This window comes from Myodes glareolus, chromosome 13, assembly GCF_982192425.1.
Source record: "Myodes glareolus chromosome 13, mMyoGla1.1, whole genome shotgun sequence".
In the NCBI taxonomy this organism is placed as follows: Eukaryota; Metazoa; Chordata; class Mammalia; order Rodentia; family Cricetidae; genus Myodes; species Myodes glareolus.
This window is the reverse complement of record NC_142038.1, coordinates 14,587,276-14,648,186: the sequence shown is the minus strand read 5'-3', so window position 1 is coordinate 14,648,186 and position 60,911 is coordinate 14,587,276. Positions and strand designations below refer to the sequence as shown.

The following is a 60,911-nucleotide window of genomic DNA, read 5'->3' as shown; positions in this document are numbered from 1 at the left end:
GTGAGGCTTGGCACTGTGAAGAGAGCTCGTGAGAGGTTATTGGTGACAGTGCAGCCCAGTTGCAGCAGAGACCCCAGCATTGTAGAGATGCCAGGGCCATGTCATGACCACTGAGCACATGGCAGGTGTGGAGAGGAGCCAGTCAAAGCCTCGAAGACGAGCTGTGTGTGCTGCAGTAGGCAGAGCTGGAGAAGTGACCCAAGCCCCATGGAGGAGCTCAGAAGATGGTGAGTGCCTCCCAGACAATGGACATGTGTTGTTTGCACAGTGAGAATCTGATTTAGCTTTGATTTGGCTGTAACTCTCCCATTCTTCGTCCCTCTTGAAGTGAGGATGTATTTATTTTTGACTTCACAGGAGCTCACAGTTTAGAGACTGAATTTTCAAAGAGATTTTAGGTTTTAAAAGAGACTTTGAATTAGCCTGGTGGTGGTGGCACACACCTTTGATTCCAGCATTCGGGAAGAAGATGCAGGTGAATCTCTGTGAGTTTGAGTCCAGCCTGGTCTACACAGGGAGTTCCAGGATAGCCAAAGCTACACAGAGAAACCCTGTCTTGATAAGCAAGAGAGAGAGAGAGAGAGAGAGACTTTGAATTAAAAAAAATACTGAATTTTAAAGTGTTTGTAAAGACTGGAACTTTTTTTTGTTTTTGTGTTTTTGAGACAGGACTTTTTAAGTTTGTAAAATGTCTTATGTTGGGATATTGATATTAATATGTCATCTTGGGGATGAAAGAAAAGTTGTGGATTAACAGTGATGTGCTTCTGTGTCAAGCTGACAAGGGATCAGTTTGCGGGATGGTTTTATGCCAACTTGACATGGCTAAAGTCATCTGAAAGGAGGGAACCTCAGATGAGAAAATGCCTCTATAAGATCCAACTGTAGGAATGCCTGTAGGTCATTTTCTTAATTAGTGGTTGATGTGGGGAGGGCCCAGCCTATTGTGGGTGGGGCTGTCTCTGGACTGGCATCCAGGTTCCTGCTCTGCTTGAGTTCCTGTCCTGACTTCGTTTGGTGATGAGCTGTCATGCGGAAGTATAAGCAGAATAAGCCCTCTCCTTTCCAGCATGCTTCTTGGTCATGGTTTTTCATGGCAGCAACAGAAACCCTAACTAAGACAGGGTGGTTCTCTACTTTTGATTGGTAGGTTAGGCCATATATTCATTTTCCTGTTGCTGATGTCCCTCCCCACAATGCATGTGATTTTAATGATTGCGCACCCAATTATGCATAGGCATAAGAATGCAAATAAAGGATTCTTCGTAAAAGTTCCCTTGAGTACACAGTTTTACCTTATTGTCCATGTGCCCCATACCGTCAGGCTGTATCGACTTTCTCATTCTTTGTACCCAGGTATATTCAGAATTTATTTGAATAGAATTTGTGTAAATGTTATGGTTCTTGGGGGGGGTGTGAGGAAAACAGTAGTGTTCAGAGATGAGTGTCCATGAAGCCTGTTGCAGCTGGGGTTGGAGAGTGGGGAGGCTGACATTGCTAGAGCCATTGTTTAGAGAGCAGCATGTGTTCATAATACAAAGAGGTAAAGGAGTTAAGCTGCCATGCGCATTATTTAGAAAAGGCGGTGAGATGGCCCAGCAGGTAAGGGTACTTGTTGCCCTTGCGGAGGACCCAGGTTGGTTTCAAGCACCCACATGAGACAGTTCACAATTCTCTGGACTCCAGTTTCACAATAGCCAGTGCCCTGTCTGGGCCTCTGAATTCACCTTGCACGCATGCGGTATACACACACGTCTCTAAGAATACACATATGCACATAAAATTAAATAAATAAATCTTTACAAAAAGAAATGGGATGGTTATGCATAACCAATAAAGTCCCAGACTGCTAAACTATTATTCCTTACGTTTACCTGCTTCAAAATCAGGGGATTTTTCTCAGTTGGATTCTAAGTTCGCAGTCTCGGACTAATTTCTGGGCCTCAGTTGCTTCAGTCTTGAAGAGAGCTTCAGATCGTTCCATCTCATTGAATTGTTCATTTAAATAAATGAATGGCATGATAGTTATGATACGCTGCATCATATGAAATATGCTCCCCCTGAATTCATAACTAAAAGCCGAAGCCCTTCCATCAAGAGTGTAGCTGAATTTTAAAGCCAGGTCTGTAAAGAGGCAACTGAACTACAATGAAGTCATTGGGGTGGGTCTTAATCAAATACGACTGGTGTCTATAAAAAGGGGAAGTTTGGGCACAGACATAGATGACATAGACCATTTAAAGACATGGGGAGGAAGTGGTCACCTGTAAACCGAGGAGAGAAGTTTCAGATGAGCCCAGTCCTGCTGACAACGTGACTGGACTGTCTACACTCTTGATGATAACAGTCTGTTGTTTGAACCCCCTGTCTGTGTTAGCTGGTTATAGCAGCCCATCATAGCTAATGTTATGTATCAACGTCTCTGCCCGAGGGCATCAAGGCATTTGGTCAAACCTTATTTGGGATGAGTCTGTAAATATGTCTTTTTAAGAGATTCATGTTTAATCAGTGAAATTTGGCTCAGGAAGGCTCCCACTTAAGTGGATGTCATCCAGTTGGTTGAAGGCTTGAGTAGAATAAACAATAACCTGCCTTGAGCAAGAAGAAACTTGGGGGCAGTTTGTGGGGCCACTGGCAGTGGAACCAGTATTTATCCCTAGGCTATTTGGAGTCTATTCCCTATGGAGGGATACCTTGCTCAACCTAGATACATGGGGGAGGGCTTGGTCCTGCCTCAAGCTAAGTGACAGACTTTGTTGATTTCCCATGGGAGGCCTCACCCTTTCTGAGGACCGATTAGGGGTCGGGCAGGGTGAAGGTAAGGGGAGCAGGAGGAGGGGAGAGAGAGGGAACTGGGATTGGCATGTAAAATAAAAAAGGTTGTTTTAAAAATTAAATTAAATTTAAATTCTTTTAAAGAAGAAGAAGAAAAGAAAAAAAACTTGGATTTGAACTGCAGCTCCTTCTTGGTCTCCAGCATGTAAACTCACCCTACAGACTTTGACTTGGTCATTGACAAGAATGTGAGCTATTTCCTGAACTAAATCTCTCCTCTTCCCCTTTCTTTCCCTTCCCTCCCTCTCATTTCCTTTCCATTACTATTGTTGTTGTTGTTGTTGTTATTATTGTGTGTACACATATGTACACTTACTATGGTGAATGTGTGAAGGTAAGAGGACACTTTTGGAAACAGAATCCTAGGATTGAACTCAGGTTCTCAGGCTTATCCACCAAGCCATCTATTATTATTACTGTCATCATCATCACCACCATTTCTTTGAGAATTTAGCATAGGGTATTTTGTTCACAATACCCGTTCCACAACTCCTTCCAGATCCATCTCCTTCTCTACTAATTTTGTGTCCTCTTCTTTTCTTTAGTCCAACAAATAGGTGTTACTCGCCTACTCTTAGATTGTTCAATGGAATATGATCAACCCACCAAGGACTGCACCTTTAAAGAAATTGACACTCCTTCCCCCAGAAGCTAACAGTTGCCAATAGCTCCTTAGCACTTTCAAGTTTCCAAGTAACTAACATGGAGACTCAGTATTAATTATAAATGCTTGGCCAATAGCTCAGGCTTATTACTAGATCTTACAACTTAAATTAATCCATATTTCTTATCTAAGTTTTACCACATGGTTCATGGCTTACTACATAATTTTGTACATGTTCTGCTTCGTCTATGCCTGGTTGGAGACCTCGAGACTCAACCCTTCTTCTTCCCAGCATCCTCCTAGTCTGACTCTCCTGTCCTCTCTTCCTGTCCAGCTATTGGTCATCCAGCTTTTTATTTAAAATGGAAGCAACACATTTTCACATTGTACAAAAGAATTACTCCGTAGTAGCAAGGGGCGAATGCTGTGCCCATTTCCCCTCAGATTTTGTCTGACTTGAGCAGGTCTTATGCATGCTGTCTCAACCGCTAGCGTTCATATGTGCAACTGCCCCGCAGTACCTAGAAAACAGCTCTGACCATTCTGCAGTCTTCTGTCCTCTGCACCTTGACCAGCTGTGGGTGCTGTGTTAACGATCACCTACTACAGAAGAAGCTTCTCTGATGGAGGCTGAGAGATGCACTGATCTATGGGAATAACAAGAAGCCGTGAGCAGGAAAAATAGTAGTAGGCTCTCCCAAAGGGCCTATGGCACATCTTGTCACAGGTTCTTGGCTCAAAGACTGGTACCAGATACAGGTTTCAACTTGTGAAGCAGGATTAAGTCCAATCAGAAAGTGGTTAGTTCCTCTCATGACCTCATACACTATTGCACCCATGGGCATGTCTTATCAGGGTGGTCATTTTTCTAGCGTACAGGATTCACAGTTGAACAAGACTGTCAATAAGACAAGTGAGGGAGATGAACAGATTTAAAAATAGGAAAGGAAGAAGTCAAAGCATTCTTATTTTGCAGATGATATAATTCTGCAAAAGAGACCCTAGAGACTCTCTAGCAGAGAATCTTGAACTAAAGGTCTTCCTTTCTAGGGATTTGGATCCCTGTAGGTTGATACTGCTCATGTCCAATACAGCTTGTTTATTAACCAATGGTAACAAACATATTCACAGCATACAGAGGGGAATCCCACACCAGGTCCCTTCCAAAGGTGAACACAGAATTGGACACCCAGGAACAGACGAAGTAAAGATTCAAAGAAAATAAAAGTAAGCATTTATTTAAGCAACCAGAAAGTGCCCTTTGTGAGAGGTAGGGTCTCCAGAGCTAATAGACTACTGAGTGACCTCTGAGTAGGGACTCTGGGCTCTCTCCTCCTCTTTCTCATTACTCATTCTCCTTGACCTGGATGGTTCTTGGTCTGAGGACATAACAAAGGGGAGTGAGGTTGCATCCTAGCTGCAAGGCTGGAACGTTATCTTTCTTTAGAGTACAGTTGCTCCCTGGGAATTTCCCTATGACCTTGTCCCTGCCTATTTCTGCTAACTCCTCACAACTTCACCAGAAATTTTCTATAGATGATAAGCACATTCAGCAAAGCAGCAGGATACAAAATTGACACACATATCTGTAGCCTCCTCCTAGGCAAGTCACAAACAAACCAAGAAAGAAGTCAAACAATCCCTCTCTCAATAGCTTCGAAAGTACATTGATATAAATCTAACAAGTGAAAGACATTGAAAAGGAAATGGAAGATCCGTGAAGATGGAAAAGTCGCTCACACTCATGGGTTGGAAGGACTAATATTGTGAAAATGGTCTTCCTACCCAAACTCAACTGCAGATTCAATATAGTCGCCATAAAATTCCAATGCAACTCTTTTTTTAAAATATCTATCTATCTATCTATCTATTTATTTATTTATTTATTTATTATGTATACAATATTCTGTCTACATGCATGCCTGAAGAGGGCACCAGGCTTCATTACAGATGGTTGTGAGCCACCATGTGGTTGCTGGGAATTGAACTCAGGACCTTTGGAAGAGCAGGCAATGCTCTTAACCGCTGAGCCATCTCTCCAGCCCCACCAATGCAACTCTTTACAGAAAGTGAAAAAACAATCTTAAATTTTATATGAAAACACAAACAACCCAGGATAGACAAAATAATCCCGGCCAATTACAACAATAACAAAAGTGCTGAAGATGCCGTCATCGCAGGCTTCAGGATAAACTAGAGAGCTGTAGCAATAACAACAGCACAGTGCCGGGAGGGAAATGGCAATATCGGCTAATGGAATAGAATTTAGGATCCATGCATGAGCCCTCACGCCTACAGTCACCTGATGTTTGACCAAGAAGTTAACAATACACGTTGGAGAAAAGAAAGAATCTCCAAAAAGTGATTCTGGACAAACTGCGTAGCTACATGTAGAAAAATAAAACCAAAACCTTGTCTCATATCTTATCCAAAACTTTGAATCAATCAAGGTCCTTACATTATTTTCCTTTCTGTTGCACTGATAAGGCACCATGACCAAGGAAGTTGTCTGATTACTTCTCTAAAATATCGCGACCAAGGCTGTTGTTGGAAGCTCCTCTTTTGTTCCCGGCTACCCAGACTTGAAATAATCTCTCAGAAACTATATTATTTGAATCACTGTTTGGCCAACAGCTTAAGCATATTTTTAGCTAGCTCTTATATCCATCTCCATTAATCTCTGTATTGCCACGCGGCTGTGGTTTATCGGATAAAGTCTGGCATCTGTCTCCTGTGGGGCTACGTGGCTTCTCTCTGACTCCACCTTTTTACCAGCATTCAGTTTAGTTGTGTGTCCCTCCCCCTCCCCCAGCCTAGCTCTATTTTGCCCTATCACAAGCCAAAACAGCTTCTTTATTCATTAATCAATAAAAGCAGCACATACATATACAGAAGGACTTCCGATACCACAAGGCAACTCATAAAAGAAAGCATTTATTGGGATCTCGTGGTTCCAGAAGATTAGACTTTGATAGTCAAGGCAGGGAACGTGGTGGCAGGCAGGCAGGCATGATGCTGGAGTAGTAACAGAGAGAGAGAGAGAGAGAGAGAGAGAGAATGCTAACGCTAACAGGGAACTGCTGGGAATGGTATGGGCTTTTGAAACTTTAAAGTACATTGCTAGTGGCACGTCTCCTCCAGCAAGCCACACCTCCTAATCTTTTCCCAAAAAGTTCCAGCAACTGGGACCAAGCATTCAAGGGTATGAGCCTGTGGGAGCTATTCTTATTCAAACCTCCACAGCAACTTATAGGAGAGCTTATTTGGGTTTATAGCTCCAGAGGCACAAGAATCAATCATGGCAGAGGCCCAGGGTGGCAAACGCACACACGGTGGCAGAGAGCCTAGGATGCTGAAAGCTCTGGTTCTGACCACCAGCATGCATAACTGGGCGTGGTGCCACACACCTGTAGTCTCAGCACTGGGAAGGGAGAGGCAAGGGAAACAAGTGAGGTCATTGTTTGCTATATAACACGCTCAAGGCCAGCTTGGAAAACATGAGACACTCTTTTATAAAACACATTTAATATATTTCTGCTATTTTCCTCAGTTTCGGTTATTCCTTGATTCAATTTTCTTGCAATCTTCTTTTTTTTTAAATATTTATTTATTTATTATGTATACAATATTCTGTCTGCATGTATGCCTGAAGGCCAGAAGAGGGCACCAGACCTCATTACAGATGGTTGTGAGCCACCATGTGGTTGCTGGGAATTGAACTCAGGACCTTTGGAAGAGCAGGCAGTGCTCTTAACCTCTGAGCCATCTCTCCAGCCCCTTCTTGCAATCTTCTACTAAACACTTATTATATCCATGGATGGCTCTGGATCCCAAATATTTCAAAACACACAAGCAGACTCATTTCAATAATGAGGTGTTTACTGGAGCAGGGAGCTACTATAGTCCGTGTGATGGGGGTTCTTATAGAGTAGACCAAGAGCTGTTTGTGTTCATGGTTCCTGGACCAGAGAAGAGTGGCGATGGGCATCTTTAGCCCTCAGGACGGCCCTGCCACTCATTCCTCATTGTCGTCCTCATTTTGGACATGAGTAAGCTGAGTCCCAGAGAGCTTATATAATTTGTCCAAATGACAGAAGAGGTGGAGGAAATAGATTTGAGCACATCCGGCTCTGGAGTCCTCATTCCTAGCATGTTTATGTTTTGTTGTTTAATGGTTTCTCAAGTAGCCAGTCAAAGAAGAGTTCACATGACATAGTCTTTATATTTGCTTTGAAAGTTGGGACCTAGATCACTGAATTCTGTATCACTCGGCTTATTCTTGATTCACTTTCCCTACGGTTCCAATAATTCCCAGAATGCACTGCAATGATAGCAATAGTCAGTGTTTACGTCTTATGTGATAGATGCTTGGTGTTAGTACAGTTCTCATGCAATCTTCATAGCTGAGGACATAGGCTCTGGTGTTGTCCCTATTTCACAGAGAGGTAAACTAAGACTTCACGAGTTAAGTCATATGCTGTTCAGTGGCAAAGCTGAGATTTGATTCTAGATCTGAATCCCAGAGCTATTTGTCTGTCTGTCTGCCTGCCTGCCTGCCTACCTGCCTATCTACCTATATTTGTGTGGACCTGTTTCTGCCTGAGTTTATAGTTACCACTCGCATGCAGGTACCAGTAGAGGACAGTAGAGGGTGTTGAATTATCTGGAACTGGAGTTACAGGCAGTTGTGAGTTGCTTAGTGTAGGTGCTGGGACCTGTACCTGGGTCCTCAGCATGAGCTGTAAGTGCTCTTAACCTCCGAGGCACCTCTCCAGCCACTACCCCCAGCTTCCCAGAAAGTTTCAAAAACCATTTTGCTATAGCACTTAGAGCTGGGTAACAGCCTAAACACCCATCGCTGAGTAGAAGTTTTCATTGGGAGAGAGAATTTGGCAAAGTAACCAGTCTTCGACATTGCAATCAATGACCAGGACTTTCTCTCAGTTTTTGAAGGGGATCTTGTTACCTCCTTAGTAAGTCTGAGCGATTCTGTTCCTTTTAGAATATTGCTGACTCGCACCACTCCTGAGTTGTCTGCATTGAGGCTCTGGACATCTGAGTAGCTCTGAGACACAAACAATGGCGGGGTGGGAAATCTGCGGCTCAGAATGAACTTTCATAACTGGGGCAGACAGCAGAAGCAGTTTGTTTTTTAGTAATGATCCCTGGGACCGCCAGGTTCTGGGGAAATCGAGGCCCAGAGGAGGAAGCTGAGGCGACTAGAGAGAACAGCTAAGACATCCTGGCAAATGGACTAAACAGAGTAGTGCAGATCAAGGCCATGGCAGAGGAAACTACTTTCAGAATGTCCACCGCTTTCTGTGTGTTAACTCTTTGCCTGTTTGCTCAAGAATGCCGTAGAGGGGGGCAGGAACATGCCTGGTATGGTCTGGGCTTCCACGGTGCGGCTCCAAGGCTGCAGAGTTTAGACAGTAGAACTTACCCAGTCTTCAGTAGAGGGCAGAGGCATGCAAAGAACTCACTCTGGGAACAATGGCATGTTGCAGAGGAGACTGTGAGCACTGAACCCTGGGACACTGGTTCCTTGCTAATGGGGAGGGTGTCTCCTGTGGAGAAGGGAGGCTGGGACAGGAAGAGAGCCTCCGGGAGCTTTGCCCTCTTCACCCCAACAACTTCAAAGCAGCACAGCAGGTGACTGACAACAGGGCAAGGATGAGGTTTAGTCATTGCCAAATTCCTGCTGACGGACTTGTCCCTGCTTGGGCGGCAGGCAGAGAACTCTGCAGGAGAGATGGGGCGAGCAGATATTGAAGGGAGCTGTGGTGACGTCCTGGGCTCAGCCAGCTGCAGCTTCCTGGGGGTACAGCGCAAGATCTCTGGGGTACATTTGAGCACTAAGAACGGCAGTAATGTTAGGACATGGTGGCACACACCTCTGTAATCTCAGCACCTCGGAAGCTAAGACAAGGGGATTGCCACAAGTTCCAGCCAAGATGGGCTACCTCATAAGCTCCAAGCCAGCTTCAGCTATCTTATCTTTAAAAAAAAAATCAAAAACAAACAAAACAAAATTCTATGGTGACTCTGGACAACAGGCAACTGTGTCCCAGGTGGAAAGAATGTGTCTCAGGGGTGGACCTAGGTACTACTGGGTATGGCAGTGCAGCTGAAGGACATTATAAAGAGTGCACAGCGCTCCCAGGCAGAACGACTAGGGGTCAGGACCTATGATGTCATCTATGAGGAACAGAGGGCACAGTGCCCACAGGCTCTGATTGTGAGGAAAGATCTGGATCAGGAGTGGACCATTGTTGCTGGAGCTGATAAGTGGGCTGATGGCCCCCTGTACCTCATGCTTCCCTGGGACCTTTTTTGTTTTGTTTTAGATGCCTGTATGGAGACCTTAGGATCCATTCCGTGTAGCCGGTGGGGTTGAAGATGGATGAAACATTATGAAGCAGTCCTAGTAAACAGGATGACTTGTCTCTGCGAAAGAACCGTTGATAGCCAGCGGGTGTCCTCCATTTATAATAAACCTAAATAAAAGTTGCAAGGGTCGATATTGCAGATGCAATCTTAGTGTTTATTAAGTAAATTTGCAAACACACAATTCAAACGAACAAATATTTGCCAGGTCGTTAATGAGTGCCTTTGTGGGAATTCACATTTAGTTCAGAGACTTAATCAGTTAAGGTTTTGATTGACACAAAACTGTGTCCATTTCTAGGTTACCATGTGATATTTCAATAGACTTAATTTTTTTGACTCTAAGAAATCTATTTTATGTTAACTTGAAACACATATGCAAACTTGCAATAGAACTTTCATGAAGCAATTTTTACCTCTCCAGGTAAAGCAGGTTCTGTTATTTTCTTTGTTCTTAAGAGACGGAGTCACACTGTGCTGTCCAGGCTGACTTCGAACTTCTGGGCTCATGTGATGGATCCTCTCCGCCCCCGAGAAGCTGGGATGACACGTACATTGCGTTACATCCACTAGGGATCTTCTGTTCTGTCCTGTTTCTGTTCATCAAGAGAACAACCAATGCTGGCAAGGACAGAGCGGGTAAAGGAACTCATATGACCCTTGGTAAGAAAGCAAGTTTCTGAATTACTGTGAGACTCAATGTAGAGGTCCCCATAACACTGCAATAGGACAGCATGGTGACCTAGCTACCCCACTGCTGGGAGTCATCCCAAGGGTTCAGCTTAGCACAGAGGTCCTTCCACATCCGTGCTTATTAACGCATTGGAGCAACACCTAAGTTAGGAATCAGCCTAGGAATCAGGTGAATGGATAAAGAAAATATGGCTTATATACATAATGTTGTCTTTTTAATTATGTATCTGTGTTTCACATGTGTGTAGGTGCCCACAGAGGCCAGAGGGCATTAGAATTAGATCCCTGTTGTGAGCTGCCGATGCGGGTGCAGGGACCCAAACTCAAATCCTCTTCCAGAGCAGCAAGTGTTCTTAGGATAACTGAGCCAAGTACCCCACCTCCATCTCTCCCACTTCTGTAATGGAGTTTTATTCAGTCACAATGAAGAACGAAATTATGTCGTTTTCAGGAAACTGGATGAAGCTGTAGACTATTATATTGAGTTAAATAAGACCCATCCAGAAATATTGCATTTTAATTTTTATGTTTTGTGGTGGCACAGCTTAGAGAGAGCATTGGAGGAACCAGAGCTGTTGAACACACAGGACTTCAAAGGAAGAAAGAGATTGACACCCGATTACCTGCAAGGCTGGAGCAGACGGCCGTGATCCTTTTGCTATTCCTTGGAGCCAGCCTTCCTGAATTCCTCCAAATCCTGAGCTGTGTCTCCGTCTATAAAACTCACCCTTATGAAAGAGGCCCCATGTACTTTGCATCTTCCATCAATAGACTCTGTCCTAAGCTTATTGTCAGTCCAAGCATAGTGCTGGACCAGTATCCTGCATCAGATTCACAAACAGGAGGGAGAAAGGGAAGGAGAGAGAATGGGAGAGACAGTGTGTCTGTCATGGGCTTTTGAAACCTTAAAGCCCACCCCAAGTGACAGACTTTCTCCAACAAGGCCACACCTCCTAATCATTTCTTAAACAGTTTACCAGCTGAGCCCTTTTCATCCAAACAACCACAACACCCAAATCCTGGATGCTCAAGTCTGTGGTATGAAAAGCATTTTCACATTCTCTAGATGAATTAGGGTAATATGTACCAATTAAAAGGAATATAAATACCTGCCATACTGTGTCCATTGGGAAACAATGATAAGAAAGTCAGATGTTCATTGCAAATGCAACTTTTTTCAAATTCTTTTGATCTGTGGGTAAAATATAGATAAAGAGGTATGACTGGTTAGTATGAGAAGATCAATTGCAAATATTCACAAGGAATGCTTTGAGACAGATACTCATGTGGGCTCACACATAAACAAATAATAAAAATAAATCTTTTTTAAAAAGTTAAGCTTGGCTGGGTGGTGGTGCCACATACCTCAGAAACAAGCAAATCTCTGTGAGTTCAAGGCCAGCCTGGTCTACGGAGAGAGTTCCAGGACAAGTCAGAACTATCCAGAAAAACCCTGTCCCAAAAATCAATAAACAAAGAAATAAAATCAAGCTTGACATTAACCCTTAGCTAAAAATTATAAAAAATGGATTAAGTTTTATTGGATCAGGTTTATTTGAAAGAAGAAGAACATACCTAGAATAGAGAGATGGAAATTCATCAGTGCAGGCCACCTGAGGAAATCTCCCAGGTCTACTTCCTAGAAGCACCATTGTTTAATGTTCCTTGGCTGCAACTCTGCCGTGATCTCTTATGAACAAGGACATGAGGGCGGGTTGAGCAGTTGGAACTTGTGGAATGTGGTGAAGAGCCGGAGAATGGAACCAGGGACACTAGTTTGGTTTGTAATTATCTACGCATTTCTTTTCAGAAATACGGTTTATTTATTTATTTATTTATTTATTTATTTATTTATTGTGTGTGTGTGTGTGTGTGTGTGTGTGTGTGTGTGTGTGTGTGTGTGCTCGCGCGCACATGTAGAGGTGTGACTATCCAGGGACTACTTGTGGGAACTTGAAGGAGAGAACTCTCTCCTTCCACCAGGTGAGTCCTGGGGATTGAACTTAATTCATCAGGCTTGGAGGACAAATGCCTTTACCTGCTGAACCATCTTGCCAGGCCTCCCCAGACATTTCTTAAGAGCAACAGTGTACTCTTCATTTATTTTTGTCCTTGTATGTGTGGACCGTATTATATCCAAGACATACATTCAGTAAATAGCATCTCCTTGTGGTTTTCTCAACCCAGACCAAACAGAAGGTATTTTAAAGAAACACATGCCCGAGAGAAGACTGTGGAAGTTTTGCAAATCTTTCTGCTTGGTATTCAAGACAGAGAGAAGGACTGAGAGCTGAGCAGTCTGTCTTCCTCAATGAAGTGTGCCCCCAAGTCCTGGTGCTGAGGCTCTTTCATAACTTTGTTCAGATCCATAGATCTTAGCCTCAAACTCAAACCCTTTAACATGGATTAGAACATGATTCTTCATTTATGAAAAACACAACTGCCAGTTACTTAATTTCAAAAATCCTGTTGGCTTTAAAGGGTGTTGATCTTTACTCCTTCCAGAAGCTTGCCCACTGAACACTGTGTCCCTCTTTATTTGTCTGTTTATTTGGCTTTGTGATCACAATCTAGCTGTGTTCCAAGGCATCTCTCCAGAACTTAGGCTGAAACATCCAAGTTTGGTGCCATTCCTGGTTAATCTGGCCTATTCGATTATAGCAGTAAAGTCTCCACAGATGGAGAAAGAAAGTCTCCACTTTCTTTTCTTTCGTTTTTTGTTTTGTTTTTTCTGTTTTTCAAGACAGGGTTTCTTTGTATAGCTTTGGACCCTGTCCCGGAACTCGCTCTGTAGACGAGGCTGGCCTCGAACTCACAAAGATCAGCCTGCATCTGCCTCTCAAGCACTGGGATTAAAGGTGTGCATAATCTAAAGTATATACCATGTCATATGTATGACAGTTGCAATTCTCACCCTGACAGTGGGCATGGTGTGCCTTGTTGTTGGATTGAACCACCACCTGGCAAGCTCTTTTTCTCTTTAATTGGCTGTTGGGGTAGAAGAAAACAGGTTTTCTTAAGCCAGCCAAGTGTTACAATTGTTTTGCTTCTGTAGAATCAAGTGTGAAGAGTGCTTCAGACCAGAGCTTGCTCTGTTAAAGAGGAGGAATATGCTCAGAGTGAGCTGAAGGCTAGGTCACATGACTGGGGACCCATTTGCGAGACGCCCTTTATGCCTCAAACACGAAGCTGGTATTAGGGATTTGAGACGGGGTCCAAGGAACACTAAACAGTGGGGACAGATCCATGCGGAATAGTTGCTATGCAAATTGGCCGAAGTAAAGGCTTCAACATGTGTATGAGGTATATGGAGAGAGATGGATCACAGGGAGGCCTTCCAGTGCGAGCTCCGGACTGGAAGGGGTACCTAATTAATTGGGGAGATTCCAAGGTATTTTGCCTGATCTTGGCTGTGACAAAGGGACAGGAAGGTAGATGTTTTTGGAGAAGAAGAAAGAGCTGCTAGTGAGACAAGTTGTGTCTGCAGCTGTGAGAAGCAGGATGGAATAGAGAGTGTGGGTTGACCAGATAGTCAAGTGTTCAGACAGAACACTGTAGGCTGGGCCACCCTAGTTAACTTTTCTGTTGCTGTGAAGAAACATCATGCCAAAGCAACTTGGGGGAGACAGGGTTTGTTTGACTTCCACTTCCGTATCACTGCTCATCCTGGAAGGAAGTCAGGACAGAAACTCAAACAGAGCAAACACCCAGAGGCAGGAGCTGGTGCGGAGACCATGGAGGAGTGCTGCTTATTGGCTTGCCTTTCATGACCTTCTCAGTCTGGATTCTCATAGAACCAAGGAGCACCTGTGCTGGGATGGAACCTATAGTGGACTGGACCCTCCCTCCTCAATCACTAATTAAGCCCTACAGGCTTGTACACAGCCCAATCTTATGGAGGCATTTTCTCAATCGCGGCTCCCTCCTCTCAGAAGACTTTAGCATGTGTCAAGTTGACCTCAAACTATACAGCACATGGGCTGACCAAGCAGTCAAGAGTCCAGGCTTGAGCACTGGTAGGCTGTCATGACCACTTAGAGTGTATTTATTTCATTCCTGATGAGGACCCCCAGAAACGGTAGCGTGGTTTTATGCTCCTGAAAGATGACCCTAAAAGAAACATGCTGGGTAGATTGGGGAAAAAAGATGGTGGAAAACAGGGTAAAGACACATTGACAGGGATCTCGGAAGGCCCTTGTGGTAAGGTTGCTTTGTGTCATTCTGACTAAACACCGATGAGAACAACTCAAAAGAAGGAATGATGTATTTTTTCTTCACTCCAGGGTTAGCTCAGTTCGTGGCTAACTTCTTTCCATGTGCTAGAGCAGAGAGCTTCATGGCAGCAGGAGGGTATGGTAGAGGAGATTCTTCACTTCATGGCAGCCAGGAAAGGGGTGGGGGGCTGGGACATGCTATTCTTGTGCAGTATTTCCTCCAACTGAAGCATTCCATCGCTGATGGAAACTCTTTAAGACTCAGGATGTTCTAAAGGGAGGGTCCTCAGGATTCAGGAAGTAAACAAGTCACAAGTTTTAGGAAGTCCCTGAAACTTACCCGATTCCCAAGGTTTCTCCTTCCACAAGGCTAGGGATATTTGAGGAGTGATTTCTCCAACCTTTGGAGCTGCCTGCCACCTACGCAGACAGCTTTAGGGTTCCAGCTTTTGTGGGTCAGCACCCATATTGTGGTGGGTTCCCAGTGACAAAACGGCTCTTAAGTTATCTCTGATCCCCACACCTACTCCTGTTAGGGACCTCCGTATAAACTTGCTTATTATCCAAGCTGGACTTCCATGGCATCCTTCCCTTGGTCTGTAGCTAGTTTCTGGCTGGGCTGAAAATTCCCCAGGAATAGTGTGGCAGAAGACCTCTCAAAGACCAGTCGATAAGGACCCTCTTCCCCCAGCAATCCTAACATCTTCAAAATAGCATCCCACACGTAAGCTTGTGGGAGACATTTCATATTCAATTAATAACTGACCTGAATCAGAGAAACATTTGGGAGGACAGGTGGCTTAGATCACAACAGAGGAGGAAAAGGTACAAAAAAAGTAAAATTAAAAATAATTGCTCCTGAATTACATGGTATAAATATTATGCCAGTTTAGGGTGATAGTTAATTTTATGTGTTAATTGGGCTCATTAAGGATGGCTAGTGGTCTGAGCAAAAACTTTGTTTATTTGTTTATTTGAGGCAGGGTTTCTCTGTACCTTTGGAGCCTGTCCTGAAACTCGCTCTGTACAACAGGCTGGCCTCGAACTCATGTAGATCTGCGTGTCTCTGCCCCCTGAGTGCTGGAATTAAAGGAGTTGCGCCACCACCGCCCAGTAGGTCAAACTTTTTTTTAAACATTTATTCATTTATTTATTTGATGTAAGTGTCTATGTAGATAGGGGAAGGAGATGACAGAACACATGTATTGAAGTCAGAAGACAGCTTGAGGGAATTGGTTTTCTGCTTCTACCATGTGGGTTCTGAAGATGGATCTAAGGTCACAAGGCACGGCGGTAGGCATTGTTACCACCCCACCCACTCCCAGACATCTGGCGGGTTTGGTCATCTGGCTGGATGTTTCTGCGGAGGTTCTTTGGGATGAGTTCAAATGGGTTGGACTTTGAGTGGCTCAGCGTATCCTCATCAATAATGCAGACGGTCTCTCACCCAGTCAGCAGAGAGTCTGAACAGAACAAAGAAACAAAGAGTGACTTCCTCTGAGCAAGAAGAAATTCTGCCAGCAAAAGCCCTTGATCTCAGAACACAGCTCAGTTCTCGGCCTCCAGCCTGTGGGCTAACTGCACGGGCTTTGGGACTGGCCAGGTTTCAACTATGTGGACAATTTCTTAAAATCTCCCCTCTCCCTTTCTCTCTATTCTAACCCGTCTTCCTTTTCACTTATAGATAGGGTTTTGTGTATGTGTATCCAATCAATTATGGGTCAAAACTATTGAGAAAAAAAAGTGCCTATCTGGACAACATTCCCTAATGCAATGTAAACAACCATTTATACAACAGTTACAGGTGCTAAGCATTATAAGTCATCTAGAGATGAGTTCAGGTATATGGGAGGTTGTGGGTACATTATATGTAGACAAGAGACTCTGGCAACCATGGAGTTTGGCTTCTGCAAAGATTCTGGAACCATCCCCCTTATGTAACATGCCTCTTGGTCTTGTGTCTCTGGAGAGTGTTAATGAATATTTCATCACTAAAGAAGCTAAAAGCCTGTGTCATAGGTTTAGGTCCTGGTTCTGCTACTTCATGTCTAGAAAATTCTGTTCAGGGCACACAACCACTTTGAATTATCTTACGTAAAATGACTCTTAAATGATCTTCCAGTCCATGAGACTGTTGTGTTCAGAACCAGGCCTAAGTTGAAACTGGAGCCCTAGAGTTCAGACTGACTCTCTGGTACATACCCTGCAGTAAACCTAAGGGCAAAATGCCTCTTCAGGATCTCTTGCCTCCCCATAGGCCCGTCTCAGAGTCGAGAGCAAACAGCAGAGGGAACGTTGGACAGAAAAGTCTAAGTCTTTTAAGGATGGAGTCATATAGTTTTTAATCTTCTCTTTCTCTTTATTTTTCTTGGGCTCTCGTGCTGGGGCTGAGAACCAGGGACCTAAACAATTCCCAATAAAAGTTTAATGAAGGCGTCAATATTTGTTTAATGATACAGATAGGGCAGTCCAGCAAAGATGATAAGCAAATAAATACTCTAAATAATCAGTCTGCCAACAGAAATTCTGCAGACTGAAGGGATATTTGTTGCCCTGCTATGCAGAGAGAAGAGCTTGCCCTAGAAAGAGGTCAGTAAAACCTCTTTTGTAGGGTGTACAAGAATGGAATGTATGTAGTCTACACTGGACTGTTTATAATTTGTAGTCAAAGTCAAGGTCTGGCTCCTTGACATTGGAACAAATTCATGCTATAAAATGCAAAATCCAAAGTAGAAAAATGTTTTTCTGAAAAGGTCCCTCCTTTGACATCCATTCCAGAAAGGAAAATAATTCTAAAGAGTTATTTTATTACTTTCTAGATGTGTGTGAATATCACTCTGCTGTTAGATTTGTAGCTTAGAACGTGTAATAGCGAATTCACCTTTCCTTTTATTTTAATGGTGGCTTAAACTTCCGGATCACACAGCTGGACATCCCCTTCCTCTAGGGACCGAGTCAGAAGAGAGAAGAACAGCCTTCCCCTCCCCCACACTGGCGTGTGAGGAGGGAAGGGGACCGTGGGTGACTGGCCTGTCCAGTGGTGGGTAGGCCCTCTCATGCTGGGCTTACACTCAGCTAGGACTGAGTTCACGAGATACTTCTTCTGAAATCAATGTGTGACTATTGGTCACTTGTCAACTTTGTTTCCAGAAGCCTGCATCAAGGGGCAAATGGAAAGGGATCTGTCTCCCCTTCATTGTTCAGAACTATGCACCTATTTTTTTCTTTTTAGATGTATTCTATTGGGGGATGTAGAGTATGAAAAATAAATTTAAATTTTATTTCTATGCTAAAAGACATAAAGGGGAAAAGATCTAATCTGTGATTCTCTTACTCTAAAAATCTTTATTATTTTATAAAAATGAAAATAACTACTTTTTAACAATAAAATGCAAACAATACATGGCTGTGTACATTTGAGGTTTTCTCCCTCACCCAATTGCTGTTGTCCCAGAGGTTCTTGTTAGTGATTTCTTTAATATCTTTTCAAGAAAAAAAAAGGCATTCCAGTTTATCTTTCTTTTGTTTTAAAGAAGAGTTATGTTTATTTAGGTGTATGTCCATGTGTGTGCAGGTGCAGCAGACAGGGAGGGGCAGAAAAAGACATTAAAACCCTTGAGCTGGGGTTACAGGCAGTCATGAGCCACCCAAGATGGAAGAGCAGGGAGCACTCCTAACAGCTGAGCTGTCTCTGCAGCCCCAGCTTATTTTTAAAGATACACAGAAGCTGAATTACAGTATAGTCTCTTCTGCTCCTGGATGTTTCTCCCAATGCTACAGCTCACTGTTTCCTTGGCCAGCACAGAGATCTGACAAGTTCTTTTTTATAATAAACCTAGTCTTATGTCCTCTAACAGTATCCCAGCCTGGGCTGTCACTTGGCTGGTAGAGTTCTCCCTTCCTGCGCTTGAGCTCTGGGTTCAGTCCCCAGCACCAAGGAAACCAGAAGCTGGGGCTCCCAGGATGCCAGAATTTCAGAGTCTTCCTTAACTACAAAGTGAACTCAAGGACAGCCTGAGCGATATGAAACAGTTTCTAAGTAAGTAAACGCATGATGAAAGTATTCCAATGTATTTGTTTAACCCATTCCTTGCTGGCAGGCTTTTGCAGCATTTGTTTTGCTATTAAAATAAATACCCTTCGTCGAGTAGTCTCTTATGACACCTTGCCGTCATTAACAACCAGGGCTAATGCATACAGAGGCAGAAGCAGTACCCGGTACACAGTGGGCACTATTCACTGTAGATCTCATAACTTTAAGTACTTATTATGATTACTTGATGGCAGGTGGACATAAAATCTTTTCTCGAAGGAGTTCCCTTTCCTAGTTTCCTCAGTGCACCACGACCTTGGGTAGAGAACTCTCTGTAAGAACCACTGGTCTAAGGGCACTCACACGTGGACTTTTGGCGGCTGTTGTCCACTTTCCCTGCTAAAAGCTTGCATCAGTAGGCCCTGATTCTGCCTAGGGTAGAGCTTCGTTCCTAAAATCTAAATCTTAAGTTGTGTTAAGTCATAATCAACCGTCACTTCCCTGAGCTTATAAAAAGAGAGAGAGAAAGGGAGAGAACAGAGTAACAACCAACAACAAAGGCCCCAAATCCCAGTGTGTGTGTGTGTGTGTGTGTGTGTGTGTGTGTGTGTGTGAGAGAGAGAGAGAGAGAGAGAGAGAGAGAGAGAGAGAGAGAGAGAGAGATTTGCACATTGCTACCCTCCTGTCCTTCCTGGGCAATGACCAAAAATGAACCCCTGGAAGGAGTGTGCACCATCAACCGACCAAGGAGGCTGTTCTTGGTCCCGGGGTTCCTAGGATCCAGGCCTTTGGTTCGTGAACACCTGTTGGCAATGGCCTCCTGGGTTTTTGTTTTGCTTTGTTTTTTCGGGAGATCTCAGATAACCAATCCTGGGAAAAGAGCAGCAGTGCTGTGATGGAGTTGTGATGGGAGAGGGGCATTATGGGATTGAATATGGTGAGCTCAAGGATGCCTGTTACAGGGTACATAGAGGAATGCTGTCCTGTTGGTGTCTCCCTCTTACAGAAGGATCCACAGTCTCAGTAAGGGGGTGGACGGGCAAGGACAACGGGACACCTTGTAAAACACTCTGGGTTCTGACTTAACTGCTTTCTTGGTCAAACAGCGTCAGACATGGCTCTCTTGTCTCATGATGTCTTTGTTTGTGCTCATATGGAACTTTATTGGTTCAGCCATTTAAATGTGAAATTGAAAGGAAAAGGACAGTCCTGGGGGTGTGGGGAGGTTGCTTTAAGAAGGAGGATGTGAGAGCTGGGGATGTGAGTTGGAGGAAGAGCGCTCGCCTTCACCTTCGATAGGCCCTGGATTCAATCCCCACTACTGATAAAAAACAATGCATTTTAAGGCCAGGTGCGGTGGTGCATACTTGTAACCCCAGTGCTTGCGAGACCGAGGTAGGATGATCAGGAGGGTATTCTCAGTAGCCACACAGTGAGTTTGGGACTAGCCTTGGCTATATGAGACCCTGTCTCCAAAAAAGCAAAACCAGTCATGAATAAAAAAGGGGGGGGGGTCAGTGGCTAAAAGTAGTTCACTTGCTACTAAGCGTGATGATTTAAATTTGATTCCTGGTGAAGGAAAAAACTGACTCCAGGGCTTCTGACCCGACACAGCCCCCAGTGAGTAAATAAATAATGTAACTTTAAAATTTAAAAACAAAAAGGACAAGTTAAGCACTGTTGAAAATAGACTTAATAGAGAAACAAGGAAGAAGACAGAGAAGGCTGTGAGAAAGACTCCGCCCTCCGCAGTGACCAGCTGGTCAAGGCAGAGGCCATGCTGAACCCCAAGATCCCAGCCCCATTAGCCGACTTTGAAGCTTTGAGGGAGGCCCCTACTCACAATGCCTCTGCTTCCCCACTTGTCCCAAGGGCAGAGAATCACACCCTCACTCCAGGCTGGAAGGTCAAAACCCTTTAGGATGCTAAGGGCAGAGGGGAACGTGCACACAGACACGGCTGCGGCTAGCTCTTTCCTGTTGGCGCTGTTGGTCTGCTTTCTGTTGATCCACACAAAAGCACAGCAGCTTGCGTCCAGCTCAGGCAGCAAGGAAAACACACCACAGGAGTCTTCCGAGTGTGCAGAACCACGTGCCCTATATTGTCTCCAGCAATTAGCAGGGGGCAGAGAGTCTACAAAAGGCCTTTTTGTACTCTCTCTAATCTGCCCAGTGTTTCGTCTTCAAGGACGAAATACAGCTCACTGTGCATTTCGGGTTTTCTTAAAGGATAGCGGTGCTCCTAGAGTTAGCGGTCCTCGCCAGTCATCGGGATGAGCCGTTCATAGGGATGAGCACAGAGGGAAACCAGGCGCCCTGGGCTCCTCACTGCATGGCTCAGGTGAGGCCACTCCAAGAAGTTTCTGGATTCCATCTGTTCTGCTTGGTTTGTGGTACAACACAGGCTGTTGATCTGTATGGGTTTAACCAGAAGGACTAAAAGGTGACTATGTAAATTCATGATTACTTCTGGGAAATAGGAATACTGGAGATCCTGTGGGCGTGATGGACTAGAACTCCTCTCTCCTCCTCTCCCCCCTCCCTCCCTCCCTCTCTCCTCCTTTCCCCCTCCCTTCCTTCTCTCCCTCTGCCTTCTCTGCTAGTCCTGGGGATCGAACTTAAGGCCTCCTACACGGTAGGTAAGTACTCTACCACTTGAGCTACGACCCCAGGACTCTCCTTTTAGGCCTGTCATTTACATGTATTGTATACTGCCTTTATTCCTGGGCCGCGTGCTCCTCTAGGATGTCCTTTGCTTCCACGTCACCCCCTCTTCTAGCACGGGAGCAGTCTGTCCCTTTTCAGCCAAGATCTTCTCAATGGGGCAGCAGAGTCCACACACGAAGGGACTCTGGCCACAGGCTCTGTGAGGATGGGGCACACAGTGGGGGCTTTGTTTGCCTGGGTTTGCTCAGTACTGAAGACTGTAGTAGTTGGGCATGGTGAATTCCAGGCCAGTGTGTGTCCTGGAGAGAGGGGTGGGGAGGGAGGGAGGGAGGGAGAGAGAGAGAGAGAGAGAGAGAGAGAGAGTGCTCTCTTGGGCTCCCGGAGTGCTGGGTTCTGTGCCAGCCTGGCGATCTGGCCTCCTGCACCTGTTCAGGGTGTTGTGACCATAGGTGACACACTGGCTCTCAGGCATTTGGTGGATCACTGGACATGAATACTTTAGTGGCCTGGGCAGTTCCCAGTATTCTTAAGGGGGAGGTTTCAATTTCTCGGTACTTTCGGCAGTGCAGGGTTTTCTAGGGCAAAGGCGATGCCAGTGCGAGGGCTGGGAGTTATTAACAATGGTCGTCAATCAAGGAAGGCAGGAGAGTAGAAGGGGGAGAAGTGGGACAAGGACACAGCTGAGAGCCTCTTCCTGTTCAGCTTGCAGAACTCTGTCTGGGGGAGCGAGGGCCGTAAGAGACTCCCGCGTCACTATGCATGTTTGGAACTGAGGGTGAGCCCAAGCATCTTTCTGTGGCCTGCATTTCACTCCAGATTGGAAGCAACGACCATCACTTTCTTACTAAAGCACACACATCCAGGGCACTGGGGAGGAGACCAGAGGTCAGGTGGGCTGGGGTGTGGAGACTAGCCACGGTTAGATACTTGCCTGGCTGGTATCGACGAGACTCCATCTTGGGACTGCTTTTTTTTCCCCCCATGTGCCCTCTTTCTGATCAGTTTGGATGCAGGTGGCCTTCCTTTACAGTGGATTTCCTGAGCCTCTGCCCTTTGCTTCTCATGGTTCTTAATCAGCAACTTCTATGGCATTTTCCCTTGTGATTGGCAGGGACACCGTGTAGCCCACCTTCTGTCCTCTCCTGGTGGGCTCTCAGGGGGCAGAGTGAGCATTGCCTTCACCTGCTGAATAGCCTGGTATAGAATAGGAACAATTAAACCCTTGATGGCTGAAGCTTGAATGGATGAATGGGAAGGCAACAAGGGCTCTGCCACAGCGCTCCATCCCGGCCCCTTCCCTCTTTTTAGGAGTGAAAGTCTCTGACAAGGCTTGGAGTAAGATGAGAGGCAGGAAACCCTTCTTTGAGATGCATTTCTGACTGGACACTGCACACATAGACAGGAAGCTCTCCTGTCAACGCTGAACGAAAGAGAAGCCATTTTGACAGGTCATTTGTCTCCCGGTTTTACAGGTCCAAATGGCGAGTGAACTGTCTATTGATCTGATTTGCCTTTTTCATCAGTGACACAGGGGAAATAATGACTTTTGGTGGCTTATTTTTCTAATGGTGTCAGCCCCTGTGTATCCCTGACAAAACGAAAATGTCAATGGAGAACAAAAAGAGAGCTCTCAAATAATCAGATTAAATTATTATAGTGTGCTATTTCTTAAGGGCAGCATGTTATCTGAATATCAATATGTGACATTCAAATTACTAGACAGACTTTTCTAATTCCCAGAATCTTACAGTGGCGTAAGGCTCAGGGAGAGGAGTCCTGGGTTCTCTTGGACATTGCGTCTTGATAAACAGTCTTTACGAGTTGGCGCACACTGTGTTGTGAACACGCGGAGTCTTTGTCCCATCCATGTCCTTGTGACCACTGTGTACGGGGGCCAGGGCCAGACCACTGCTGGCTTTCTCGGGGCTCCCAGTGACTACTGCTAGTTTCAGCTCCGATTTCCCTGGTGGCTTTAAGCAGACAACGAAGCAATGCAGATTAGTCTTCCCTCTGGCAAGAGAGAGGACATTATACTCTATCAAATGTGTTTAATTTGGATACAGTGTAACAGCAGAGAGAAGGGATTCTTAACAGGGTAGCAGCTGGGGCTGGAGACATGGCTCAGTGGCAGGAGGCTTGCTAATCACAGGCGAGGACACTGTTCCTCTGTGTCTCTGTCCATACAGGGGTGGAGACTTCTTTTCTGGTCTGCAGTGTGTAGTCACAGTGCACAGCCAGGCTGCTCTTCACTGGCTTCCTCTGCCCCTGGTATAATCCTGTCTAGTACTAAGTGTTCAGCATCCAGATGATGCCTTTAAAAAATCTATTCCTACTCTCGCAGATGTCTCTGAACGGATTGAAGCTAATTTGGAAGACCTGAACTTGCAAGTCCACAGGATTTCTGATTTCATGTAGGCATACTTTGATTCCTGTGATTACCTCCTAGGTTCCGGTGGGTGGGGGAGGAGGCGGCACCACTGTGCACCCCAGAGCTACCCCTCCCCCGTGCCATCCACTCAACCCGTCCCTCCACACCCCCTGCGCTATTTCTATCCTTGCCCTATTGAAACTGCATCTCAAAGGTCAACTGTGGTATTCTCAAAGTCCAGTCCAGAAAGGGTTTTGTTTTATCTCCATTTTTCTTTACTCCGGACCATCGATTTCCTTTCTCCTCCTCTGATGTACTTATATGGTTTATATTTATCCCCCTATCTATGACCTAATTGGAGTTTTTAAACTGGTCCTTGGCATAGCAGCATCCCTTCTGGGAGTCCAAGCCCTAGCATGGGCATGCCTGTAGTGGGGTTCTCACTCTGCCTCTAACTGTATAAAAATGAGGACAACAGGAGGTATTGTTCCCTTGGTTTGGTGTCAAAATTAAACAGAATAATCGAAGTAATATTTACTTTAAGGCTTAGCATGAGGAAGTATTCATGAACGGTACCTGTTAGCAAAACAGGCCCTCAAATCTGTGAAAACAGACTGCCTCCCTCTTACCCTTGCCCCTTTAAGGTCATTTTGCCCTCCTCATCCCACACAGGGCCAGTCAATAAATATTTGCATCAATTTAGAGTCGTGCACGTGGTGGCAGAGTTCAGGGAAGGAGAAGCGATACCGAGGGAGGCTCCAGAAGGCTGCAGGAGCGGTCTAAGCCTCGTTGTTCAGTTTTTAACTAATAAATGATTTAAGTTGTTGAGTATTTGAATCGCTCCTTTCCGGACATATGGCGTTTATTGAGCAAGAGGCGGCACTAGCAGTTAAAATACTTGTTAGTGCGACAGTCAGTTATAAGTCTGCAAGATTAAATTCTGCTCTAACTGGATTATGTCGGGAGAGGCGACCAGAGCCCTGGAAGCTTTGACTGAAAGAACGGCGCCATCTACTGGCGATATGGAGAAATGACGCCGGGCGGTACGGGTCTTGGTTGGGGGTAAAAGTCCTCAGAATAGTCATTCTTTCTGCAGAAACTGTGGGCGGGACTGGACAGGAGGAATTAAAAAGGGCGGGCACAGCAACCAGCACGTAAGAGATGCTTCTGTAATGTAGAGGCGGAAAGAGCACAGCACCTTGGATCGGCGGGCGAGCGACAACCTTGTGGGTGTCATTGTTGGAGAGCAGTCCCCTCCGTGTCTTGTCCGCCGTTCTCCCCCACCCCCCACCCCAAGCCTCACCACCTCGTACTCACAGATCCCCTCTCCTATTGGTTTCACTTTCCTATTCTCTGCTGGCTCCAAATTCCAAGACGACCCTTCTTCACCTTCTGGCTCCTCTTTTTGTATGGAAGGAAACTAGGGCTGGGGAAATCGCGCTGAGTCACCACATTTGGCGGCCAGTCCAGAACAGCTGGAACAGAGTGCCTCCTGAGGGGTCACAGGCCAGCCTCCACCCCTACAACAGCAAGTCTTCACGTGACAGCCACCCCAGGAGCCAGGTAAGGTGACTGCAGATGTCTCAACCCTCACTGAGCAGATGTGCAGGCGCCCTGGTTCCCACATCCATCCTGGAATGTGCCCAGGCCACTGGCGTTGGAGGGAGTTGAATTCCAAGAATGTTGCTACCTAGTGATGTTTCTTTTGGAAGATGGCAATGGATCATAACACACCTGAAAGCCATTTATTATGTTTCTCTATTAAAAAAACTATGCAAATCGGTCAGTAGCTGGGTTATAGAGCGTTATGTTTTCGCAGAGAGTTTTAGTGTAGGAAGGCCTAAGGAAAAATATGAATGCTTCAGACGGAAGTGTCTGCACCCTTGGTCAGCTCACAGGGAGTTGGTTGTCTAGGAGTTTTGAGGTTCAGACGGTGACTACATACAGACTGTGAGCCAGTAGAGGTGCTGCACAGCTTTGGCCTGCAGATCCTGAAAAATAAAAAATATTTTTTGTTTGTTTTTGAGAAAAAAGGAGTAGGGGTTTCAGAATTTTGAATTCAATTGCTGGTTGAGTTTGGATGAGCTATTTTGTAATATCCTAAGCCCCAGGGTTTTACTTTTTTCTCTAAAAGGAAGAAAATGAAGCCTGCCTGTCAATAAAATGCAGAAATTAAATGAACTACAAAAAGAGTTCTTTTATTTGAGCTGATGGGGCTGGATTTAGTTAATAAAGAAGTTGGTTAGAGACTCATGAAAGCTAATGCCGCCAATATGTCCCCTGAAGTACAAGTTTCCTACTAATTCAAGGTGTGGCCTTTTCTTTTAATATGGATCCACTAGCTGACTTTTTGAGTTGTTTTCTTATGTGCAGTGCTGTGCAGTTTTTAGCTCTGATTTGTTTTACTCTAGCAAGAACTTAAACTTTCTAAGTTACCCTAGAAACAACATTTCAATTCAAAAAATCACTCCAGAAGACATGATTTTCCTCAAACTTTGTCTGTCTGTACACCTAATTACACAGCATTATTCTAGCCACTTCCCGTCATGAAGTCATCCTAGATCATCTATCTAACTTGGCTTTCAGGGAGCGATTTCCTCTCCTTGTGTACTCGAACACTTTGAGGTGTTTGATCCCTTGCACACCGATAAACAATTAAGTAAACGAATTAATTTCACAGTTGCAGTAACAGGTGTGGCTGTGACCTGCTTCTTGGAAAGCATGCTCCCCGCATGGAGCAGCAGGAGAGAGCAGTGTCACCCCTGCAGTGGGTGACAAAGTTTGCATGGGGCCCAGAGAATCACAGTTAACCTTCAGCCCAGGCCAAACAGACGGATTTAGGGCTTCCCCACACTTGACCTAAGGCCTCGCAAACAGAAGCGCCTCCACTACCGTCTGTATCTATCCGTATTCTTATCATAGCTAATGAGTTCGGAGTTCGAAGGGGAGTCTGAAATCTAGCAGTTTTCCCTATCATTTTATAGACAAGGAAAAAAATACAACTGTAAGCTGGGTCATTGTAAAATGCCTCGTGGTTTCAGTACGCATACAGGTGTTCATCCTGAAGCTAATGTTTGTTCTCAGAGAGTTATGCTGGTGAAGGTGTTAGATTGCTGGGAAGGCTTCTCGTACTCCATCCATGGCTTTTCTGTAGGACTAGACAGAACCACGACGTGTTGATGGCCTTGGGGGTAGCGAAAACCTTGACCCTGGGCATGGCGCACACTGAGAACACATCCAGAGGCGGTGGCTGCATTAAGCAGTGTTTAAAAGGGATAAAACAAGCATCAGCCAGACTCTTGTCTTCAGCTTGAGGTGTCTATTCTATACCTCCTCGGACCCCTAGCCCAGGTCTCACTAAGCTCACCGGTAAAGCCTACCTCTAGTAGGCAATGGCTGTTTAGAGCCTATGGGAAGAGCAAAGTGACCAGGACTCTGTGTTCTTCATTCATTGGCAGTTTGTTTACCGTGTTCCTTTCAGACAGCTCGTGTTGTCTCAGGTGGAGATAACTCTTGGGTTTTGATTGGGTAGGGCGTAAAGGTCACAGCTGCTGGAAGGAAGCCACTGGTACAGAGGGCGCTGCTGACACCAGGGCTTGTGCGATGCCTTTAACTCTGAGTTTGCTTTGCTTACTTATCTGTCTTTAGTTTTTGAGGCAAGGGATTATTCTAGATTTTTCTAGAGCCTAGACCTTTCTGGGACTCGTGGCCTTTCTGCTTTTGCCATCTGAAAGCTTCGAGGGTAAGTGTGCACCACCGCACCCTGTTTGCTTCTTCTTCTCACTTGTTCTTATTTCATTTGTTTGGAGACAGAGTCTCTCCGTGTAGCCTGGGACGGTGCCCTGGAACTCACTTGTAGTCTAGCCTGGCCTTGAACTTGCCCTCCTCCTGCCTCTGTCTCCTGAGGGCTGGGATTACAGACGTCATTTTGATTTTAAAGGAAATTTTAATAATAGCATTCTGCCTAGACAAGGTAACTCATACCATTAATTCCAGTACCAAGGAGACTGAGGCAGAGGGATCTCAAGTTTGAAGCTAGCTTATACTACTTAGGTAGCTGAAGACCAGCCTGAGCTATATCTTGAGACTTGCTTTTTAAAAACAGAGGGTTGGGGCTTTAGGCCAGTGGTAGAATTCTTGTCCAACATGTACAAACCCCTGCACTTGCTCTCCAGTACTGGGAGGGGGAAAAAGCATCCTAGAATCTAAGATCACTGCATGCTAAGATCATGCTTTTTTACTGGGCTACATCCTCAAGCCCTGGACTGATTTTAATTTTATCTTCACAATTATCTTAGTTCATGTCTTTTGCTAATAACAAAGCACCAGAGACGGGATAAGTAATAGATTTGGGCTCTTGGTTCTGGTTCACAATTAAAGGACTCCATCAATGGATCGTTTTCTTGATGACAGAGTCCTGAAGTGTTGCGGAAATATCCCCAGTGGGATATCAGCTCAACAAAATGGATTCGACAACAGACTCACCTTTGTGATAATATTAACCCATTGGTCCTTTGATCACATGGTTTACTAGTGAGGGCAGAGGCTGAGTCAGCTCACAGTGAGCGTTAAATTTCAGTGTGAGTCTGGGATGGCTAAACCACGTTCAAACCATAGCAACCGTGAATGTCAACGTGCTGCAGAAACACACGCTGCAATTCTTTACTTTCTACAAGGATCAACTTTCCCCTCTCTCAGAACACGACCCAAGCCCTTCTGCGACTTCTGGGGTCTCTCCTGAGGTATGGCCTCAGTTCCAGGGAGCATGCCAATCTTGGGGTTAATTGTGAGTTCAGCGATTCATGTACACTAGTGTGTGTTTAGCGATACCAAGAGTCTCGGACAGAAAATGTGACACTCAGGCCCTGGACTGCCTGAGATGCTGGCCCAGCAGTTCTGAAGTGGGCCTGGGTTCTGACAAGCCCCAGAAATGCTGATGCGGAAGGCTCCCCTATCAGTGTGGAAATCACTTTTAAGCTTGAATTCAAGATCAAGACACACTCTGGACGGTGGTCTGGCTGCTGGCAGGAGGTTGTAGCTCTGGTCTCATGAGGGGAAACAGGGAATGCTGGAGAGGGTTTGCTAGAACAAGGGGCAAGCTAGAGCAGCACCTGTGAGTGCCTCTCCATGCACAGGTGCTGTGTCTTCCAAGAGGGGCCACACAACTTTCCTTCACTTTGTTCTGCTGGGGGAACATTCCATGACTTCGAATTCTAGTCCTGCCTGTTAGGACCAGGGCTGCTTGGTTTCTGAAGCTGGGGGAAGCCACCTTAGTTGGCTAGCATCCTCTATGCCCCAGTTGCTCTTGCGAAAAAAAAGTTGTGCCTAAGAAACAAGGAATAGCTTGTTTTCTTGCCCAGAGGAGAGTAGCCCAGTTATACTTTATTTTGCCATGGGACACAGATGCCAACTACTCTACAATGAGGCTCATGGTCTCCTCACTGCGCAGGCTCCAGACTATCAGATTTGTGCTTTTTCAAGTTACCAGTAACCTGCCTTCATCAGGGGTCTATTGACACTAACCCAGAGTGTCTTACCCAAGGAGAAACAGGGTCTAGTCAAACATAAAGTTGCCTGGAAAAAACCCCACAAACAACCATACATTTCTTTTGTTGCTTTCTACTTTGCCTCAGTGTGGGTCTGTAAGTTTCTACATTCTGGAGGGGACAGCCTTTCAATGCTGTGATCTCTTTCTTTCAGGCCCCAGGCTAGTGGTAGCTCAGTACCACGGGGGGTGGGGTGGGGTGGGGGGGCTGACTAGAAATACAGATTACTAGGCCACCTGCCTGCTCCAGTGCACAAAATCAGGAACTCCGAGGACTGGTTCTGGAATGTGTGTGTTTTAATAAGCTCTCCCAGGCAGTTCTGCTGCATGCTCACGTGTGAGAACCGCTGGACAATGTGAAATCCTGTGGGGAGGGGCGGGGGGTTGCCTTCAATTCAATCAAGAGACCTAGTCAGGTGACTGATGCAAAGAGAGACTGAGGGGTGTGTGTGTGTGTGTGTGTGTGTGTGTGGTGTGAGGGTACATGTGGTGTGTGTGTGGTGTGCGGGTGCGTGTGTGGTATGTGTGTGTGTGTGGTGTGTGGTGTGTGGGTGCGTGTGGAGGTCAGAAGTTGACATTAGGGGTCTTCAGTTGCTTGCCACCTTATTTTTTGAGACAGGGTTTCTCACTGAACGTGGAACTCACAATTTGGTTAAACTGGTTGGCTAGCAAGCCCCAGGAAATCTTCCTCTTTCTGCCTCCCGAACCCTGGGATGACAAGGGTGTTCTGCCATGCCTGGCTTTTCTGTGGGTGCTGGTGTAACTAGGGGTTTCTCTCCTGCCCGTCAGGTCTTGAATAATTATTCTGAGGCTTAATATTAATTATAAACTACTTGGTTTATTAGCTCGGGCTTATTATTAACTAGCTCTTACAAATTAAGTTAACCCATTTCTATTAGTTTATATTTTAACATGAGACTTGTGGCTTGTTACCTCACATCTTGCTTTCCTGGTGGTTGCTGGTGGCAGCCTGAGTCTGTCTTCTTTTTCCATTTATCTTTTTTATTTTGATTTCCTGCCTGGCTCTATTCTGCCTGGCTATTGGCCAAGTCAGTGTCTTTATTAACCAATGGTGATAAAACATACATCATACAGCAGGACACCCACATCATGCCAGATTCAAATGCGGCCTCTCATCTTGTACAGCAAGCTCTTTCCTGACGGGGCCATCTCCTCATCTCCATTTTTCTGATGTTTAATTTTAGTTCCCATTGTAGGGCAGGGAGATCTGTTGACCAGTGATAAAGGAGAAATGGGGCCCAGAGCCTAGGGTATGAAGTGGTTTTTTTTTTTTTTTGAGAACTGCATGAATGAGTGTTGCGTGTCTATCTCTCCCATCCCTCCCACCCCTAACTCCTCTTGTGTTGTGGCCCCCACTGTCCCTCCAAAATCCATGCTCTCTAATTATTATTGTCGCATGTCTATACATATATGTACACACATGTACAACCTACTGAATCCTCTTAGTATTGCTCACGGACATGCATCCAGGGCTGACATGTATATTTGTGTTTCGGACAGGGATTGGACAACCCAATAGTCACGAGTCCCTGGAAGAAATAGCTTCTCCCTGATCAGAAGCATTGGCCACTGAAGTGATTACTTACATTGTTCTATTATTAAATAAAACTCAGGAGTCAGATATTGGGGTAAATACCGCATAGATCCAAAGAGCAGCGGAGGAAAGATCCGCTGACCCTGACTCTCTACGTTTCCCCAGATTGAAAAAAAAATTGCACATCTTCTTAAAGCCCTCCCAGCTATTTCCTATATCCCCATATCTCAGTCCTCCAAAACCATCATGGCTAATTCTGATCAACCAATTGACTCTATTCTCTGATTCGAGATAAACTTTATTGGCCATCTTGGAGTGTCAGTGTGAACAATTACCTCACAACAGGGCACTGTGGTAGTTTGAATGTAATTGGCCCCCATAGTCTCATGGGGAGTGGTACTATTAGGAGGTGTGGCTTTGTTGGAGTGGGTGTGGTTTTGTTGGAGGAAGTGTGTCACTGCAGGGGCAGGCTTTGAGGTTTCCTATGTATAGGATACTGCCCAGTATCTCAGTCAACTTCCTGTTGCCTGCAAGATGAAGGACTCTCAGCTCCTCCAGCCTGCACGCTGCCATGCTCCCTGCCATGATGATAATGGACTGAACCTCTGAAGCTGCAGGCTGCCTCCTCAATGAAATGCTTTCCTCAGAAGAGTTGCTGTGGTCATGGTGTCTCTTGACAGCCATAGAAATCATAACTAAGACAGGCACCTGTTGCAAAGAGAGGACTGCTTGTTCATCCCGGCTGCCCAGCTAACTTAGCCCCGAAATAACCACACAGAAATTGTATTAATTAAATCACTGCTTGGCCCATTAGCTCTAGCCTCTTATGGCTAACTCTCACATCTTGAGTTAACCCATTTTTATTAATCTGTATATCACCATGTGGCAGTGGCTTACTGAAAAAGATTCAGCATGTCTGCTGCTCCTGCCCAGACCCGCTGAGTTAGAACCCGTACTTGGTGAGAGTCCCACAAGTCTGGTGCCGTTCACTTTCGGGTAGCAGCCACATACAAAGGGTTTGTCAGAAACCCTTTGTCTCGTCTCTTGCTCCACTGGCCTTCCCTCTTGCCACCAAGTCGATTTGCCCCATAGTTGCTGCTGATTCTATCACTGATAGCAGAACAGTGTTTCCAAGCTTTCATTAGAGAACAGGGACCAGACACTCTGCAGGAACCTTCCAGGCTTCCCGTACCAGATTCAGACTACTGAGGCATGAGGCCTTGTAGACTGAGGAACTACCAGTTGTCAGCCCTGGAGCCCATGACAATCAGGGTGAGGAGCCTGGCAGCAGGCAGGCAGGCAGGCAGGCAGGCAGGCAGGCAGGCAATGGAGCAGTAGCTTAGAGCTTATATACGGAGACAAAAACCATAGCGCAGAGAGAGGCACACTGGGAATGGCACAGGCTTTTACAAACTCAAAGCCCACTCCCAGTGACACACCTACTCCAATGCCACACCTAATTCTTCCCAAACAGCTCCACCAACTGGGGACCAAACATTCAACTATATGAGCCCATGCCAGCCATTCTCATTCAAACCACCACCACCATTGTGTGTGTGTGCATGTATGTACAGAAAACCATATATACGGTGGTTTTGAATGAATACACATCCTCTTTGTTCTGTTCCCTTAGACAACCCCGACTAAAACAAATTATGGTGGTGGGAACGGGGCTGGGGAAACAGAACTGTAAGGCGGAGCTCTTAGAGAGCTTAGTGGTCACCGGGGAATCCTCTAGCAGTGAAACTGAGTCTTCAGCGGGACGGAACCTACGGTCACTAACGACTCCCCGACTAGTATGGAGAGCCCTGAAAGTCCCTGGTGTGCATGAATTAAAGAACTTACCAACTGTGTACAATGATCCCTATTCACCTGCTGTGAGGGGTGTGGAATTCGGTGACTCTGCGTATAAAGCCTTTGAACATTTCTGGAAAAATAAGGAACATAACAATGGTGGTTATTTTAACATCTTTGGAAGAATTTATAAAAGAAAACAACTGAGCTTCGTAATAAAACTGACCTGCTCCAGACGCACATACACAACCTAATGGTCGCTAAGTGTGCCCTGAAGGAGAGGCTTCTCTCCTGCAGCCTTACAGCTCACGTTACAGAACCGAACCAAGCCTTCATTATACAGTCAGCTGGAACCTGGTAGTTACCTGGTCTTTGCAGCTGATGCTTCAACAGAGTCCCACAATAGCTGTCTCTCGTGGAGGAGGGGGCACCACAAAAGGCAATCACTCGGTCTACAAGGCAGGGAGTCTCCAAAGGCTCGATCTGGTGCCCCTGGTCCCTAGTCCATGGTGCAAACCTGGGAATGCTGGCTCTGCTGTTAGCGTAAGTTTCAGCAACAGTAGCAACAGCACAGATGAACTCATTCCCAAGCAGGAAGGCTAAGAGGACAAAAAGCAAAATTATCTTCCTTTCTGACATCCCTTTTCATCCGAGTTGCTACCAGAAGGTATCAACTATAATCAGGGCAGGCCTTCCCACACCAGTCAAGGCAAGTCAGGACACTCTTCAGGTCAGGATCTTTATTCAGGGGCTTCTAATTTGTGGCACGTTAACCCTGAAACCAGCTATAATACCTGGCATGCATGAAGCCCTGGGTTCCATCCCGACCACCGGATGAACTAGGAATGGCAGCCCACACCTCTAATGACAGTGCTCAGGAAGTAGAGGCAGGAAAATCAGAAATTCAAGGTCATCCTCATTTCCAAAGTTGGCCTAAGATCAACACGGGCTTCTCCAAAAAGTGCCGTCAGTATTTGGGAGGCTCTTTAAGGAACACAAAATTTCAACCACTTCTTACTTTAACTTTTGAGGCTTCTGGGGGTGGGTGCCAAGAATCTGACTTTTGTTTCTTGAAGAACTGTGATACAAGGAGCCTGTAGGATGGAGGACCAGGGACCCCAGGAGTGACCCCAGGAGTGACCCCAGGAGCTTTAAGTTGCTGTTCCTCTTGTTCTGTCTTGAAAGCTTCCGACCTTGTGCTGTGATTCCTAACTTGTCACCAAGGCAAAGGCTCCCACTGTTTGTGTCCTTCCACAGCAGGGCACACTCCATGCAGCCAGGCTGATTGGCACGGACACTTCACATGCGTGTTTGTGAGTCATAATGGTGATTTTGTTCATTTTTTTCCTTTTTCTTTTAGCTTCATGGAACAGACACAGAGAGGCCTGAGCCGGCCCCCTCCTGTCCCCGCTTCCCAGCCCAGGAAGAGAAGGACATCGGTGCGATCTTTCTTTTCCAAGGTCAGATACCCGTGTCCCTCCCCACCACGATGTCACCACGGTGTAAGATGTGCACCTGCTTGCTCTGTGCTAGACCTGCTTTGCCTGGGCTCCTTCCGGGAGCCGTGTAATAGCCGTGTCATGACTTCTTTCAACAGATATAGAGGGTGCTTATGAGAAGTTGAAATGAGAAGGATTCAGCTTGCGGCTAACTCAAAAGGAACTGTAACAAATACTCAGAAATAGCGATGGTGAAAAGTTATAAGGTCTTCTACACAGTGCTGAGCAAACAGCCTGATCTGGACCTGGACCCTGCATCCAATCCTATTGCTTCCTGAGGATGGGGCTAGCTTTGTCCTTGGTTCTCTCTCTCTCTCTCTCTCTCTCTCTCTCTCTCTCTCTCTCTCTCTCCATTCTGGTATGAATGCAGGTGCTTTCTTGTCATGGTGCACATGTGGAGGTCAGAGGACGATCTTGGTCTGTCCTCACCTTCCACCTCTTTCGAGACCAGGCCTCTCTTTTTGCTGCTCACCACATAGCAGCCATCTCACGCACCTTGGGATTCTCCTTCTCCCATCTTGCCATAGGAAACTTGGATTATAGACAGGCGCTATTGTGCCTGGCTTTACATGGGGGCTCAATCTCAGGTCTTTATGGTGGCATGGGAAGTGTCTTACCCATCATCTCCCTGGTCCCCAGTTGGGAGCTTTCATCGTCTGGGATCTGATTCTAATGTGGGCTGCCTAGTTCTGTGCCCTGAAGAACACTGGTGCCTTCTTGTCATTGGCGCTCATCTGTTCTGGGGGCGGGGCAGCTCATCTGATCATGAGAAAGGTAGCCTCTATCTTGATCTATCTTCTATTTTATCTATATCTTATCTCTTGTCTTACAGTTACTTAGTATTTAGTTTTAGAAGTACAGAATTTTGCGTAGAAGCACAGTGCTTCCCCCATTGTGTTGTTTTTGCCTTTTCTGCTTCATCTAATGAATTCAGATGTTGGGACAACCTCCAAATGTCCTGAAAGGTTTACATATGTGTAATTGATATTTTTTGAGATGTTGCCAACTGAGTCACATGCTAGTGAGGGGTTGAGGTAGGTGACTATTGAGAAAGGTCTCTCAGGATTTATCATATTGCTGGATGGAGAGGCAGGGACATCAGCCTGACTGCAGAAGAATCAAGACAGAATTGGAAGAGGGGAATTGGAGAAAGCAGGTATCATACGAACATGTCATTCATGTTTGTTTATTTTATTTAGTTAAAAGGACAGCAGAAGGATGAGAAGGGCTTGGAGGAGGAAGATGGACAGAGAACTTCTCAGAGAGGAGAAATAACAACATAGCATACACTAGAAAAGGGACCTGTGTCTCAAGGACAGTCCCCTTTCCTCTTAGCCTCTGCCACACAGTTTACTACTGTGTGTCTCCCCAGTCTCTCTCTCTCTCTCTCTCTCTCTCTCTCTCTCTCTCACACACACACACACAGACACACACACACACACACACACACACACACACAGAGGGGGCACGCGTGTTTACTTATCTTTAGTTCAGAAGAAAAGAAACTTGAATAGGAAAATAGCATTTTCTTTAGAGAGAGATGTTTGGAGTTGAGTTCAGAGTATGAGTCTGAGCCCTTTTGGATTGATTCTCTCTCTCTCTCTCTCTCTCTCTCTCTCTCTCTCTCTCTCTCTCTCTCTCTCTCTGTGTGTGTGTGTGTGTGTGTGTGTAGCATGCCAGATGTCAACTTCAGGTGTCTTCTTCATTGTGCTCCACTCTCACTAGACTGGATAGACTGGAGCTCACTGGTTTGGCTAGGCTGCCTGGCCAGGGAACTTTTGAGTTCTTCCTTTGTCTGTCTTCCCAGTGCTGAGATTCTAGGCATGCACTGCTACACCCAATGTCTTGTGTGGGTGCTCGGATCTTCATGTGTATCGAGCAAGCACTTTACCGACTGGACCATCTTCCCAGCCTCCGAATTAACACACTTTTGACCCACCACCCAGGTCTCTTGGAAACTGAGGCTGCGGAAGCAGGAACCTTTGAAGAATGTGTTTTTCATCTTGGCAGAAAGAGCCCGGGATCCTAATGCTAAAAAGCGCCATCTGGCAATGAGAGGCCTGGGCACCTTGGCCCGTGAAGCCCCTGACAAGGTAGGGGAGGTGGAGTTGAAACAACCTTCCTAAGACTCTGAGCCTGCGAGGCATGGAGTCCCCACAGCTGGGGCAGGTGCCCATGGATTGCTATCACTGTAACAACTCACACAGACCTAGCGGTAAACAGTGCTATCTGTGTTGGGGGCCTTAGTATGAGCTGGATCTGTAGCTCAGGATCTTGCAAACCACTGTTGGCTAGACTGTGGCTTCCAGAAGCTCAGGGTACTTTTCCAAGAATGGCTTTTTGCAGAACTGGCTCTTCCAATGGTAGATCTGAGGTTTCTCTTCCCTTGCTGGCTGTCTGCTGGGGGCCACCCCCCTTTACTCAGGATCCACACTCTCAAAATATGCTAACCTGTCTCTTCAAGGTGTCTCTCACTCCTGTCGGCTCTATGGGAGTCTTGCATAATGTAGCTTAGCAACCAGGAGAGACATCTGGTTACTTCTGTCACTTCAGGCTAGAGGCAAGCCACCGGTTCTTTTTACTCAGGAGGATAGATTACGTAAGGGTGTGACTCACTCCAGGTCGTCCCAAGCACACCTCAGCTTTGTCGGTCTTGGGAAATGAAGAAGGACTGAGACAGGCTCACACTGTTCTCCTTGAGAGTCTAAATGATTGTCTCAGAATGTTTGTTTGTTTAGTGAGAACCACTTTCATACTCTGTCCTTAGCACCTGTCCACAGGGATACCATTTTATGTCCTCTCCACTACAAAGACACCCAGCTCTCTGAAGGGCCCTAGAATACTCTTGTCCACCCTCTCAGCTCTTGAAGTACTTCACCAGCTCCATGACCCAGAGGCCTTACTCCTGTTTGTCCTTTCTGTTCTTCGAAGACCTGGGAGGGCTCTTGGGCTGGATTACTAGAAACATTTGTATTTGAATAAGAGTTGGTAGCAGATTCAGAAGAAAGTGTGAGCATGTAGCATACACACACACACACACACACACACGGACGGCATGAACACAGAGAGAACTGCTTGTGAGGAAGGAGGGGAGCAGCAAGACAAGTGGGGGAAGGGAGTGTTACAAGGAGCAGGGCCCCTGTTTATCCCTGCCACCCAGCTAACTTAGCCCCTGAAATAACCACACGGAAACTATTAATTTAAACACTGCCTGGCCCATTAGCTCTAACTTCGTATTGGCTAACTCTTACATCTTAATTTAACCCATCTCCATTAATCTGTGTATTGCCATGTGACTGTGACTTACTGGCAAGATTCTAAACAGAGTTCATCTCAGGCAGAAGATTCATGGTGTCTCTCATTCTGCCCTTCTTCCCAGCATCCAGTTCTGTCTTCTTTGCCTACCTAAGTTTTGCCCTATCAGGCCCAAAGCAGTTTCTTTATTCATTAACCAATGAAAGCAACACATGAACAGAAGAACCTCCTACACAAAGGAAGACGGAGAGGGTAGTGGGGGGTGGGGGGGGATGAACATGAGCAAACAATGATATATATGTTAAAAAGCCATAATGAAACCCTATACTCCTTTTTACATTAACAAAGAGTATTAATTTAAAGAAGAAGGGAAAGACAGCTAGGGCCTCTCAATCCCAACTTGGGGCTACTGGAAGATTAGGTATGGAGTTGCTTTTTAATTTGAATAGTGTGTGTGTACGTGTGTGTGTGTGTGTGTGTGTGTGTGTGTGAGAGAGAGAGAGAGAGAGAGAGAGAGGTGTGAGAGAGAGGTGTGTATATAAGTGTATGTGAGTGTGTGAGAATATGTGTATGCGGATGAGTGTGAGTGTGTGTGAGAGAGTATGAGGGTGTGTTTGAGTGTGTGATACTAATGTTTTTCCAACCTCTATAGCAGGTGAGAAAGTACAAGAAAGTTTTCCTCGCTCTCCTGGTGCACGGGCTGTATGACCCTGTGAGTTCTGACGTTATCCACGAGAGCATGAAGACTCTGACCATCATGCTGGGCAAGATCCAGGGCCAACGCCTGGGCTCCTTCTTCGTAGATATCACTCTTCAGGCCAGGACTCTATTGGATGATGTAAGTGAGAAGGGTAAGCATAAAATCTTGGGCTATGAAATTGTCCTGGGTTAGAAATGAGGATCCCAAACCTTTAGTCCCAGCAGAGGCAGAGAGAGGCAAGCCGAGCAGAGGCAGATCTCTGTGAATTTGAGCTTCAGGACATTAAAAAAAAATTAAAAAAACACCTGTCTCAAAAAACAAAAACAAAAGGAAACGAGAACCTCGGATAGTATGTTTCTTAAGAGCAAGGTCTGCATCACTCACAATTTATGAATCAATTGTATTGAGAGGAGTTATGGGTGTGGTTATGGAGAACAAAAGACATGCAGACCCAGTCACTCCCTTTTGAGGAACTTTCATGTCAATAGGGAAGTGAACATGTGCAGTAGTGATGACAACAGTGTTGATGGTGATGCCAGCCGGTGCTCAGTGCTCCCTTCTACAGTGATGATGACGATGCCAGCTGGTGCTCAGTGCTCCCTTCTACAGTGATGATGGTGATGCCAGCTGGTGCTCAGTGCTCCCTTCTACAGTGATGTTGATGGTGATGCCAGTCGGTGCTCAGTGCTCCCTTCTACAGTGATGATGATGATGCCAGCCAGTGCTCAGTACTTCCTTCTTTGCAACAAGTTAGCATTTAGTGAGCCCTTCCCGTGTATCATTCACAATGCCAGGCGGTTGCCATGGATACTTATGCAGTCCTTACAACAATCCTCTTCGGTGGGTGTAACAATAATCTTTATTATAAAATGAGAAAATTGAGGCACAGAAAGATCATAACCTGCACACAGTTCACGGAGGCAGCACACACCCTGAATGCAGCCGACTGACTGCAGCCGCTGCCCTGTGAGCTCCCAGATAAAATATGCCAACCAGGAAGGGCTCAGGTGCAACCTGTGGTCTCAAGTGAAGACTCTTGCATGGCCCACTTGCAGGCTGACAAACAGTCTGCTACTGTCTCTCTATCAAAGACAGCACCTGTCAGACATCCCTCAGACCTTTACTTATCACAACCCAAAGCAACTTCCGCCTGTCCCTGTCCCCTAACTCCTGAGCTAAACAAGAGGAAAGAAGAGTCATGGAGCTCACAGAGCTCAGAACCTATATCTGAGTTACAGGTATGCTTGTTGATGCTCATCTTTCCTCCAAAAGAAGAGACGTTAGTATATCAGTGGAGATGGCCCAAGTAGGTCTTGATCTCACGGTAGTCCTCCTGCCTCAGGTCCTGAGTGCTGAGGTTACAGGCATGAGCCCTGTCTAGATGTTTGCTGTTGAATGTAAACCTATCTTGTCTGAGGAGGGGGTAGGAAGATGTGTACATTACCACCCTAGGATGTCAGCACAAGTCTTGAGGACGTAGCCTTAAATCTTTCTGGTGCCTAAACTTCAGTTGATTTTTATTTAACTACTTTGTCTTTTCCTTTCTTTTCTTTTAAGATTTACTTATTTATTATGTATAGTGTTCTGCCTGTATGTATACCTGCATGCCAGAAGAGGGTGTCAGATCTCATATGTGAGCCACCATGTGGTTTCTGGGAATTGAACTCAGGACCTCTGGAAGAGCAGCCAGTGTTCTTAACCTCTGAGCCATCTCTTCACCCCCCTCACCTACTTTTTAAACCCAGTTTACATACCATTTTTTGAAGCAGAATCCTTGGTCATGCTGAAAAGGAAGGAAAATCTTCTCATAGCACTGCCCGTGGGCAGAATCTAGGCAAGAGTTACACTGTCAATATGGCCTGCTTTATGCTGTTTTTTGGGACACATACCCCCACTTGACAATTGTCACACTCTTGGGAGACAGGTACCTGGCTTATACATTCCTGTACATAGGTCTCAGGGGACCATGGGGCAAGTTCTCAATGAGTCACATATGCTAAAATATATTTTTGGATATTTCACAAAATGATCAGTGCTGTCTCAGTCTTTGTGGCCCAGTTCTAGATGTTTCTTTCCCTTTGGAGAGGGCCACCCCCTGTTCTCTCTGGTTTCCCTGGAGCTTGGACAGGACTGTGAACTGCTGATACAAAAATCCATGTACCAGCAGGGTGGTGGTGGCATACACCTTTGTTCCCAGCACTTGAGAGGCAGAGGCAGGTGAGACTCTGTGAGTTCGAGGCCAGCCTGGTCTACAGAGCAAGTTCCATAACAGCTAGGACTGTTATACAGAGAAATTTTGTCTCGATAAACCAAAACCAAACCAAAACAAAACAAAAATCTGTGTACCAAGTAAGGAGGACACTGGGAGCCTACATTGGTTGCCTATCTCATGGTATGATCACGAACACATCCTGACAGTCTCTGAGTCTTGACATCCTTGCCTGAGATGTGTGGAGCAAACAGTTTATGTAGGAGAGAAGAAGCAGATGGCTCCCAAGGAAGCGCTAACTGATGAGAGTAGAGGCAGGGAGAGCTGTTGAGGGTGTCGGGGGAAGAAACAAGATCTTTATTCGCTTGATCAGCAGGAGAGACTCAGACAGTAGGGAGAGGAGATATGGCTAAAATGATGGGAGAGAGGAAGAGGGAGACAGGAAGAGAAGAAGAGGGAGGGAGGGAAAGAAGGAGGGAGACATGAGAAAGGGAAGAAAAGGGAAAGGAGAAAAAGAAATGAGAAATGAAAGTAGGAAGTTTTTGGAAGCAGCTCCTAGATAGACTGAAAGGAAGCCTAAGGCGCCTACCACCGCTGGTGTTTGTCTCCTGAAGTAAGAAGGCACAGGATCTTGAATATGATGCCCACCTTTCTGCGCAACTCAGAGCGAGGGTCATGGTCTGTTCTGATGGAGGCCTGTTGATGATGATCGGCCTTTTGTTGTTGTTGATGGAAACCCACAGGAGAACGACGGTGTGCGGTACTCGGCCTTTGTTCTGTTTGGGCAATTGGCTGCATTTGCTGGGCGGAAATGGAAGAAATTTTTCACTGACCAGGTTAACCAGACACAAGATTCCCTCCTGACCCATTTAGAGGACAAAAGCCCTCAAGTGGCCAAGGTGAGACAGCCATTCTTCGCTCATTTTGTGAAACCTTTGCTGTCCTTGGAGGGGGTGGTGGCACCTCTGCTAAGTGGAGAAGCCAGGCCCAGGAGTTCCTGCCAGTTAGAATGACCTGTACGGTATCTATGTAAAGCAAAGGGGCCTCCGGGGTACAATTTCCCCGCTTTGACCTGTCTCTGCCCAATCCAACACCTGCTGGTGCTAGCAAGATAGGGAATACCAAGTCCCCAAGGATGATGTGCAAAGAGTTCTACAAAATCATCTTGGGGGAGGGGAGGAAGAGAGAGCGTTGATGAGCGCAATTGTGAGCGGGGCTGTGCACATGGCAGAGCTGTGCCCTCGCCGCGTGCCACGGCCATTCCACGAACAGAAATCCTTCGAGTTTCCAGCTCACAAATGACCTGAAAATTACGTTGGTGGCTCTGACCTTAGATTGGCTACAGTCCTTTGGGATCACCTTCCCTGTCCGGAACTCTAGAATTCTCTAAGAGTTTAGGCAATTGGATGGCAATGTTATTTCCCTCAGGCTTGCAAAACGACTGTGCGAGCCTGTGTTCCGTATCTGAAACCCAGGAAAGAGCAGCGTTTCCAGAGTGAAGAAGATCGGCGGAACCCCAGACTTTCCCGGCAGCTGGTGAGTGGGTCAGGGTAGGAGAGAGTTCTTTTGGGAGTCCCTCCCCTTCAGGCACTTGACACCGGAAGTGGCCCAGTGCAACAGGAAGTTGCCTCTTCCTGCCTCCTAAAACAGCTCAGGCTGGTATGGCAGTTGCAAAGTATCCACAGAGCAACGTAAAGGGCAGGATTCCTGGAAGATGATACAGTGTTACCATTCGCTCAGTTGTAGTCATTGGCTGCTTCCACTCCTGCGGCTTCTCCTGGTGTCCTGCCCGCGACCTCCCTCACACGCACCTTTTCTAATCTCTTCCAGAGCCATTATCATCCCGAGGTCCTGCTGTTCTTCTATGCCAATAAAATCCTCTAAGTCCAGAGCGGCAGAGAAAATGACCCGTGTGAGTGCCCTGCTCCGGGCATCCCATTCCCTCTGTTCTGTCTCGTTGGGTACCTCTTTGACTTTGATAGTAACAAGAGAGGACGTCAGAGAGCTACTGAGGGCAAAAACAATCTCCCTGGAAGTGTATCTCTGCATCTCTGCACTCAAAGTAAAATTCTACATTACTTTCACAGATCTCATTTCTTCCCTATACAAAGAAATTTGTTGAGAGGTACATTCTTCCTTTTCTAAATTTGTGTGTGTGTGTGTGTGTGTGTGTGTGTGTGTGCCTGCACAAAAATGCACATGATTGTGGAGGTGAGGACAACCTCAAATACTGTTCCTCAGGTATCATCCACCTTTCCACTGAAACAGGGTCCTCAAACAGCCTGGGGCTTGCAGATTAGGCTTGATGGCTGGTGAGCCCCCATTATAACTACACTCTGGTAAACCCAGCTTTTTTTTTTTTTAATTCTTCTCTCATATATTATATCACTCATATATCTCAACCATAGTTTCCCCTTAAACCATTCTTCTCAGTCCCTTCCCCCACCCCCCTCTTCTCAAGATCCACTACTCCTCTGTTGAGAGAGAGAGAGAGAGAGAGAGAGAGAGAGAGAGAGAGAGAATGAATGCAGGCCTCCCAGGGATTTCAACCAAACACAGCTTAACAAGTTACACTAAGCCCAGGCACAAACTCTCATATCAAGACTGGATGAGGCAACACAGTTCTAGGGAAAGGGTCCCCAAAGCCACAGGGGTTGAGAACACAGCCCACAGAATCAACCAAGCAGGGCTCATAGGGTCTCACAGACACTGAAACTGCAAACACGGACCCTATGGATCTGATAGGTTCTCTGCATATATGTTATGGTCGTGTAGCTTGGTGTTCTTGTGGGACTCTCAACAGTGGGAATGGGGGGTGGGTAGGTGGGCATCTCTGACTCTTTTCTCAGCTCTTAGTTTATTTTTATTTATTTATTTTTTTAATAAGGGTCCTGGGGTCAAATTTAGGCCCTTGTAAAACTGGGCCATCTCCCTGGCCCAATAGATGCACACTTCCTTAAAGACATTTAATATGTATGGTGTCTCAAAGCACCTAGCTCCTCTCTGTCAGGTGTAATATGCATTTCTAGTATGTAATTTCTGAGGTTTGGGAGAGTAACTGCTATTATAAACATTTTTAAAATTATTTGTCTTTGATGGTTTGCTATTTGCTGTTGACATCTTGTTCAGATACAGGAAGGTAGTTTGCGAAGTGTCTTCAGTTTCTCAAGATCTTAAAATGTCATTGTCTTCAAGATAATCTTTTTAAAAACCAACAATAAAAAGAAATATTGCTAAAAATTCACAGGATGATGATAACTTACAGAATAAAAACAGTAACATTTATTGAGAGTGCTTACAACGTGTTGGGTACTGTGGTGGTCCGAATGAAAATAGCCCCACAGGCTCATATATTTGAATGCTTGGTTCCCAGTTAGTGGAACTGTTTGGGAAGGACTGGAAGACAGGTCTTTGTTGGAGGAGGTGTATCACTGAAGGTGAACTTTGGATTTCAAAAGCCCACGTCAGGTTCAGTGTCTCTTTTTCTGCCTATTGCCTGTGGGTCACGATGTGATGTTCTCTACTCCTGCTCCAGCACCATGCCCGTTGACTTCCTGCCAGGATGATCATGGACTAACCCTCTGGAACTGTAAGCAAGCCCTAGTTAAATGCTCCTTTTCGTAACAGCTGCCTTGGTTATGGGGTCTCTTCAGAGCAACCGAATAGTCACTAAGACAGGCACTAATAACTTTTTGAAAGTATCATATACAACAACTGTATACAGCAGGTGCTAATATTTATTTATTGGGAGTGGGCACATGCCACGGTGTCTACGGGGAGGTTGGAGGACAGCTGGAGGAGTCAGTGCTGTCTTTCCACCATGGGGGTACCAGGAGTCAAACTCAAGTGGTCAAACTTGGCAGCAAGCACTGTTTGTGTGCTGAACCATCTCGCTGGCCCTGAGAGAAGTGATATTACAGTTTTCATTACCTGGATGAGAAAACAGAGGAAATTAAGTAACTTGCACAAGATAAATAGTAGGACTAGACCTTAGAGCTGTGTGATCAGATTTCTGGGAAAAGAACTCAATTCTCCATCGCATCATTGGCGGGTGGTTAGAAATGCAAAAAACAGACAGTGGCCACTTCCACTCACTTCTGCTCTCCTGCTCAGGCCAGGGGCATTTCCGAAGCTTGCCTGCTGCAGAAAGCCCAGTTTTCAGCAGGTCAGAGAGACCAGAGAGAGGATGTGGACCAGGCAAGCTATGGGAACAGACACCCAGTCACACAAGAACTTTTTCAGAGGGCCAAAGTTTAATTCTTCATTTTAGTTTTTCCTCTGCTGGTTGTTCATTTTACTCTGTTTTTTCTCTGTTCCGTTTTTTTTAAATCTTGTTTTAATTTTATTTTTTTTCTTCCCAGTTGTTCTCCTTGTATATATTTTTTGATATAATCCTTTTAACTCTTTTCCGATATCTTTTTTTTCTATTTCTCCCCTGATGGTTCCCTTCTATTTTTCCCAGATGTTTTTCTCCTACATCTTTCCTTCTCATTCTGTCTCTTGCTTTTTTCTTATCCCCTTTATACCTCCTAAGTCAAAGATTTCTATGCAAGAAAAATATTACCTCACAGCCACAAGTTACATAGTCTCTAGAGACAGAGTGATTTCTTTACACCAGAAGAGGTGGCATTAAGATTGGAAGCCCCCAAGTTTTTCTTAGAAGTTCACAGAAGTCAAACATTTTTCTTTATCCCAAAGCCATGATTCTTTTGTAATTGATTAACAAAGTTTTAAGCAAGCTAAGTATATTTCAGTCAGCTTTCTTTCTTTCTTTCTTTCTTTCTTTCTTTCTTTCTTTCTTTCGTACTGGCAGGCAGCAGTGACAGTTTCAGTGTAATCAATTTCTATTCTTAATTTTACTCTAGAGAAACTGTAGACAAGAGGTCAGTTTGTCGTATATTTTCCTTTACACACAATAGGTCCATTTAATTTCCTTTTACAACTTTGCTTTTTCAAGGTGAAAACTGGGGTCTGTGATTAATTCTGTAAGTTACATGACCAAGGAATAGGCCCAACCTTGGTGTAGAGACAAAATTGTTCTCTTCAATCATCAGCCTGTTTTCCCACAGGCAGAATTCCTGTGGGTCTATAATGCGTGAAAATTCCCTGTTCTTATTTTTTAATACTCTGCAAATCTTATATATAACAAATAATAAAGTGAATTTTAGCTTATTTTTGCCTTTTTTGGTATCTCTTATTGGAGCAATTGTCAGTACAACATAAATCATGTCCCTACTCATCTTTACTAACTCTCCTAACCACCCGTATCTTTTGGACTAACTCAGAAAGTCCAATAAAATCATAGCTATAATTAATCATCATTGCTCTTATAAAAAATCATCTTTACTATAATCTGCAAGTAAATTATCTAGTGAGCCATGGGATTTTCCAAAAAACAATCACACTATACTAGATACAGTAGGATCCTTCCAAGTAGCAATCACAGCATGCTAAACACAGCAGGAACACAACAGCAGCAAGCAGGAGGAAGCATAGCAGAAGCAAGGGGCGTTCTGGGACAATCCACCAGGGCTTCACCTCTCCACCATGCACCCAGAGTAGCTTTGCTGACCTCTGAACTGTAAGCTCCATTGCTGACTGCAGCTCCTCTGACATGGCCACCGGTACTCGCCTATACATACATTCCAAATCTATACTTGATTAATTGAACTAAATAATAGAATAAAACATAATTATTAATAAAACTATATGCTTTTATTAATCATTATTGATTAATGTGCTGATGTTTTGGTGACCTATCCTTACTATCTGAAGAGTCTAATCACACTTATAAAAATTATCTCCAGGTGCAGTGATGTGCATACTTCTAGACCCAGCTGCTTGGGAGAATGAAGTGGAAAGATCACGCAATGGCGTGGGTTCAAGACTGGCCTGGGCAGCATATTGTCTCCATCTCAAAACAAATATCTTTCAAGAATGCATTGCTTCGTCGCTCCTTCCTACCAATCAGGCTTTCCTCACTGCAGTTCTGATGACTTCATGGGGCATGGTCACTCCTGGAACATTGTGTTCAGTTCGAGAACCGGAAAGATCAACAAGGCTAGAGAACACAAGAGGTTATCAAAACACCGAGGGGTCTGAAGAGTCATTCTCGGAACTGGGAGATCAGTTTCTATGCTGTCCCCAGACATGTAGAGGTGAGGGTGTTCAGGAGTGTCCAGGGAGAGAAAGAATGCAGGCAGAGATGGCAGAAGTCAGAGTAGGTGCCAAGAACCTGTAGTATAGACAGAGGCTGCTCGCTCATTTCCCAGCTGCCCTGACCTGAAATAACCACACAAAAACTGTATTAATTACAATACTGTCTGGTCAATAGCTTAAGCATATTTCTAGCTAGTTCTTACATCTTAAATTAACCCCTTTTTATTATTTTATATTTACCTCGAAGCTCATGGTTTACTGGTAAGGTTCTCAGGTATCTCTCTTTTTCAGCAGCTACATGGTGTCTCCCTGACTCCACCTACTCTCTGTATATCTCTGTTTGAATTTTCTGCCTGGTTTTACTCAGTTAAGCCATTGACTGAAAGCAGCTTCTTTATTAACCAATGGTAATAAAACATATTAACAGCATATAGAAGGAAATCCCATATCACCTCCCCTTTTCTGTCTAATTAAAAAGGAAGGTTTTAACTTTAACATAATAAAATTACATATAACAAAACAGTTATCAAGCAACAATTTTGGTTACAATATTTATATCTACTTCATCTTTTATCATAGCTAAGGAAAACTATAATTATAACATCTACTCTTAAACTCCAGAAGTATATATTACCTAAGTAAACAGGAAGTATATTGTAAACAACTTCCAATACTCTAGAATTGGCAGAGACATCTTGTTGCCTGAACAGTCTCCCAAAGTTCTTCTGTAACACTGGGGCATCCATCTTGAGCCTACAGGCCCATAGTATCCAGCAGACTTTTCCATGAGGCAGGTAATTTCAAAGACAGTTCCACCAATATTGGCAGTTTGTCAGTCACTTTCTTGTGTGTACTGCAGAATGCCTGTCAGACTCTTTCATGAAGCAGGAACCCTGAAGGACGGTCTCACCCTTAGGCAATTTCAGCAGTCAGTTCTCTGTGGGTCCTGCATGTCCGGTTCATACAGCATACCATCAAACAGTCCAGGTAAGTGCAGTTTCTTGCCCAAATGACTAACAAACTCCATAAGGAGCCTCTTCGATGCTCATCCTCCTCTTGAAGTAGACTGGTGCTGTCAGTAGCAGATGTGTCTCATTGTCATGAAAAATCCTAAGTTCTTAATACATTTTAAGCACCATATTCTGAAGGTCTCTGAAAGATTTGAAGAATACCTATTTAACTAAAATATATATCTATATATCTAGAAAAACCTAACTAACAAGCTTGACTATTATAGATGACTATCTATTAACCTGTATTTGTTCATTATACATTACATTTTTACTTTCTTTCAATTTTTTAAATTTTTTTTTGATTTTTTGAGACAAGGTTTCTCTGTAGCTTTAGAGACTGTTCCAGCTTTTATAGACCAGGCTGGCGTCCAACTCACAGAGATCCGCCTGCCTCTGCCTCCCAAGTGCTGGGATTAAAGGTGTCCACCACCACCGCCTGGGTATACATTACATTTTTAAAGGAGCTGCACAAACACAACTCCTTAATCAAGAGCAGAAATATACACATAACAAAATTGGCCTTAAATTTATGTCAATAAACCAAGATCCATATTAATTTAAAGTATTCATCTCTACAGCATATTCTTTTTTTTTAAAATAGAAATTGAATGTAACCCTTAATCACTTACAATCAATCCCCTTTAAATGAAAACAATCATTTATAGCCAATATTTGGGAACTCGGGCATAGTTCTCTCCAAACTGCTTTCTTCTTTCTGTTGGGTGAAGTATTTTTAGGGTTCACGGAGACTTGTCAGGGGTCTTGTTGCATCAAACCACATTAGCCTGGAAGGAATCCATAGGTTTTCATCTTCTGTGGAAACAAAACAAACCTCTTTTCCAAAGACCCAAATTTTGAAGTCAAAATGCCTTTAAAGTATATATGTTGGTTTAGCTTAGCAGCCCCCACAATCAAGTATCTCTCTGTACTTTGCTCATTTACAATCAAAAAATTCAAAGAAATCACAATAATACAATAATGTACATAATCTCTGTGTATATTCCATCTTCACATGACTTATTTTTCTTACTCTTACTTCTTTTACATGTTTAATATTTATTTTATTATCTTTACTCCTTTAATTGATGACTGTCTGTACTCTTTTATATTAAAACTACCTATAATCTTTTTCCTCTCTCTCTTAATGCTACGTACATTTATCCAACACTGTAACCCATTTAGAGGTTTAGTTTTGTCTGAATCTGTCTTTATTGCATATCTGTAATCCTTTTCTGACAAGTAGTATTTTAAAATGGTAAACAGTGTGGTCGCAGCAGTCCTGGATGCTGGTTCAGCCTCTCTTGGCCTTTTAATATAGCAAAGGTAGCTGCCCTTTCTGAGCCATTCTCACTGCCCCAACTCCAGGGACGCACAGACCTCATTTAAATGCGGGGCCTCCGGAAAGAGCCAGAGGTCATTCTGCCAGCATGAACCAGGAAGCTGGTGGGGTTTTTTATTATTATTTTTTTTAGAAGCCATGCAGCTTTTGTCATTAAAGCTGAGTCAGGAAACCCCTTAAAGGAGCCAAGGTGCCCCTGCTTATTGTCAACAAACAGAGCCCATCTTAAAAAAAATGTGGCTACCAAGAAGCTGCACTAAACTCTGTTCTTCTCTGTCTAGAATTTCTTTTCAAGCGCTTTCAGTTTTTATGTGGATATAGTCAGCCCATGTGGGCATGCCAATTTGTAGACAGAGGCTGCTCATTTGTTTCCTGGCTGCCAGGACCCAAAATAGTCACACAGAAGCTGTATTAATTATATCAATTACAACATTGTTTGGCCAATAGCTTAAGTATATTTCTGGCTAGCTCTTACATCTTAATTTAACTCATTCCTATTATTTTATATTTTACCATGAGGTTCGTGGTTTACTGGTAAGATTCCCAGGCATCTGTCTCCTTCAGCAGCTACATGGCCTCTTCATAACTGTGCCTACTCTGTGTACATCTCTGGATTTACTGCCTGGTTTCACTCTGTTAAGCCTTTGGCTGAAAGCAGCTTCTTTATTAACCAATGCAATAAAACTTATTAACAGCATACAGAGGGGAATCCCACATCACAGCAGGGCTTCTCCTTCCAGTCCTGTAGCTGTTGACAGTGGGAGCTGGAAGCAGTGACTTACATTGGACCGCATCTGAATTATGAACTGTCTTCTTCCCCAGACACTGGATTGCTACATAACACTTCCAGAGAGGTTTCGAATATGGTGCAGACCTGTTTAATGATCTGCAAGTGACATGAGAAACAACTGAATTTTTGTGACGTTCAGAAACGGTGGCAGTAGGGCATGGCCTTAGCCTGTGGCGTTGCTGCAGTTGGAAAGACAATGAGGCTAACGTCCCTCAGCTGATCTTTGATGTTAAGGTTCTATGATAGCCCCTTGTTAGTATACCCAATGAATTCCCAAACCTCGTAGAGCAGCCTTCTGCTCTTTAATCTAAGTTAAAATTGTGACATGCTTTACCCATCACAATGTGGTGAAAGTACACTATGCCCATTCTAGAGGCCCCAGCAGCTTCCCTTTTTTTATTTTTGGGGGAGGCCAACCTCTGCATCCATCACATTACCACGAATCCCCGAGATCACCTTAGGAGAGATAGGAACCCAGCCTACAGCAATGTCTGAGACCCAGAACCAGGACCCAAGCTGGTCAGTCCATTCAGACCCCTGTTCTTCGAGCTCTCTTGAGAGCACAGGGAGACAAGGAGCCATCTCCATCAGGCCTGTGCATGTCGTCGAGCTAAGAATGAGGAGTCGAATGAGTGACAGTTCCAGTCTTTCACGTTGGGGATAGTCTGTCACGTAGCAATGGAATTTGCCATTCATTTTGCCAGTTCTGTAACTATCAGATGTCAGAGATGCTCAGAAAATAAATGATGATCAGGGAGGGAAAAAAGAAATCATGGCTCGCTCTAGAGAGAGCCCATTTCGACAAAGGAGGGTCATCATTCCCTTTCTTACAAGGGTTCTCCAGGTTATCTCAAATGTCCCCTAGCTCACAAGAAGCCTATGACAGTTCCATTTCACTGCCCACCTGACTGGGTTAGTGATCATGTAGAAAAGCATACCCGTGTGGGAGTATTCCCAGACAAGGCTAACTGAGGAAATTCCGTCGGAGTGTCAGGGATCCCATCCCCTGGACCCGTGAGGTAAGCAGCCTCCCTAACTGTTCACCGATACCACCGTGGTGTCGGCCTCACTCAGGCCCCAAGTGGAAACGTCCTCTCTGAGAAGCCCAGAGACAAACAAACTCCTTTAAGTTGTTTGTCTCTGGTATTTTGTCACAGCCGCGGGAGGCACGACTAACGGTCGTGCCTATCGATTTGGGTGACAGCCTAAAGGTTGTGCTTTGACGTTTCTTCCTTCTCCGCATTAGATACAGAGCGACTGGAAAAATGGAGGGATATAGAATGCCAAGTTGCTATCACACTAAGTGCTACGTAAACAGAGAGCTATGAGGAAATGCTGGTCCCTGCTTCAGGCTGGAAAGAAAGGACGCTTTTGTGGGACGGGTCATCTTTTTTTTCCCCCTACAGTCCAGGCCATGAATTCTTTGTACATCAGGTCATGAATTCATATGGAATGAACTCCGGCAGCTCAGGCTCCTTCCTGTTAGTCCTCACAAAGTGCCCTCCTCTGGATGGAGCAGGCTGGCGCTTCAGCTGAAGCCAGGTGCCCTTCTCTTTGGCTTCCTTTGGCTTCTGGTCGTTCTCCTTCACCCACTTCAGGAAGCTTAGAGTGCTTGATGTGCGCAAGCTGTACCTGAATTCTCTTGGCAAGAGTCTTGTCCTTAACTTGCTTGTTTACAGGATGTCCACGGCATGCTGGGTGACATTGTAGACTCTTCCAGTTTTGCTGTGGTAACTCTTATGGGACATTCTTTTTTGAACAGTCCCTATGCCCTTGATGTCCATAATATCACCCTTCTTGTAGATTCACATGTGTGTGGCCAAAGGAACAACTCCATGCTTCTTAAAAGGCCTAGAGAACATATAGCAAGTACCCCTCATCTTTCCCTTTGTATAGTTGTTACTGGAAGATGGCTCCTTGGCTGTCCTGGACCTCGCTCTGTAGACCAGGCTGACCTTGCACTCACAGAGATCTGCCTGCCCCTGCCTCCTGAGTGCTGGGATTAAAGGTGTGTGCCACCACTACCTGGCTGAGACGGGTCTTTCTTAAAGAGAGTATGAGAGATTGCAAAGGAAGGTGGGGTCCTGATTGGTGGATTTGTACGAATAGAAGCCTGTGGAACTCCAGGCAACAGAGTCACTAAACAGGAAGAAGCATCACACTTTATTAAAACCAGTGTAGTGTGTGTCAAAAGGCAGCATGGGCTGTGTCTTAGCTAGGGTTTTCTATTGCTGTGAAGAGGTTGGCTGGTTAGCTAAGCTGGTTAGAGAGTGGTGCTATTGCTGTGAAGAGACACCATGACCACAGCAACTCTTCTAAAGAAAACATTTCATTTGGGTGACTCGCTTCTAGTTTCAGAGGTTCAGTCCCTTATCATTATGTCGGGGAGCATGACTATATGGAGACAGATGTGCAAGCTTGGCTTTCAGGCAACAGGAAGTCAACTGAAGCACTGGGGGATATCTTGAGCATAGGATACCTCAAAGTCTGCCTCCAGAGGGACACACGTCCTCCAACAAGGCTATGCCCATTCCAACAAAGCCATACCTCCTAGTAATGCCACTCCCTATGAGATTATATTCAAACCACCACAGGCTGTCAGGGATGACTAGGAACCAGTGATGTAAGATACACATTTGAGCTTTCACTCAGTGTCCCGGTTATCTATAGTAAATATGTATTGCTTTTATAATCATGAAATTCTTGCAAAGATTTTACAAGGAAAAGACAATGTCTGTCCATGGAAGTCATGCTGTGGATGCCTGGGTTGGCCCTGGATCCTCGCTCCGTCTGTAACAGTTTGTTTTAATGAGTTTGTGGCAAGAGCCAATAAATACCACACTTGCTCATGACAGAAGGCTTGCAATCTATTCTCACGTTGTTGCTGACTCTGGAGCATTTCAGTTTAGTCACTGTAGCCTTTTCTTCCTGAATTTATGTGTCAGATGTTCTTAGAAAAACCTTGTATTCTAAAGCATGGTGTGGTAGTTTACACCTGAAATCTTGGTACTTGGGCAATAGTAGCTGGAGGACCAGGAATTCAGGTCATCCTTGGATACACAGTGACTTTGAGGTCTGTCTTGTCTACAAGAGACCCTGCCAGAGGAATGACAAAAAGCCCCAAACAAATACTTGGGTTCTAGATGAAGCCATCACATCTCAATTCTCTGTGGAAAGATGGTGTGATATGCAAAGGCCCTTGCTATTTGCCAAGTGAAGCACAAATCCCCAAGGCAGACATTTAATATTCTTTGTAGTATATGCCAACCTGTGAGATCTCCCTTTGCTCTTCCTAAATCCCCTGTGTGGACGGCTTTGCTATCTAGTTCCTGTTTCCATCCATCACTCTTCGGAGAGAGTGGATCTGATGGGTTGGGGGGCCTTGCTCTGTCACTTGCCTGCATGGCTATGGGGAAGTCAACCGTCCGTCACACCTCAGTTTGCCGGTCTGTTAAACACAGACAGTAACTCATCTCCTAGAGCAGCTGGGCATCAAAGATTTCATCAAGCAACACTGAGTGCTCGTTATATTTCATAGTAAGTGTAAGGGATTCCAAAATGGTCATTTTTCCCCCTAACTCTCATCCAGCTAGCCAGGCATTGTCTATTCCTGTCCTCAGAGAAGTCCATCTTATGCTTTTGGTACTGTGGACCCTGAAGCAGCGCTGAACCCCCCTCTCGCCAGTTCTCTAATGTGGATTAGAATCCAATCTAATGTGGATTGGAACTGGCCGTCATGGGCCCTTCGCAAAGACAAGTTGAATTGGTTAAATCACAAAATGTTGGTACCTTAATCATGCAGGTACCAGCCACCTGATGGGTTTTACAATGTGCGTGTGTGCATGTGTGTGTGTGTGTGTGTTGTGTGTGCGTGCATTTTGGGGGTATGTGTATTCACATGTATGTGGCTGCACATGTGTCAGTGATGGGTGGAGGAGGACGGAGGAAAGTCTGGAGTGATGGCAACCTAGAGGTATCCACCCTGCTTATTGAGATGGATTCTCTTACTAGCCTGGAGTCCACTCAGAAGGCAGGTACCACAGCCCAAGAGAACCAGCTTCTGGGCTATGAGCAGGATCCACAGGGGGGAAAAACTCCACAGAATCATGAAGTTCTGAGGGATTTCAGGTGGGAAGGAGCAGAAGCACACACTTTCCTGACGGTAGCACTCTTTGTTCTCTCGTGATGGATTCAGCCTTTCTACCATTCCGCCGGTTTCTTCTGCTCACTCTTTGCTCTACACAGCTTATAAAGACCCACAAAATCTTGCAGGCATTCATCTGAAGGTCACATTCCATTTCTTAAGTAAATGATAAGAAACAGAGTCTTCTCGACAGTTCGAAGCAATAAATCCAGATTAATTGTCATATAGCAAAAGGAACACTTTTTTTCAGTTAACTCCCTAATTAGTGGATTGCAAACCACTGCGACAAAAGGAGAAGTCTTTTCGTTATCTCATCTTTAGAGGGAGTCTTATAAAACTAAACTACTAAGGAGACTAAGAGAAATAAAGAATTTGTGTGCTATATTCTATGCTTCTATGGTGTAAAAACATTTTATATTATTTTTTTTAATTTATTTTACATACCAACCACAGTTTCCCCTTTCTCCTTTCCTCCCATTCCCTACCCCCACCTCCTTCCTACCCATCCCATCCACTTCTCAGAAAGGTTAAGGCCTCGCATGGGAATCAACAAAGCATGGCATATCAAGTTGAGGCAAGACCAAGCTTCAAGGCACCCCCTGCGTCAAGGGTGAGCAAGGCATCCCACCATAGGGAACAGGTTCCAAAGAGCCAGCTCATGTGCCTGGGACAGATCCTGGTCACCCTGCTAGGGGGCCCACAAACAGTCCGAGCTACACGACTGTAACCCACATGCAGGGGGCCTAGTTCGGTCGCATGCAGGCTCTTTGGCTTTCAGTCTAGAGTCCTGCGCTTGGGTCATCTGATTTTTTTTTTAAACAGTTTGTGGTTAGTGGTCAAAAGGCCAGCCTTTCTTGGACTGGAGACTGTTTACAAAGAGGGATTTTTCTCAGATAGTGCTGAGCTGGCTGAGAGGCCCTTTGCAGCAGAAACTGCAAAGCAGAGGCAGTAGGCAGGGGCACTAGCGCAGGTGAGTTTGTAGGACACCCTCCAAAGCACAGTGACAGTGCTGGTCAGTTAGAGAGTTTTTCCCATGATCAATCTTATACAAAGGCCAATGAGACTGAGGTTAAGAGTCTGTGTAAGGAGTTAACTTGGCAAGTTAAGTTCCTGGCACCACAATTAAGTTACTTCGCATTATTCACCTTGGCTCAACAAACCACACGGCTAGCTACATGTCCTTGTAAATAAGATTATGTTTTTCTGTGAGTAGTTTAATCTTAAGACGCATTAGCAGGAGACCTGGTCTGATCTCAGACTACCTTAAAGTTTTGTGCTAGTTGATAGTATCCACTTATCTTGGCGGCTGAGGAAATACATCTGCTTTCTTAAGCTGCGCTCTAAGGCAATTCTTTTGTGCAGGGGGGATTTTTGAGACAGGGTTTCTCTGTAGCTTTGGTGCCTGTCCTGGAACTAGCTCTTGTAGACCAGGCTGGCCTTGGACTCACAAAGATCCACCTGCCTCTGCCTCTCAAGTGCTGGGTGGCCCACCGCCTGGCCTTCTTTTTTTTTCTAAGGCAATTCTTAATGGAAACTTATAACTCCCGACTTGGGAAACATCTCTCTGTATTTATTTATTTTTCATCAAAACTCAGTATAGGCTAACAATATTAATATTAATCGGAGCTAGTTCCAGGGCAGGTTCCAAAACTACAGAGAAGCCCTGTCTCGAAAACACCAAAACCAACCAAACAACCAACCAAACAAACAAAACCTAAAACAAAACAAAAAAACCTGAGAGGAACAAACCCAGGGATCCAGGGATCTTTGATTTTTCTGACCAGCGTGAAAACCTGCGCACTGTGCAGAGTGGTGGACTGAATTGATCAAAAGCCAGAGAGTTTGTTTACAACTTAAGCGAACAAACCTGATTTCCTAATAAAAAATATTATTTCTTACAGGAACAAAAAATGTCTTGTATTATACACATTTTACATGTTTAGTTTAACTATTGTTTTTATGCATTGATTCCTCCTGTGATCTCTGAGTAAACACATTGGGACGAATCTATTATCACGACAGAGATGCATACTTAGGTAAGGCTGTTTCATCTTGAAAGGCCTGTGTGTTTATAACAGGTTGACTATCTCAAGGAAGTAATGGCTGTTTTAGCCTTTTGGGTTTTACAAGGCTTTTTTTAAAAAAAATTAAATCCAATTTAGACTTGTTTATCAAAAACTTATGTTCTGTCTGAGAAATCAAAGCCTGTAACATCTGGTTTTCCCAGCATCAACATAAGACTGTTTCCAACAGGCTATGCAATTTCACTTCTTGGGCTGTAGAATGGGAGCTGGAAGGCTCAAGATGGGTCACTGTTCTAAGGAACATCTCCTCATGTCTTGTGTTTCTGAGCATGAGGTTCTGAGCGTGAGGTGAGTGTGGCCAGTGTCTAGCAGCCCCTACAATGGCTGAATGGGGAGCCTGCTTCTTCCACCTGCAAATCTCAAGGAGTTCATACTAATCTTTTAGCAAGTGGTGGCAGTCTGCATCTTCTGTGAGTAGGTACAAAACAGTCATTCAAAATAACCAGCCAGTACCCTGGGAATATTGCTCGGTAACGGAGCATTTGCCTAGTATATGCTGGGCCCCGGGTTAATCCCCTACACCACAGTAATATAAAATAAGCGAGCAACAACTAATAAAAAGCCCTGTGCTTTTCTCTGGTTGTTCTCTTTCCCCTTCCCCTGGCTCTGCTGGTAGGACAGTGGCAGAGGGCACGAGAAGTGTGAATGAGATCCTATAACAATGCTACAAGGGAAGGTCTGTCTAGAATGGAATGTCTCTGGCATGTGATGACAGGGTGCAGGTAAATTCTTGCTATTAAAGCATGACTCTGAGTTCCTGGTACCCAAGTGGAAAAAAAAGCTTGGTGGAGCTGTAGTCCAGTGCTGGGAAGGCTGAGAGAGAAGGATCCCTGGGGTGGCTGAATCAGGGAATTCCAGGCTCAGGGAGTGAGTGACCCTGTCTCAAAAATTAAAGGGGAGAGTATTAAAAGGAGACTTCTGGTATTTATCTGCTTCTGGTCTTTCCATACACAGAGAAACACATGCCACATGCCTACATGTCTGTCCACATGCTTATGCTCTCTCTCTCTCTTTGTGTGTGTGTGTGTGTGAGAGAGAGAGAGAGAGAGAGAGAGAGAGAAGAGAGAGAGAGAGATTGAAATGTTCACATACATGCACACATATTCTCTCTGTGAGCAATTTAGCCAGGGATCTTTTTAGTCTTTTCTCTCTTCCTTTCTCTCTCCTACTTTCTGAGGTGCTTGCTAACAACTTAATAACTTAGTTCTAAAACCAAAAACCAATACAAACGGCTAACAAGCAGATGCTGTTGGCTGCTGACTCTGTCAGCATCTCCAGTACCTGTTACGGGAGGCATCCTGGTTGTCACACCCCACCCGCTACCCTAACCACTGCAGCCCTGACACTGGGCCAGGCCCCTTCCCCCAGCTTCTCTTTTCTGTATAACCCAGCCGTTTTGGTTACGCTAGTCTCTTGATCTCCTGGCTCACTCCTGGCCTCTTAGCTCCTGGTTCCTGTCTCTCATCCCACCCACTTTGTGGCCTGGTTTACTTTGGACCCTTCCGGATGCCTCGGTGTGCTTGCCCTCACATCTACAACAATCCTTTCCCTCAACCCATATCTAGGAGCAGTTTTCATTCTATAACTACCTTTTAGACTCTAGGGGTTTGGCCTCCTCTAATCCTTAAGTATGTCTTGAGAATTTGGGGGCTTAGATCAAGCCCTTGGCATTCTTTCTTTCCATTTGAGAAGGTTCTCTATGTTAGGAATGCCTGCTTTTCTTAAAGGATCCCTGTTTGGAAACACTGCCTGAAAGATCCGCTTACATGGCTGTGACTTTCCTACTGCTTTTCTTCCTTGGAAATTCCTGACCACACAGGAGAGGGCTTCAGCCTGGCAGGCACTCTCGGCGGCCCCTTTGATCTTTTGAACAACAGACCAGGCGAAGCAGCTCCTTGTGCAGGGAGCCCCTGGCCAGAGTTAGGGTGGGAGAAGCCCCACGTGACCCCGGGCTTCTTAGTTTCGATTCAACGAAGCTGGAACCAAAAATCAACAACTCTGTATCCTATTTTGAGTGGGCCCTGTTCTCTACGGCATCCAAAGTGAGAGAGTTGTTGGATCATTACGTGGGAGCAATGACTGTAGCAGTTTGAATGTAATTGGCCCTCATAAGCCCATAGGAAGTGGCACTAAATCGGTAGGTGTGGCCTTGCTGAAGTAGGCGTGGCCTTGTTGACGGACGTGTGCCACTATGGCGGCAGCAGGCTGGAGTCTCTTGCTTAAACTTGGATCAGTGTCACAGTCCTTTGCCTTCCAATCAGGATGAAGCCAGCGCCATGTCTACCTGCACGCCACCATGCTCCCTGCCTTGATGATAATAGACTGAACCTCTGAAACAGTAAGCGAGCCAGCCTGATTCGATGTTTTCCTTTATAAGAGTCGCCGTGGTCATGGTATCTTTTCACGACTATAGAATCCCTAACTAAGACAGTGGGATATTGTAACCTGGGCTTCTAGTGTGTGCTGTCTCGTGTAGAAGCCACCAGACCCATGTGTCTAACGATTCAGTTCTTTACATATGGCTGGTCTAAAAGGAGATGCCATGGGCAGAGGATGTTGCTTCATGGTAGACAGCCTGCTCAGTAAGTGTGAAGGTCTTGGTTGAACCTTCAGCATGGGGATGGGAGACAGGATCATAAAATACACCGTGTATTTTAGTATCTGCTCTAAGAAATAAATCAAGATGGCAAAGAGGGAGGGAGTAAGGGGGAAAGAGGGCAGCGTTTGGTTATGTGTGGTGTCCCACCTACAACCCCAGCCCCTGAGAGGCAGAAGTAAGAGGATTGTGAGTCCCAGGCCAACCTGGCTTACAGAGTGGGACTGTTTGAACAGAGCAGAACAAAATCAAATGGGCTGAGCTATGACTCAGTGACTAAATGCTTGCCGCACCGTTGGGATCCTCGGGACCCACGTAAAAACACCCATCAAGCCAGTCCTGGGGTGGGGGTGGGGAGTTGATGCAGAGTTAGGCAGATCCTGAGGGTTCTCAGACCAGGCAGTCTAGCTGAAATGGCCAGGTTCAGTGAGAAACCTTATCTCCAAACCAAACCAAACCAAACAAAAAAGTGTAGAATGGTAGAAGATGCCTGATGCTGATCTCGGGTCTTCACGTGTACACGCACAAGTGAACACACTCACAGACCCACACACGATAGGCATAGGTGTACAGTTGCTCAGCAGAGGGCAGCTACAACAAAAAAGCAGGAAGAGACTACATGGCCCAGAGAGGGAAGAGGGGCAAGAAGGTTGGCAGGGAAGGCCATTGATGAAGCGAGGAAGAACCCAAGTCCCTTCTTCCAGGCCCTGGGGCAGCAGGCGCTCCTGGGATGGCTGGGTACAGGAAGGGCAGAGAATACTCATTCACAGTCTCTCAGCATCCTGCTGCTGTGTGGAGCCCACTAGGTGTGCTCGGTCAAAGACAGGCTCCTCCCAGGGTCCCAGAGTCCTCCTCACGCTCCAGAGTGAGACCACAAGAAAAAAGTCTGCCCTTCCTCATAACCCTGTTTATAAACGGAATCATTCTAGAATCCAGATGATCACGGGGAATTGGAAATCTCTACTGAAAATCAGAGCGTCTCCTCCAAGCCCCGTCTGATGAAATCACCACAGAAATTCTATTGTTTCTACCAGGTGCAGATAGCCCTCCAGGCCTCTGGGCCTCTGCAGCTGGGTTGGTGACAGTGTCACTGGCTGGAACCCTGTCAAGGAGAGAGCTTCCCATGGGCTTCCCGGCAGCCCCAGTCTGACTCGGTTACTTAGAAACCTCTCGGCTACAGTGGTGAAAGGGGATTATTCTTCAACATTCTGGATGAACCATCAGAGGCAGGGCATAGGAACCTGTGAATCTGGGCTGTGCAAAGCCCCCAGTCATGTCTGATGCCCAGCTCGGGTTGAAAGCAGGCCTTGATGCTCCCTGGACGGGGATTCAGGGGGAGGGTGGGTCTTGACAATTCACGTGTCCAACATGCACCACAGGCCTCCAAATTCAGACCCTTTTGGGTGAGTTTTAGGTGTCTTACAGTACTCTTTGAGGGATTCTGACTAGAGTACTTTCCCAGCATGCTTGAGGCCTTGGACTGATCCACAGCACAGCTAAACCAACCAACTAACACCACCAACAACAACAAAAGGCGTCATGACGGCACACATTTGCCTTCCTAGTACCCCAGAGGCTAAGGTGGGAAGAAGATCTCTCGTTTAAAGCCAGCCTAAGCTATGTAGTGAGACTCCATCTCGAAAAAAGAACCCTAAAATTCCCTAGATGCTTTCAAAGGGTGTTGTGCTAAGAGAAATAAAACACACTCAGAAAGAGAAACCATGTATGATTGCACTTACATAAATAGACACCTTATTGGTAATGATCGCTGACCCTGACTTCTAAGCCGTGAGAAGGGCGGGAACGTGCAGCTTCATACAGGCTCAGGGGTCAGCTGCCCTGAAGGGCGGAAGGTGCAGGGTGCTAGTGAGAGAAGAGGAAGTGAGAGCGAGCAAAGAGCCCCTGTCTTCACAGCCAGGGCACCAGCCTCAGAAAGCCTCCAGACCTGCCCAGCATCCATAGGCAGGAGGGTTGCCTGTCTATCGTTGATGGTCGCAGACCAGCAGGTAGAACCGACCCATGGCCTAGGTCAGAGGGATAAAGTCACGACTGTTTAGTGAGTGACCAGAGGAGGGCAGCAGCATCCCTTTGGAGAGCCATTCTCTCACTCCTAAAAGGTTTAGGATTCTCAGATAACCTTGAACTCACAGCAAGAAAGGCAGGGGGCTAGTGTGTGTGTGTGTGTGTGTGTGTGTGTGTGTGTGTGCGCGCGCGCTCGTGCCATCTCCTAGACCATACATTTCTAAAAGCGTGCTATATTAACTAGTGTGTGCGGAGATATATTTCATTGTGATTTTGATTTGCATTCCCGTTTAATGGTTTTGAGCATCTTTTGATGTGTTTCTTGGTCACTTGGTCATCTGCATATCTTCTTTAGAGATGTGTTTGTTCAAATTATTTTATAGTCTTAAGTTGATGATAGCAAGTGG

General features: G+C 45.3%; 1 protein-coding gene, 3 long non-coding RNA genes and 1 pseudogene across 24 annotated transcripts; 1 reads left to right on the top strand and 4 right to left on the bottom strand.

The window, feature by feature from the left end:
* Positions 1–19,904: 19,904 nt before the first annotated feature.
* LOC148119956 (uncharacterized) lies at positions 19,905–21,789 on the bottom strand. The gene is made up of 2 exons (XR_015734677.1): positions 21,465–21,789; positions 19,905–21,178 (listed from the first exon to the last, which is right to left on the bottom strand). It is a non-coding gene; the product is annotated as an uncharacterized LOC148119956 (long non-coding RNA).
* On the top strand, positions 20,955–47,053 carry Mro (maestro). 20 transcript variants are annotated; one of them, XR_014996906.1, is made up of 9 exons: positions 28,420–28,542; positions 34,055–34,154; positions 36,140–36,286; positions 38,101–38,286; positions 41,101–41,256; positions 41,786–41,893; positions 42,188–42,269; positions 43,893–43,946; positions 46,165–47,053. XR_014996906.1 is itself a non-coding variant. In XM_085676427.1 (8 exons), exons 1-7 carry the CDS (start codon positions 28,427–28,429, stop codon positions 42,239–42,241), a joined length of 867 nt encoding a protein of 288 aa, XP_085532553.1. In that variant the 5' UTR covers positions 28,419–28,426; the 3' UTR covers positions 42,242–42,269; positions 46,165–47,053. The 20 variants fall into 20 exon arrangements, 19 of the variants coding, with proteins under 19 accessions (XP_085532564.1, XP_085532562.1, XP_085532556.1 ...); XM_085676427.1 differs by lacking the exon at positions 43,893–43,946 and having other exon boundaries at positions 28,419–28,542; XM_085676430.2 differs by lacking the exons at positions 28,420–28,542; positions 43,893–43,946; positions 46,165–47,053 and adding an exon at positions 20,958–21,106 and having other exon boundaries at positions 42,188–42,443.
* On the bottom strand, positions 21,868–25,252 carry LOC125390389 (uncharacterized). Of its 2 annotated transcripts, none has more exons than XR_014996908.2 (3): positions 25,118–25,245; positions 23,181–23,442; positions 21,868–22,626 (listed from the first exon to the last, which is right to left on the bottom strand). It is a non-coding gene; the product is annotated as an uncharacterized LOC125390389 (long non-coding RNA). The 2 variants fall into 2 exon arrangements; XR_014996907.2 differs by having other exon boundaries at positions 22,280–22,626; positions 23,181–23,402; positions 25,118–25,252.
* On the bottom strand, positions 46,897–49,461 carry LOC146891877 (uncharacterized). Its single transcript, XR_014996910.2, has 3 exons — positions 49,382–49,461; positions 48,159–48,342; positions 46,897–47,668 (listed from the first exon to the last, which is right to left on the bottom strand). It is a non-coding gene; the product is annotated as an uncharacterized LOC146891877 (long non-coding RNA).
* Positions 49,462–51,088: 1,627 nt separating this feature from the next.
* On the bottom strand, positions 51,089–51,544 carry LOC125390300 (large ribosomal subunit protein eL21 pseudogene; annotated as a pseudogene).
* Between the last annotated feature and the right edge of the window lie 9,367 nt (positions 51,545–60,911).

Bases quoted from the DNA above. Each gene is read 5' to 3' on its own strand.
- Mro (XM_085676427.1), top strand. From the start codon at position 28,427: ATGTCAACGTGCTGCAGAAACACACGCTGCAATTCTTTACTTTCTACA. The intron at 28,543-34,054 runs GTATGGCCTCAG...TTTTTCTTTTAG, and splicing joins CTTCTGGGGTCTCTCCTGAG to CTTCATGGAACAGACACAGA. The intron at 34,155-36,139 runs GTCAGATACCCG...CCCACCACCCAG, and splicing joins TGCGATCTTTCTTTTCCAAG to GTCTCTTGGAAACTGAGGCT.